Source organism: Plasmodium brasilianum, chromosome 7 (genome assembly GCF_023973825.1).
Source record: "Plasmodium brasilianum strain Bolivian I chromosome 7, whole genome shotgun sequence".
In the NCBI taxonomy this organism is placed as follows: Eukaryota; Apicomplexa; class Aconoidasida; order Haemosporida; family Plasmodiidae; genus Plasmodium; species Plasmodium brasilianum.
In genome coordinates, this window is record NC_090120.1 from 270 (window position 1) to 72,358 (window position 72,089).

Here is a 72,089-nt window from a genome sequence, read left to right on the forward strand (position 1 = left end):
TGAACCCTAAACCCTAAACCCTAAACCTGAAACCCTAAACCCTGAACCCTGAACCCTAAACCCTAAACCCTAAACCTAAACCCTAAACCCTAAACCCTAAACCCTAAACCCTGAACCCTGAACCCTAAACCCTGAACCCTAAACCCTAAACCCTGAACCCTAAACCCTAAACCCTGACACCCTGATAAAAATTCATAGTTGTATCATAAATAAAATGTGCCTTTTTTAATTATTAAACTGAGGAAAATATATTTAATATACTTTTATGTTATATAATTTATAGTATAATACAAATTTTTTATGATTATTTATCTTCTCATAAAACAATTGTTTTATTTCCTTATATCATTCATATTTGAATATTTCATTAGATTTTTCATATATGTCTCGTATGATATTTAAAAGTATTTATACATCCTATTAATTTCAACTTTATCTTTTTCCTTCTTTTATTTTTTACTTATAAAAAATTGTTACATATAGATTACAATTTATTATTTTTTAAATATTCTTATTCTAATTTACTTCGTTATATGGGTTACACTAACAAAAGAAAACTTAAGTACACGGACTAGTACAAATTGTTCAATATCTTTTAGGATTTCTACTGATACTAATTAAAATATAAGCTTGTTATGATTTCTCTATATTGTTATATAAAAAATCCTTCATTTATCTTTTTTTTGTCCCTTCATTTAGCCATGTTGAAAAGGTAGTAATCTAATAACAAAATATACAATATAAAAAAAATATAATATTTTTTTATATTAAAATTATAAAATTTTAAAGAAATTTAATTATATATATCAATATAAAAGATTTATATTTTAATATGAAATTTGTATGTACTTTGTAAAAAGGGAAAAAATAATAATTACGGCGAATATATTAGCAACTGATATACCTAGACAGATGGAAATAGATCCAGGCTTATTATACACACATACTGAAGTATTAGAATTATTATCAACAGTATGCAAAAATCATATAACTTTAGATATGTTTTCTCTCTAATTCAACTTTTATTTAGTAGATCCCGTTTCACTAGCATCTGCTTCTGTTAATCTTGGCCCTCGTACTGGAGATGGGGAATTCGGTAAATCTTCTTATAGAACATTTTCTGACAAATGGGAATAAGATTTCTATCCATTTTTTGATGAGGAACTCTTATATACTCACTTCCTTTCAGGTTTCTACATATTACGTTCTCTATCTGAGATATCACTTCCAATATTTACTTCTCCCTTTTCACCACTAAGCACTAACACTTTATGTGAAAATTCAGAAACATGTAATTTAAGCTATCTTTAAATATTTTCTCATCTACATATTTTTTTAGAAGCTTCTAATATTGTGGGAATGCTTTTATATAACTATACTGACTTACCATGAGGATTACTCACCTGATAACATCTAATTAATCTAAAAGTGATGGTTTTTTCTGCGTGAGAATACGCATTTTTTTTTTATCTACCATTTGATTTATATTTAACAGCATATTTAGGGAATATGAAATCTTCTTTTGCTCAGTTAAATTAAAACATATATAATAAATAATTGAAATTATAATCTTCTTTGCATGTAAAATAATCTTAACAATTATCCTTTCCAAATGCATTTTAACAATCCACTCTGTAAATTTTATATAGCGATTTAATTGAACTAAAGTATTTATCATATTAGATATATATAAAATCATCATAAATATTAACACAAGAATCAGCAGTGCTATAATTTTTAAAATAATTATACAAATACATTTTTTCTTTTCATTCTTTCAAAATGTCATTTGGATTGTACGGAATGTGAAAATAACTTTTAGATTCATAGTAATATTTATTTTTAACATAGTAAATTTTACTAAAATATGAATCATAAAACTTTTGGATATATTTATAAAACATTTTTCATATTTCATAATATTAAACCTAAGTGAATTATGAACAACGATTATTACTGTACTCTGAGTTCAGTATTGTAGATTAGTTCTTAAAATTTCTCTCAATTTTAATACAGAGTTCACTAATTCCTTGATATTTTCCCTTAAATTTTTGAAATTCTTTACAGTTTTCATCAAAGCCATAACAACTCTTTTCATTATTAAATATTTCTTACAATTTAAATTCCGGTAAATCTCTTTTAAGATCATTCTAAAAATAAAGGAAAAAATATGAGTTATATAAGTGCTAAAATATTTTCTATAAACAAAAATTCATTGTTCTTCTAAAGAAATGGATTATTAAAATAATAATATTTCAATATTTTCATTTAGTATAAACCGAGTATGTGTCATATGACCTCCATTATAGATTGCATTTTATTATAGCTTATCTGAACTTACTAAAATGACATTGTTAATTAATATAACTTTCTATATATAAAAAACAATAGCACATAATCTTTTATTATAATACGTATAACTTTATATTTATTTTAAAAAATGAAATTATATTTATTAGTAATAACTCCTTTTTGATATATATATGGATATTATATATAAAACCGTTATATATGTCATATAAATGCGACAATTTAAGTTTGAAAAAATAAAAAAATTCATAGGTGAATAATTATCGAGTAAATTATACTATAATATATTATTGTTTTGTACAATATTAATATTTATAAATGTTATATGATTATGTGTTAATGTATAATAAAGAAGTTAATATTACGATTGCATAAACATAAATACTTGTTTTTATAGCAATATATTCCTAGCAATTTTATATTACATATTAAAGAAATTATTATACATTGGTATTTTGTTTCTTTAAATAATAAATATTTTTTACACACATTGATTACATTTCAGGATGAAAATTAATATACTAACTAACGTATTTATCCAAATTAGTGGGTTATTCTAAAGCATATTCTCTTTATAATATTAAGCTAAATTTTTATACAAATATAAAAATTTTAATATATCGAGAAAAAATATTATTCTTTAATAAATGTATATTTAATAAATGATTTAACTTAAATATAAAGTGCTTAGGGAATAATTTTATTAATTATATCTAAAATACCTGAAAGGATTGTTATACACTATAATTATAAAATTACACACATCGTTTTACTTCTTTTAAATATTGGAAACTTAAAATATTACGTTGTTGTATATTTCAATTATATTTATATAATATTATTTATTTCCACAATTTATATCAATATATATACGATTGTAGAATGATATTATGAATTATTCTGAATAAAAAATTACATAAATAAAAGCTAAATAAGTTCATTTAAAAAACAAAATACAATGATTAATATATATTTTCAAAATAAAAAGATATAATTTCAGATGTAAATAAGTCCATAATCTTGATAATATATATTATATAATATAAATATATATGTAACAGTTATTTCAAAATTACCTAAATTCTTAATAATTATGAAAACATATATTAAATGACTTTTCAAATATATATAATTATATTCTTCATTTTCCTAAATTCATTATTATTTTTAAAGCAGAATAAGTATATTTACGATCTTTATTATTTGTATTATGTATTTTCTTAAAATTTTTGTAATCATTTTATATAGTTTATTAAAGTATCATTCATTCCAAAAACAACAATCTTAATAAGTTATTATAAAAATCGTTAACATTATTCTCTATATGGTATTCGCTATATGTTTATATGAATTCAAATAATTTAAAATACTTTTCTAAGAGTGATGACAATATAAATTGATATTTAATTTTTTATATTAAGTAATAATATAATACACCTTCATAAGAATAAAATTTTTATAAAGCTCTATAGATAACAATTATTATAATAAAATGATATATAAACATTCATATTTATATTATTTACTTATCCAGTTTTAATATATATTTATTAAATAAAATAAAAAAAAATTTGAATATAAATATATAAAAATTAAAAGTATATAGTAGCATATATTATATTTGTTTTGTAATCTCTGAAATAAATTTTTAAATTTACATAAATGTATATTAGTAATAGTTGTTCGTCTTTTAGCTTCTGAGCTTAGAATATATTAACGCTATTAATTGAGAACACAATGAACATTCATAATTATAAAAAAAACGAAATATATTTTTATATTATAATATTAAATAAAAATATAATATTATTGAGTGAAATGTTAAAAAAATATTCATTTGCATTTAAACCATATATGTATATTAAGTTTTTATTATTTTTTTTTTTTGTACAATAATATATATTTTTGCTTTCCAGAAATAAAAATTGTAAATACATTTCCCTGTGATTTTTAATTTTTTATTATATTTTTTATTTATTTCTTAAATTACCCTTTTATTTTTTAGATTTCCAAGTATAATTTTCTTTTAAAATATAGTATTATTCTAGGTTAAAAATAGCCTTAAATTAATACATAATTTTTGTGGATTATTTTTATGCATCATAGAAAATAAAAAATAAGTGCATTATGTATATTAATTATATTTACTGCTTTTTAATATAATAAATAAAAAGAATATTATATTCTATGACACTAAATAATAATATGTGCAAATAAAAATAATCATATAATATTATAAATAAATCTAGCCATGTTAAATATAAATTTAAGTTATATAAAGGTTTGTTAAAAGAAAATTTTAGAATATGAATAATATGCTATTTTTCCTATTGAAAAAATTATAAAAGAATTCATAATATACTATTCTGTTTAAATAAATACTATTGAAAACATATTCATAAGGAGAAACATAAACAATTAATATTTTTACATAACATAAAAATTTCTTATGACAAGAAAATTATTTTGTAACATGTTATTGTTACACTTTCTACATTTTTACACAATTAAAAATTAAAAATCCATTATATTCAAAAAATTATAATTACTTAAAAAAAAAAAACAAAAAGTAAATTATTACAATTAAAATGGTTTTTTTGAATTGCTAAATCAAGTTTCGTAAAATGAAATAAATATATTTTTATTCCACTAATGTATATGTTCATGTGTTTACATTCTTAATGACAACCTCTTGTATTCCTTACAAACATTTATCATTTCAACAACAAAAATGTTACCTAATTAAAAAGAATTTTTTACGTATAAATATGTTAAAGCATAAAAACTGATAAAGTAAACAGTAGAAAAATTGTACTATCAAATAAGTTATAATAAAATGTAAGTTCCATTTAATACAATTAAGAGAACACTTTAATTTTTTTTACATCCTCAAAAATTCATTGGAATATTTATTTATCATGATTTTTTTTATTTTTTCCGTTTACTTGTTTAACAATGATAAAAATAATGTGCAAATTTATTATATCAAAATATTTTATGTAATATATTTAAAACATAACTAAATCAACAATTACTTAATTGTAATAATTAAATAATAAATGCAGAAATACTCTGATTTCCTGGAACATTATAATTCGCATAAATCTAATAATCCCTTATGTGCGGATTCTACTAAAACTAAAATTCCACTAATAGACCTAGACTATTTTTTATATATAGCCTGAATTCCAAATCTATATTAATGAATTATATGAAAAAAAATATAATTCGATATTGTTACTCTTACCTTATTAAAAAAATAATAGTTATAAATATTAGTAAATTAGTTATAGTAAAAGTAAACTATACATATGCATAGAACCTTAAATAATATTAGTATTTACATAATTTATTTGTGTAATTCCATAAAAGATAGGACAAATATAAAAATAAATTCTTAAAGTTAATGAAATGGTTGTATAAAATACATATTTAATTTAATTAATGAAATGATAATTTATATCTTTGTAGACATATAAATCATTTATAGAATATTACATATATTTGGGGGAAAAATAAAAAGGATTTGTACATATTACCTATTATTATGTGATTATATTTAATTCGTTAATTAAATAATTGAATGATACAAAATATACGAATTATATATATTATATTTATCTATATATATTCAATGAAATTTACTGTTAGTTCATTTTTTCAAAATAGAAGTAATACTACAATTATGAAGAATAATAAAATTATAAATATTCATAACTTTTCATTATACTGTAAGGATTTGGAGTTCCTAAATTAGTTAACTCTTATAAATAATCCATGCATAAAATGAATCTCATTTTATTATATATTAATAATTCCCCTTTTATGTCTTTCAAAAAAATAAAATTAAACATGTTTTATTAAATTTTTAGGGAAAATAGGAATAGCATATATCTCAAAGACATATATTACAAAATAAATATTAAGTTTTTTTTTAGTAAATATATGTATACATATCAGTGCAACAATATATACTCACTTCATTTCTTTAAATACAAATAAAGACCTATTTATTATTAAATTAGAATTAATAGGTTATTTTTCTAATTACTTAAACAAATAGTAATTTTCTTGTAAAAAAAGAAAAAAAATAGTAATCATTGTTTATATTAGTTTAAATAAAAATAAACAAAAATACTCTATTAAAATTATGTTAATTCTACTGTTACGTATGCTTTTTAAAGCACAAATATATACTTTTCTTAGAATTCTATTTTAATACGCAAATATATGTATTATTCTGTAATATATAATTACACAATATAATAATTTAAAACACAAGTTATAAAAACTTAAAACATTCAAATCTATAAAAAAGCTAAGAACATATATTTTTATTCTTTGGAATTAGAAAATGCATTAATATGTAATTGCTTGCATAAATTTTCAGCAATTAACTATATGTTTATTGTACACATAACTAATGACATTGTAAATATTACATCATATTAAAATATATGTTACCTTAAAAAAATAAATTCCTTATTATTCATTTCACTTTTTACTGAACTTAATTTTTTCATATTTTTTAGCTTTTTTATGGTAATAAAAAACGTACGATATAAGTGTAACACCTAATATTAAAAAGGGTATAACATATAATACAATATTAAATAATGCTCCTAATACACTTTGAGATGTACCTCCAGCAGGCAATAACCAACTAAAATATTTCTTCAAAGTTGCCTCCCAGGAATTTAAACTCGATTTCAATCCTGATAATTCCAAAAATCCCTTTCCTCCAAATGAACGCAGAGATATATCTACTATAAGTAGAGTTGATAACAACAAAAACAATAATAAAGGTGATCCTAATCGTAATGAGAATTTTTTACGCATTATTTTTTTGTAAGTCTTATCACTAATATTCTTGTTCCTTTTAAGAAAATCTACAAAATCCAGCTCTTTGAATATTTTTTTTTCAAGATGACTGTATTTTTTTGTCATAAATTTAGAATATTTATTGTTCATATCTTGTTTGTGTCTATCATAATTATTTAATGAACCTCTATATAATTCTTTCTTTTTTTCTGTGCAGTCCTTTTCAGTATTAGATATATCCATTTTTTTGTTCATTCCATTATTTGATACATCATCTCTTAACATTACAACTTTTGAATCCTTATCCTTTTTATATTTTGCTAGTAATCGATATATTCTGTCGTCTAATTTTATAGCAAGCGTGTACTTTTTGCCTAGGTATTTGTTAGACGTAATCTAAAAATCCAAAATAAATAATAGTTATTTAATGAATAAATAATATAATGATGAAAACAGTATTCATAAAAATATAAAATGAAAAATATAAATAACAAAAATATTCTTAAATAATTTTATCATACCACATGATTACTTAGATGCGGTATCCACGTTAAGAAGATAAGTACAACAATTTTAATAAATGAGAAAATCATAATGCTTTTTTCCAAGTTCTGTTCTTTAAATAATTTAAAATATTTAGTAAAAAATACATAAAAAGTTATACTATAACCTCTTAAAGGCAAAGGATATTATATTAGTTATTTAATTCTAATTTTTTTTTTTTTTTGTATCTACTTAATAAAATTTATATAAATGTAGAGTATTTTATAACATCGATATACAAAAATAATATTAAAAAGGTATTATATAATTTTTAACTTTATAGTGTTTATTAAAAAAAAATAACTTTCATCTAAATAAAATAATATTAATTTATATAAAAATATTCAAAATATATATTTTAATGATTTAGCAGAGTAGTTTAACTAAATGATTTTTATTATTAATTTCATTCAGAATATATTATGAAAAAAATAATATTTCCATATTATAAGGAAATACGGAATTTATATACCATATAGATCGTATAGTATACATATAAAATACATTATTTCATACCCTAAAACCAATAAGTAATGTTATGAATATCTTGTCATTAAAAATTATAATTTTATTAACATGATGTTTTTAAAGAAATTATTTGTAAAAAAATATTAATTATAACAACACAAAAACAGTAATAATAAATAAGGATAACTATATTTTACATAATATTTTGTAAAATGTTAATATATCAGCATAATAAATTTATGCATAAAGGAAGTACGATCTTTTATATTATAGTCCTTGCTTATAGAATCGAGAATATATGGAAATACCTAATTTCTGAAAAAATATATAAAGTTAAATAAGTTCTAATTTTCCTGTTTTTTCGAAAAGTTTTGAAAGTTATAGATTTAATTAAAATAAATATAAATCATTATTTCTAAGTGAAAAGTATTTATATCTAACTACTTAATTATTTTTAATTAATTGTAAACATTTAGAAGGAATATTAATATAATCGAAAAAAAAAAAAAAAAAAAAAAAAGAAAGGAGATTAAAGATATAATAAGCATTGACATAGTACAAATAATTTGATTAATTTGGAAATATATATGAAATAAATTTACAAATAATATACAGAATAAAAATGATTTGTAACGAATCATTAAGTACAACAGTATAATTTACTAAAAAGTATGGTATAATAATTTTTCTATGTATGATTTTCAAATAAATTTATTATTTTGTTTTTATTCATTTAAAAATACTCAATGCTTGTAATGTATTTTAACGGTAAATCATAATAAATCTTTATAAATATATAAAAAATAACATTTTATTAAAAATACTTTTAACGGAAGAAACATATTTTTTCCAAATAATTTATTTTTTTAAAAGATAAAGTGAGGATTATATTTATAAAAATATCATAATCGTAAAAATTTATTGTAATAATCTTATATATAATTTTATATTGTTCTTATTAAAAAGTCTTAGCCTGCAAGTTAATAAGTTGAAAATTGAAATAGAAAAAAAATTTCCTAAATTTAAAACGCCATTTTTAAATTATAAAAATTAAATTTAATATATATTTATTCTTTTAATCTATATATTATTATCGTAACAACACTTATTAATTCTTTTATTTAGTCTCTTTTAGGTTTTTCTCAAATTTTATTGTCCCATTTTTTTAATTTCATTTAATGTTTCTTTATATAATATAATTTTACCGATTTTAAAAGTATATAATAATCCACGTATATATATTATAAAATAATTTTCTAAAAATAAGGATACTACATAATTATATTCTTCCAAGCAATTATTTAAAAATAGTATTTTTCTGTTCTAGAAATATTGGTTATTTTTAAACTTTTTTCTGGGTCTTCTTGGAAAATATATCTTTATTTTTCACAATTATTTATACCTCTCTTAAGTTAGAAAATAATGAACTAATTGTTTAATTTCCTTGTAAAATATTAATTTTTCTCCTTATTAAGTATATATATCATGGATAAATTGTTCTGTTATATATATATTACTCAATAAAGTTAACGTAATTTTCGTATTATGTATTTTTTACATTTAATAAATAATATAATTAATATTTAATGCATACAAATAAAATAAGTTAAATATATAATAATATAAAATTTAATTATATTATTTACATTCCTGTGCAAGATATATAATACAATATCTACAAAAAATATGATATCATTTAAATGTTCAATAATTATAGAATTTAATCCACGGTTTATAAGGTTTCATCATAATTCACATACAGTAGCTTAAGTTTTTTCTTTTATACAAAATAAAAATATTTGAAATGTTTACTATTTTATAATTTTACAGAATAATTATATGTTCTACTAGGTCTAATAAAATTTCATACTAAAAATAATAAATACACTCTTAACATACAACCTAAAAATATGAACGTTTATATATTAATTATATAAATGGATGTGTGATACAGAAAATATCTAATATGTTCATTTAAATGAAAAATTTTAAAAATTAATGAAGAATTGATAAAAATTATATTATTAAGTGCATAATTGTACCATTCTTAAAATTTCTGATTATATTAAGTGAATATATTCAATTATAATGAATCTCCATTATTATAAAATATTCACTAGAACAGTTATACACTCATGCACAATCTTCTTCTACTACTACTTTTTAAGAATTTATCTTATAATTTCCAATGGTTATATTAACATTTAATTCATTACTTTTCATATATTTTCTCTTTTATAGCACTATAAGTTATTCTAGCTAAAAGAGAGAATACCATTCCACCACCCCTGTAATCTATGAGGACAGGAAATTTTTGGAGTAATAGTGTTTTAATTATATATATATACATATAATTTATATTAATACTAGTTTATTTGGACTCCGTTAATGTCTTCAATAAGAAAAAATAAAAATATTTTGAAATTTCTAGGTGAACCACTGGATAATATAACGATAAATGATTCTTAAAATGCAAAGATATATTCATCCGATAGCATATATTACATGACATATTATAATGTAAAAAATAACATTTATATATTAAATAATATTAGTTTTTTTTTATATCAATTAATGTCCTAACAATTTTTTTTTGAAATTTATTTAAAATAAATACAAAAAAAGGTTTCAAGATAATTTTTTTAATGATATTATTACAAAATTATAGATATATAAATTATTTTAAGTCGAATAGAACTATAAAAGATACTTATATAAAAATGTATGTAAACTACTTTAACAAAATAAACAAAAAATATTAAATTATAGCATAAATATTTTATGTAAATTTACATATTATGTGGAAGAGACAGATATAATATATAAATTCTTTATTATTAATATTATTACCCAAATATTTATTTATAACATCGATTATTTATTATGAGAAATCAATTCCTATTATACGTATATAAGTGCAATTGAATAAATAATTTTGCATAACCTTATAATTATGTTTAATGGAAAGATAAAATTATCATTATCTTTTCTAAAAAGTGGTTATAATAAAGATGTTCCACACATTAATGTAATTTTATTACATCAATAATGATTTTTACTTTATTATAGATAATTTGTCCAAAATATGAAAAATTATGTAACTCGTTATTTCAAATATCAGTGCTAAAACCATAGAATATGATGTTAAATAAATTATATAAAGAAAGATAACAAATAATAAAAATATCTTTAAATGATATTAATATATATATAACAATAATATCACATATTATACATTAAAATAATATGGATAAGTAAAATTTATAACATTATACATGAAATTACTTAAAAAGTTATGTTTCTCCTATGAGACATTGTGCCTCTATATTCCTGTGTGCAAGTGAAAGGATTAAGTAAATTTGTAACATATTCAAAATAAAATAGATTTATTTATTTCTATTTTTTTCATATATAATATTCTTTAAGACTGATATTATAATTAGAATGTATTGATAACTATAAATTCTAGTATAAATGTTTGTGAACTATAAATTTATATATGTATGTGCCTAGATATAGCAATATATATAACAGTTACTGTATTGAAAATTTATATATAATAAATGACAAAAAATTATCATATATTGTTTAAAGAAACATAAAAAAAAAAAGTATTAATTTTATCTATTTACTTAGATGCATTTTGCGATGTTTTATACATATAGCAATAAAGTTGTTGAATTATATGATAAAAGTTTAAATGTTCAATAAAGCTATTTCATTGTTAAATATTATTTCTTAAATTAATAAATACTATATTCATAATAGTATCATGAAATATTCAATAATTAATTCTAATTGTTATTAATTTTGAATTTATTTAAATTAATTGTTTTATATAAAATACAGTATCATAAAATTATTCTGATCTTAAAAAAACATAAAATAAAATAATTATATCAAAAAAGAAAAACTTCTTTTTCACATATTTATAAAATATTAAAATAAAAAAAATAAATGAATATTTTTATATAGATGTTTCAAATAAAATTACACTCAATTTTATTCTTATTCTTACAAATATTTTAGAAAATAATATGGATTTTTTATTTTGTCACATATACATTCACGATAATAAGTTCACTATATAATATTTTAATAATACATGTAATTAATATACTCAAATGAAATTATAAATATATAAAATTTCCTAAAACATCAGAAACTATTTTTATATATATTTCCCAATATATTCATACTAAACAATACGATTTAAAATGGATTAGGACGCAATATAAAGGATTAAAATTAAAGCAAACAATAGAACGCACAAAAACAATGTAACAGATTAAATTAAGAATTAAAAATAAAAACAATAATTACTTATATATTAGATTAATTATTCATAAATATTATAACTTAATCGTTTATGTGAAATTATTATTTACAAATATATACTATCAATTAAAATTTTTTTTTTTTAATTTCCTCACCATTATCTCTTACTTATATACATGTTTCAAAGGAAAAAATCTAATTAGAAATAAATACTTACATTATAATATAATATCTTATATGGTTAGTAATACGGTTAGAAATTTCTGTAAATTCATTTACAAATTCATGTCTCAAATAATATTATAAAACTATATATAGGATTTTTTATTTTTCATGCTAAATACATATTTATTAATATTGTTAAAAAGTTATTATTTTTAGATAGTTATTAAATGTATAAAAAAGAAAACAAAAATATTTAACAACGTTTTGATCTATTTATCCTAATATATATACATATTATCAAAAAAAAAAATATAACTATGTGGCTTCAAAATAGTTTGTATTCTATAATGTAATACATTATTCTATTTACATGGAATTATAATATTATTAATTTTTATTTCAAACTTATAATATATTTTATTAATTTTTAACCATACATTATAATTAATTTTACCATACGTGTATCCTAATAATTTTTCATATTTTGTATAAAAAGCCAAATTTATTTTAATTAATTAATATACCTAAATGTACATTTAATTAATTAAAACTTAGTACATATAAAATCATTCTTATCTATAAGTAATAATAGGATTATAACGAAGAATATATGTATACAATAAATTATACTATTTAAAAATTATTCAATGGTAAAATATACACCATAAATATTTAATATTTAGGAAATTGATATATATATATATATATATATTTATAATATTAAGAGTTATAAGTACATTTTTATCGTATTTACCTTTTACAAAAAATATAACATATATTTATAATTTACATATTATTAATTCTAATCTCTATAATATAGTAGTAAATGTAAATAATAATTCTAAAACTATAAATGTTTCTATCAAAAGTGACAAACGTATAATAATATAAAGAAATAAATATTAGTACTTTTAATTATATGGTTTATAAATTATTTATTTTCAAAAAAAATGTGGATTAAAAAGATTTATTTGCAATAGTACTGATAATAATATTCATATTTATAAGTTTGTATTAAGAAAAAAAATAAATAATAAAAAAAGAAATATTACTTATAATAATGCAAACTTTATACAATAACTTTTATATTACTTCTTAATGTTACTCATATAACTTTATATTATTATTTATTTGTCTTCTTTATAGGACCAATAAGAATTATATATAAAAATATGAATATAACTATGATTTAAAATAATATTACTATGAATATATTACCTGTGATATATTTATTAAAGGTTAAACAATTTAATAAGCGTATAAAATAAATAATAATGTATTAAATTATTTTATAGATCTCATATATATTTTTACATATTTGAAATTTTATATTCTCTTTTAATTAATATATATTAATTAAAAATAAACACGTTGATAAATAAAAAGATATTGGTTTGTATTTTTACTACAGAATGTTGTATACAAAATCCTAGCGTAATAATAGAGTGTCACTATGGAAAAATGCTTTTCCTCGGTATTATTCGTTAATTTTTAATATGAATAAATTTGTACATATATTTTTATTAATGATAAAAAAAAAATGATAATACAATAAACGTAAGAATTAATTCTTATATAATTCTTAATAATTTTCATCAATTTAGCACTTAAATATTGGAGGAACAGGTTTTTTCAGATTTGTTCGCGATCAAGATTTTAAAAATATTACTAAAAATATAATTGAGAAAACCAGTTCATTAAATAAAGAGAATAATAAAGAAGAATTCAGGAAAAAATGCCTAGATTTGGCTAATTATGTAATTCATAATAAGATAGCACCCTCATATCATAATCAAGTAATTTGGGAAAGAGCAATAAAGGGTTGGACACAATCTCACTATGAAAAGCTAAATAAATATGGAGAATGCCCTTTGATTTTAGAGGAAAAAGATAAAAAAAATTTAGAATTAAAATATGAAGAAGTTGATTTTTGTGATAAAAGAAAGAAATATTTGGATGAAATACAACGATTGAAAGAGAAACTACCAAGTAATTCTGATAAGTATTCATGTAGATGTAATGAATATAATGAGTGGATTGAGCAAAAGAAAAACTATTTTGAGGAAAAGAAAAGCCTTTTTGGAACATTCTACCAAAAAACAGACCAAAAAAAAAAAAAAAAAAAAGACGTTCAGAATATATATGCGACTTAATGAATGATCAAACGTTCAAAAAACTTACTGACTTCCCCCCAGTAAATAAATTACAACGTCGTGAAGGTGAATCTGAAAAGGAAGAAATAGGTTCACAAACAAAAGATAAAGAAAAAAAGGGGGAATCACCTGTATCATATGATTAACCCGAACAAGCTGCACCTACAGAGGGAGCTGCCACTAATCAAATGAATCATGATACAAAGCATAATCAACATGAAGAAAAAAATAAAGAAGAACTGGAACCTCCATCTGCACCTGAAGTACAAACACTAGCTCATTTATCATCACTTGAATCTCCTTCTAATGAAGTTGAAGCTAATTCTGAAAATTCTTTACAGTCTCCGACACAAGCAGTTTTCTCAAATTCCCAACCATCCACAGAAGTATCAAGTGAATCTGTACCTCGTGCACCAGTTCTACTAGACATAAAACCAGAAAATGCTTCCGAAAGCACACTATCTTCTCCAATATCAAAATCCCTTCCAAGTTCTTTAACTTCAACTATACCCTCTGTAACTTCTGGTGACCGTAATGCATCTTATTTTTCTAATTATGAATTAGCAACAATATATGATATACATATTTAAAATGATATTACAGATCCCATAGGAAATTCATCTAATAAATACATATCATCTATTTTAATAACCTTTCTAATTATTATCGTATTTTCTCTTTTTATTAAAGTAAAATAAAACTTAAGTATTAAAAACACTATAATCATTAGTTTTCAGTAATAATATATTTCATGAATATGTATTTTTTATATGAAAGTACACATTAATGGGACAGTTAAAAAAAAAAAAAAAGATAAAAAGAAGACAAGAAAAATTTCTTAAAATACTAATACCTTCACATTCGAACAGAAAAAAAGAATTTTTAACTCATAATCATTTGGAACACCCGTGTTATGATGATGAAGAAATTACTAAAAAAATAAAAATACTTGAAGATAACATGATAAAAAATTTACATGAGTCTAAGCAAAAAAGGAAAAGGTCCAAAACTATTATAGAAGTACATATGGAAGTGCTTCAAGAATGGAAAAATGAAGAATGGAATTACAAAAAAGGAGAATTTTTAGAAATATGCTTAGAAGTGTTCACAAAAAAGTTATATGAGCTTTATCCTAATTTAACAAATGATGAACTAATAACGGAAAATATTAAAAGTAGCAGTGATATTGAAAAACAAAAAAATTTATGGAATAAATGGATAGAAAGACATAGAAATATTTTTGAAAAATTGAATAAAGTGGACTGATATAATAATTTAAAAAATGAATGGAAAAAGGAACTAGCTTCTATACATGAAATTAAAGATTTAAAAAAGAAATCTTCTTATGAAAATCGCAAAATTTTATTTTTAGAAATAGAAAAAGATCTATGGAAACAATATTTATCAGAAAACCGTAATATTATAGAACAATATATGGAACAAGAATGACTTAAGGTATTAACAGAGAAGTTGCCGAGTACATCAGAAGAATGTGTAAGTGAAGAAACCATAAATTATATATCATTAATAAATGTAGAAGAATTGCAGCAAAAAGAAAATTATAAAGAATTATATAAATATATAAAAAAAAAAAATTATTGACAAAGATGTGTATTCTTGTTCTTATGTCAATATTAGAAGAATATACAAAAGAGGTGAATTTTGATAATAGGGAAACATACTTGGATAGTTCAATAAATTAATAGAGGGCAGAAGTATATTCAGGTAACAAACAAGAAATTACAGAAAATACAATTGAATATATCAACAGTGATATAGAAAATAAAAGAAATAAGGAATTCCATACTCATATAGGAAGGACAGTTTCGAAAATGAGATAAAAGATTGGATAGTAGAAGATGACTTATATGCAAGTTCTATAGTTAATAATGGGACAGTCGAAAAATTTATTGATATAGCAGAAAAACACATTTCATAAATTGATAGTAATACAACCAAAATATAGTTTGATTATATTTAAGATGAGGTGCTGCTAAAAAAAAAGGTTATTTGAATTTTTTAATGCATGTAAGAAATAAAGAAGAGGAATGTAAAGTAACAAGTAATAAAAAAGAAAAAGACAAGAATGAATTATGAAGTTTGAAACTCCGATACTTAAAATATATTATTATTACATATGCAATTTTTTCTTTCTAAAAAAATATCCATTAGAATATTATATTAATACTCTATTCAATAAAATTCGTAAGATGATATTATATACATCAAAAAAAAAATATATATATTAATATTGACATTTTCCAAAATATTAAACATAGAAAAAATTAACATTTTTAATAATAAAAAAGAGCAAAATAAATAAATTTTAACACTATTTTTGAATTAATATAATATTATTACATAAATTTATATAATTATATTTTATTCCATTAAAAATAACTGTACAATATTTTTTACTTTTTAAAAGATAATTATTATGTAATCTACAAGTATTCGCATTATTTGGAAATTAATGCTTTAACTGATATAGTAAATTTGTTCATTAAAAAAAAAAAGATGTTAAAATATATGAAAAGGTAATTATATTCCACATATAATTTATCTTATACAAAAGTAAACTATATATTCTATAAAAAACTGTTAATCTCTATGCCCTAATAAATGTTCACATATAAATAGTTCTTATTTATTATAAATTTATAATACTTTAACTGTTATATATATAATAATTTTTTCTTAAGTTATTTATATATACGCAAAATGAAAAAATCATATATAAAAATTCATTCTCTTAATAAAGAATTTAATTTTTTTTCTCAACAATATTGTGACTTTAATAAAAAATGTTCATACATATTTATGTACCTTAATATTATTAAAGTATTTATTTTTTTGTTTATATAAGTGTTATTATAATAAATTTTAAATATCAATGAAATTGTTAAAATGACAAAAATGTGATAGTAATGAAATTATTCAGGATACATAATTTTTTATATTAACCTTATTATTCACTTTTAAAAAAAGATATAAACCAATAATTAAAAATGATTCTTATGGTTTTATTGTTCTTTTTTTTTACACATTATAATTTATAAACATTTTTATAATATCAAAGATATAAAATATAATTATATAAAAGTATATAATTTAAACAGTACTAAATTGATAAGTTTCAACACTTTTTTAAAATGAAGTACAAATGAAACAGAATAAAATTATTTCATAGGAATTTCAAAAAATATCATATATTTTTATTTTTTCCCTTTCAATTAGATATCTATTTTTATTATATTAATAAAAAAATTTAGACACTACCTTTTTGAGTTTTGAAGTGTGTTTATAAATTTTGACTTTCAATAATTCTTCTTTTTCTCTTTTTTGTAATTACAGAATAATACTTTTCTTTAATATATAGTTAATAATATTTTTTCTTCTTATATTTTTTATTATTATTGTATAAATTATATATATATTTATTTATTTATAACATAAACCAATAGTAGATCTATTTGTTAAAATATTTAATCCATTTTGATACATAATAATTTTTTATTTTTATCATATTCCATAAAAAATTAGTAAATTATAAATTTTTATTTACTAGTTTGTATTGAGTAAAAGCTATAATAACAGAATTCTGCTTATTTTTTAAACATTATAATTAATGCAGTAATAATATTAATATAAAAAATATAAAAAATATGTTTCTGAATGAATTATAAGCATGACGATCAAATAACACAATCCTAACTGAAATATAAATACTTATTTGTAATATAATATCCTCATATTACATAAAACATATATATTATAGTATATCAATAATATTTTGTTAAGAAAACAATTGTTTTTACTTATTAATAATATTAACTTTATCCATATTTCAAAAAATATTTAATAAATTTAAATGAACTTAAATATTCTTATTTTATATTACAAATAATGAATATATAGTTCTTTTAAAGTATATTATTTTAATATATATGTCTCCTTTCAAAAAATACTTTTATGTTTTATAATGTAATATTTATATCACTTATATATTTCATTAATATTGTGTATAAATTACAGAGATATTAATACGTATGTTTTCTTATATTTCTTATATTTGATATGTAAACTTAATAAATTATTTAATTTAACTATAATATAAACATATTGCAAGTACATTAAAAATATATTAAATATTTTAAAAAAATATTTACATACATGGACTTACGAACATAGTTATGATTTAATATTAAAGTCGAATTACAAAACCGTAATGTTTTGAAATATATAACGAGCCTTGATATATATTATACTTTATTAAGTTAAACGATGATGTAAAAATTAAAAAAGCAAATTTTAATATTATAAATAAAAAAATGATATAAGAGCAAAAGAATATCCACTACAAAATAACGTTAACTAATATTTATTTTAGCAATTATAAAGCTTATTGTACTATTTAAAATTCTACATAGCTTATGAAGAAAATGACAAATCATTACATATATGAAATAATAACAAAAACATATTTTCTTTTATTTCATTTTTTAGTTTTTTTTTAAATATATTTGATTATATGTTAAATATATTGATTCAATTAAGACATATCTTATAATTTATATATTATACTAAACGTATATAATCGTAAGATAATTTAGAACAATAAAATATATATAAAAAAAAAAAAAATAATAATAATTTAATATTATTTTCTAAATACATTGAATTAAATGTTATAATATGTTAGAACTCATATGAAATATAATATCATAAATAAAGTAGAAGTAACATATACATAATTGAAAAATATTATGATATTAACCTTCGCAACTGTTTTATTATATATTGAAATATAAACACATACCATAAACAACATTGCTAATAAGTTGTATGCTCTATAGATTATTACGATAAATATTGATTGACATATTAATCTATATTTTTGTTATGCTACATGTACAAATGATTTCAATAATAAATTTTACTACAGCAATTAAGATAAATATTATATTATTTTGCTTTTTATTTTTAATATATAATAATAATTATTCTATAATATAAACATATTTACTACTTCTGCATACATTTATATATCGAATATAAATATATATATTATCCCATTATGATGGTTCTAAAGAAGAAAGTAAAACTTTAACTTCTGTATATAATACAATGAAGAGAATTAGCAGATTATTTTAAAATTATACGATATATTACATTCATAGAATATTATATTTATAATTAAAATAAATTTTTTGAGGATGTATATTTTTCATTTAACAATTAAATGCCTATTTTCATATACTATACTTCTTTTTAGCTAAATATCTTTTTTTATTTAGTTAAAATTAAATTTTAGTAATATTCGTGAAGTTCAGTTTATTGACTAATATATATGTTATTGATACTTATAATAAATATTAAATTAAATAATATGAATGGTATTATTTTAATAATTAAAAAAGTCGTAATAAAATAAAAGAGAAAATTATATATCTTATAAATAGTTAATATTTAATTATTTATAATATTTTTAAAGACCCAAATAGATTCCTAAACATATATTACAGTATAATGAGAAATTCATATTAGTATGTACTAAAATTAATTTATTTTTTTGTATAAAATATCAGTAGAATTACATAAGCTTCATATTAATAAAAATATAGAAAAGAATATTTTTCTCTATAATTATTTTTTAGTTACAATAAAGTGATACTGTTTTTCAAATTATTATATTTTCAATTAAAGGATTTAATTTATAGTGTACTAAGCATATGAAGTTATTTTAATATTATCAAAATATAAGGAGAAACTTTTACTTAGTTATGTTTTAAAATTCTATGTATGAAAAAAAAAAATACGTCACATATAAACATATTATATATTTATTTTTACTTATACTAAAATTAACATGATACCAATTTAATTATTTCCAATTTTGACACATATACTTATATATAATGGCATCCGGAGATCCAGCAGAAAATGTAATAAGCATTTTTATGTTATAATAATTATATGTATTATTATATTAAGGAATCCTCCATTCTAGTAATGATATAGAAATATATTGCAACAAATTATGTTTTTGCACACTTACATATTAAAATCGTACTTTTTTTCTTTTCAGGAAAATTCCGTGACATTATTTCTTAAATATAAACAGGAATTTGAAGATGTTATCTTAGATATTTATAATAACAAGTCGGGGGTAAAAGGTGAAAATCCTGGAAAGAAATGTGCTGCACAGTTGAATCATTACCCTAATTTTACTAATCCATGCCAAGATGTTGGTAGATATTTAATTGAAATAAAGGAGCACTATAAAGATGATAGCCTCAAACGTTGTAAATACTTAAATTATAAGATAAATTCAGATAATAATTATAATGAGAAACCTGAATGGTTTCAGGGATATAATGAATTTTCATCCCTGTTAGGTAATATATGTGTCCAAAAATTCACAGTAATTCAACCTGATATTTTAAAAAAACTTAAAGATTTATACATTAATTATGATGACTTTGAAAAATTTAATGGTCAAGACAAGGATACTAGTGGCAATATTTGTAATAATATTAGAAATCTTTATAGCTTTTATATGAATAATTACGAAGAATGTCAAAGAAATAATGAAGGTCTATTTTGTGAGGAGCTAAACAATTTTAAGAAAGCATATGATTATAAAATGAATAATTTCACTCCATGCAATGGTTTACCACAAACGTTACCACAAATAGAAAAAACTTCAACACAAATATTATCACCTAAAGAAGAAGTAGATTACATATTTGTTCCCATTATAACAACAGCTATCGTATTACTAATGTCTTTCACTATATTATTTTTATATAAGGTTAATAAGAATTATACTTAAAATTAATAATAATTTATCACATATAGAATAATTTATTTTCACAAAAATTATAAACATATAAAAATTATATTTTTAAATAAATATATATATATTTTGATGTAGTTTACTCCACTGAAATTTTGGACATATAATCGTTTACGAAAAAAAAAAATTATTGAACTTAACAAATTTCAAGAAGAATCGAGTGAATCCTTACAAAACCTTCATGAAGAAGTGAATAGAAATTATGAAGGAAGTTCTCATAACATATCCTATCAACCTCAAGGACACACTTGATGTAATATTAATTGTTTATATTATTTTCAATAGAAAATAAAATACATAGTGATATATATGTTACACTTATGTACAAATTCATTAAAAAGCAATGTAAACGATAAATAAAGAAATGAATATATGACTATAAAAATTATTCAAAAAAAAATATAAAATAAATACGATGCTATTTTTAAAATTAGTAGTAGAAAATTCCCTTTAAACGAGATTCCCCTTAGAATGAAATATAAATAATTTTAAAACATAAGCATATAACACAAGATGATAAAGCAAAAGTGGATATCCTTATATAACAATATAAGGTAGCGTTTATTTTATTAGTATTACAGAAGAAAAAACGACATTAGAAACAACACCAATAATAATATTATATAAATAAAAAATGTAAAATCTTGGAACAAAAACATTAATCAAAAGATAAAGTATATATTTACTTTTTCTTTATAACTTTATTCAAAATTTTTATTATTTGTCCACATTCAATTTAATATTTCTAAAAATGTTACACATTATGTAACAGTTTTAACGTTTTTTTTCTTCTATTGATATATATTATATGTGATATTGTTGACAGGGTATTTATTATTGGCGCTAAGGTAGATTAATTCTAATTTTAATTGAATTGAAATGGGAAAAATCCTAACCATTATTTTATAATTCATAAATATGTTCTGCTCTAGCATTATTCTTATTGTTTTTTTACTGCATTAATACCTTATTTTATACATAAGATACATATGATTAAAAAAATTGATATATGATAAATAATAAAAATAGTGTAACCACATTATAAATTTTTTGATAAAGTAAATTTTAATAATAACAAATATTATTTAAATGTCTATGATTCGCTTTTATTTTCTCCATATAAAAAGAAAAATACAACAAATATTCCCATAAATATAATAGCAAGTAACATGTTTATGTTTATAGAATCTGAGAAATAGAAATGTAATACTTATTTTATTGAGTTTCCAGATAGAATCCATTTCCATATTTTCTACACAATTTATTATCTATACATTCAAATAAAAATAACAATTTATAAAAGGAGGATTTCATTTCTCATCATATGAAATTTTTAGGCACCATGGTAATTTGTTAATTGTAAACTTCATGTACGCACTCATTTTTTTTATTGTACATAGTTACATATGTCTTTAAATTTTACTGTAAATACGAATTTTATTTATTAAAAATATATAATATATTTTGCACTATACTTAATATTGCGTTCAAAATAATAAAAAAAAATACATGTAATATTGAAATTATAGAAAATTATTCAAACACTGAAATATTCATTTAAAAAGGATAAATGAAATAATTTTAATGATAATGAGGTTCCAAATTTTATTTTTAATTATCATTTCTTTACAGTAAGCATAGATTTAGTAAAAACAAAGTTCGGAGAACATGATGCACAAATATAATTAAAATAAAATCAAAATTTATTCTGTTATAATGGTTAATTATTGTTTTTATATAAACAGTAATTATTTATTAAAATATATATTTACATACATTGTCAACCACATACTGTGACACATAACAAAAATAAAATATAAAATTAATAAAGTAATATTATCTTACAACTTCATTTATTTACTATCGACTTAATATATTTTAACTAGAATTAATCTATAAAAATTATTTTCTTAGTTCTAAAAATTCGATATATACTTAATTTTTATAAAGAAATAATTTTAGTACTTCAAAGATCGCTTTCATTTATATATTAAAGATATAAGATTTAAACAAGAAAACATTAACAATTAGAAAAATATTTTTAAAATTCGAAATGTATTTCTTTTAACTTTTTTTTAAGTTTATATGTAAAAAAATATCTCATTTTCTTAATTCTGTGAAGGGCATTTTTTTGTTTTTAAAAAATAATTGATTGTATATTTCATAATAATTATAAAATAATAAAATAAATTAATAATAAGAGTAAAATTAAAATATTATCCATAAGTTCTAAACTATTAATCCTATTAAAATGGATATTAATTCGTTATATAACTTTCCTTTTATAAGATTGAAGCACAACTAAAATTCTATTAAAAATATTTTTACAATTCGTATATTTTAGAGTATACTTCACTTAAAATATATCACGTATAATAAATATTATGTTCTTTCCTATGTAAATATATGTATATATATATACATATTAGTATAACGCAATATATTAACCATCTTTTATTTAATACTACGAAAAAGATATTTATAGTTAATTTAATAATAATACATTTTCCTAATAACCTTAACCAATAATAATTTTAGATTACACCAAAATATAATATAGAAAGAAGAAGTGTTAATTAAATATATAAATTATCATAGCTCTCCATAATTGTGTGAATAGTACTATTATACAACAACTTTTCAGCAAAACTACATATTTTTTATACAAAAATATTTAAATATTCAAATAAATGCATTATCCCATAATAATTATTAAGATACAGTAATAATTTGCATACGAATTATAAAACACTAAAACATTCAAATTCCAAAAAAAGAAGAAAATACATTTCTAATGTTGTATATTAAAAAGACTAGTAATGTACATGTGCATCTATAATATTTTACAAATTATATATATTCTTATTAAGAACATTAAAAAAATTATTACACTTATTGCTATATGTTAAAAATTTCATTAAAGAAACATGCATATTCCTTATTATTAATTTTACTCTGTTATTAACTTAATTTTGTTATATTTTTCATTATTCCTTAACATCTTATAGATCTCTATTATAAGAATAATAGATAATATAACAAAAAGTGCAGTATATAATATTAAATAGAGATAGTTGTTTACATATTTTTGCGCAGTTTCTATAGCTTCTTTCAGAGCGTTTGGTAATAAATTATCCATTGATGTCCACACACTCTCCATAAAAGGTAATTTTGGTAATACTGCTAATCCTATTCCCAAAAATAAAAAAATAATAAATATAGCAACTCCAAATCTGTATTTTCTAAATTTTATTTTTTTCAAAGCTATATCACAAATTCTTCTATTTTTTTCGAGAAAATCATCATGATCTTTTTTTTTAATTCATTTTTTTTGAAAATGGAAATGTTTTCCATCAAACATCCCATTATTATAATCTATAACTTCAGTATAGTATTGTGCTTTATTTAATAAACATCTGTTTGATTGTTTGTTTTTTCCTTTTCTGCACTTTTCATTATTAGATATATCTCCTTCATTATTTCCCCCATTATTTACAAACATTTTTTTTAAAAATACATTATTTGAATTGTTATCTTTTTTATATTTTGTCAATATTCGAAAACTTCTTGTATCTAATTTTTTACTAAGTTTATAGTTTTTATTGATAGATTTGTTAAATGTACTCTAAAATAAAAAATATATAGATATTTATTGTTTAAAAGATAAATAATTCACTCTAAAAAAAATTATTAATAATAATAAAACACTAATAATGTAAATAAGGAAAACATATTCAAGTTATGTAATCGTACCAATTCACTGTTAAAATGGAATATCCAAGTTAAAAGTATAAATGTAGAAATTTTTATAAAAAAAAGCATCTTAATTTTTTGATCCATTATATAGGTATTGAATATCTTAAATTTTTCAAAAAGATAAAAATTAATAATAATATAATATATATCTAATGACAAAAGATGCTATATTTATTTAAAAAACTATATTTATTATTTCTTCATAAACTCCTAATATACTGTATATAGCTATAATAGATTTTATTACATATACAAAGTAAAATAATTTTTAAAACATAGCGCATAATTATTGTCATAATGCTATTTAAAAATAACAACTTTTATGAACATAAAGTAATTTGAATTGATTCATAAATATTTAAAATATATAATTTATTTAAAGTAGTACACTACTTAAATAATACTTTTGTTATTCATGTTAAGAATTAATTAATAAATAAATATATAATTTCTTATTATACGTAACATTTAAATATATCTACTATATGGAATGTAGAGAATATGTATATAATAGATCTCTCTATATATAAATATAATAATTACTTATTGTAAGAATGATATCCTATTAATGATTATAATATCATGAACATTGAATTTTGAAGAAACAATATTTTTTTATAAAATTTTTATTGTTGTAATAATTTTATAATAGTAATAATATATGAACGTAACATTATTCTGTGTTAAGTTAATTATGAAGCATGCATTAGTTCTACTTTAAGCACGATACATTAATGTGTATAATTTTTTACAGTGTCGAACTTATATGATACTAATCAAAAAATAACTAATCAAAAAGCAAATAAATGCAGATTTTTTATACATATACCATACTTTTTGAAAATAAGTATTTCTAATTGAGTTAAATCTATGCTATTTTTTCTAATTGAGATATATTTACCTTCATCTACTTAATTTCTTTTTAATTATATATATATTTAGAGGAACTAGTAATGCATAGAAATAAGAACAAAAATTTGTAAAAATATTACATGTAATTACATTAATTTAAGTATATCATAAATGAAACTAATTTATAAATAAAAATAATATAATTAGATATAATATGTACATAAAAAATAATACAGTATAATATAAATTACAAAAATGTATAATTTAATAACTTTTCTATTGCTAATTTTAGAAATATTATGGTATTTTATAATTTGTCCCTTAAAAATGCATCATACCAAAAATATACTTTAAAGATACACCATAATATATCGACAAGGACATATTAACAAATAGTATTTTATTAAAAATACATTTAAAAACTTATATATATTATACCCCACTATTTAGGTTCTTATGCTTATCAAATTATAAAAGATAATTATAAATATATTATACACGTAAGAAATTGTTATAATCATCTGAAATACAACATTGTATTATTATTTTTATTAAAAAAATAATATTCCTTCTAATAAATAATTAAAATATAAAAAAAAAGAGAATATTTTACAAAAACTAACATCATTATGTATTTATAGTTATGTACTGTTTAGGCTTTTATCGTGTCAATTATGAAGACTCCCTTGTAGCTACCATTTATTGTTACCGTGATTTTATGGACTATACTTTTTCTTCACAGCCAATATTACCATATAAAATATAAGCCAAACCATTTTTAAAAAGTATAATAACACAAATACATATTATAAAATTAAAAATTAAAAATAATCTTACTTTATATTTTAAAATTTCCAAACACTTACTTATAAATAGTCTTCTTCTATTTTAGCATCATTTATTGTATCTAAATATTTTATAGCACCTTTTATATTTTTAAAATAATATATATTTTTCTAGATTTTTTGTTTTTTCTAAATTAAGAGAAAATATACAAATAGATGAATTTCGCTGTAAAATATTTATTTCTCCTGTATATATTATGTAAACAATAAGTGAATTGTTCACTTATAAATATATTATTATTATTCCATTAATACGTAGTTAAAATACTATTATTGAATTCTTCAGTTCTAAATATATTTTCTAACTTATTGTACTTTTATTTAATAACGTTTTCAAACATTTAATCACTTACAGTAACACTTTTTTTTTATCCAGTTTTATTTTCTATAAGCTTATAAATTCAATTTTACATTTACTACGGAAATTTTAGTACTTTCTTTTTATCTTTTTAACAAATAAAAATTCTTCAATATACTTAATATTAAATTGATATGCTAATTTAATTAAAACTTCTACATAAGAAGACAAATATTTTTTTAACAGATCTAAATAAAACTAATATATTCAAAAGTAAGCTATATAATATACCTATAAATCTTTTATAAACAATTAATTCTTCTTTTTAAATACATTTTATTTAAAAAGTGAGTGCTGTTAACATAAATTAATTAGTAATTTTCATTATAAAATACATATATTTTTTCGAATCTTTAAAAATATATTAACGCTCTACATAATATATTAATAAGCGTAAAAAATCAGGAAATATATATAAAAAAATACCTATATAATATTATATTAATGAGGAAATATTATATATTCTTTCATTAGAACTAATGATAATGTATCTTTTTATTTTCATAAAAATGTACTAAAAATTTTACTATTATGAAACAAAAAAGGATTTATGCACGTTATTTATTAATATTTGATTACATTTCATTCATTAATCTAAACTTTTAATAATATATAGAATATAAAAATTATATAGTATATTCATTTATAAAATTGCAGAATAATATATATTAAATTATCTTTTTGTATATAGAATTAGCACAACAATTAGCTACAATAATAACATAATAAATCTTGGTAATTCTCCATTCAGTTGTGAATATTTAGAACTACTACGTTATTGAACTAATAAAAGTATCCTATATTTAATAAAGATATTATATTATATATTTATATATTATTTTTTATATCACAAAAAACAAAAATAAAAATTACTTGAAAAGGGCTTTACTATGATATCCTTCCATTATATGTTTCCCATAAAACTTATTTTATAAAATAAATATTAAGTTTGATTTTACGTAATATATATATATTCATCTATACAACAAATTATAATTACTCAGTGTCATTAAAAATAAAACTATAATTATTCTTTTTTAATTTAAATCTTATCACGCATTTTTCAAAAGGAGTCAACACATATTCATAATAAAATAAAATATAAATGTATACAAAGAGTATTATTTATAGTTAAACTAAAAATTAACACAAAAAATCAATAAAATTATATAGAGGACCCTACTATATATTTATTATAACGCGCAAGCGTATACGTCTAATAGTAATTTATAAAAATATACGTATTAAGCCAAAATATTAAATTAATCTGAAAATTTATTTTAAACTACTAATTGAAAAACATTAAAACATTCAAATTCACGATAAATATATAAACATCTATTTTTACTGATGTATATCAATGAAACAAGTAAAGTTTATGTACTTTTATAATATATAAGTAATTATGGGTATATATATTACGAGTACCATTCAACATATTACATATTTTAATTTATATTGAATATTTAATTAAAGATATAAATGTTATTTATTACACTTTTTATCTTTTCCGATGCCTAATTTTTTCATATTTTTTTACTTTTTTATGATAATATACAACTCCTGCTATAAGTATTACACTTAATAGGAAGATGGGCACAAAGTATATAAGAAAGCCCAAAAATCCTGCTGCACAGTAGTTTGCCATCTTACCATTTTGTAATTTTACAACAGAATTTGTGAACCAACTAAAACGAGATTTCGTTAACAAGTCATAAGAAGATTTTAAGGCAGGAGAAACTTTTTCTGAAACAGGTGAAATAAGAACAATTATTTTTTTCAAACCAAATGTAAGCCCACATCTACAAAAATTATCCAATATGAATGATATTGCAAAAACCAATAATATTAATAAAGGTAAAGCAAATCGTAATCCGCATTTCTTACGTATTATTTTTTTGTATATCCTATCACTAATTGTCCTATTTTTTTTAAGAAACTCTTCATAATCAAGTTCTTTGAATATTTTTTTTTCTAAATTGGAATATTTTTTTGTTTCAAATATATAGGTTTTATTTTTCACATCCTTTTTATGGCCTTTTTCATTACTTAATGAACATCTATATGATTGTTTCTTTTTTTCTGAGGTATATTTTTGATTAATATATATATCTTTTTTGTTGTGTATTCCATTTGGTATATCTTCCATTAAACATACACTACTGGGATACTTATCCTGATTATATTTTTCCAGTAATCGATAATTTCTTGTATATAATTTTTTACGATAATTGTAGCATTCACCCAAAGTTTTATTATAAGTATTCTGAAAAAGTGAAAAAAATATTTATTATATAATTTAATGAATACTTTTACACTATGATAAAGTATTTATAAAAATAAAACACAAAAAATATTAATAAAAAAAAATGATTAAATAATATTGTCGCACCATATAAATATAAATATGACATATCCAACTTAAAAGAATTAACGTAGTAATTTTAACAAATAACATTGTCTTAATTTTTCTTCTTTGATATATATCTTTAATATGGTAATATACTAAAAAAGGATATAATTAACAAAGATATAATATTTTTATAAAAATAAAGGACACTATTATTATTTATTTAATTCTATTATTATTTTTTTTTTCTTTTATAAAAATTTAGTAAACATTTTATAACTAAAAATATTTTTTACAATTGAAACGAAGAAATGTAGATAAATAAATTAACTATAAAATATTTATCATAATATTATCCATATGAAAATAATTTTAAAGAGATTAATATAAATAGAGTTCAAAAGTAAATGCTCAAAATATACAAATTATTTATTTAATATAATAAGGTAATTAAATATATTTTTTTTATTATTTCTTTTCAAAATAAAATAGAAATAGATGGATAATTAATATATACTTCCAGGTGTTGAGCATACATACAGTATAGATTGTAGAGAATATAGGTAATATATAGTTCTATATATTAAGAGAAGAATTACTTATTTCAATAATATATTTGCATTAATAAATTTAATTTTATAAAATTATTATATTTGAAAAAACATGGTATTATAGTTAAATAACATTATTATTTTTATTATATCATAATGGTAATAATTAATATTTATATATAGTATTGAATAATTGTTGTAAAAAACGTATTAACGTCAGCATAATCTTTGTACAAAAATTTTTTTGTTTAAATATATCAAGGGTATAAATAAATATAATGCTTCTTTATCTATATTTTATCATTTATGCTTAAATAATTTTTGTATTATACGGTTAATTCTAACAATTATTTATAATAAAAAGCAAAATGAGTATTATCCCTTAAATTTTCTATTTAACTATAAACCTAAATAAATTCAAAAATAGACAATATTCTATTAACAATTCATTTTTTAAAGGAATATTCTGTTATTATATATACTTTCATACATGAGCTATAAAAAAAAAACTTAAAATCCTATTAAAAATATTTTTACATCAGACAAGTTATTAAGTGAATAATGTTCATAATAATTTTTTTATAGAGATAATTTATTATATTTACTTTTAAATAAAAAATAAATATAAATGCAAAATAGACAAGCTATTTTATTTCCATTTAATGCAGAACAACTTATGTATTAAATGTAATATAAAATAAATTTAAAAAAAAAATTATTCAAGTGATTACTTACAGCCATTAAAAAGTAAATATAATTATTAAAAAAATAAATTACTTCATTAGATGATTAACGTTATATTAATTGTGATATTATATGTTAAATTAAACAATTACATATTTAATATAATATAAATTTATACAAAACATTTACACTTAGAATATTTAAGTATAAAGTATATATTTCTATAATGAATATATAGCAGTGTCAATATGACATTTATAAAAGAAAAAAAAAAAACATAATATATATATATGTTTTAACTTAAGATAATAAACTATAACAAAACAATAAATTATAATACTAAATTAAATATAGGAATATAAGAACTGTTAAATATTTTTTTTATAAATTTTTTTTACATTTCTGTATTAATGTATATGTGTATATTATCTGTTCCTATGAAAAAGTTTATAAGTATACATTAAACTTTTTTTAAGTAAATAATTTCATTAAGAATATATAAACATGTCATTAGATACACGAAAACATTCATTTCTGAATACAATATATTAATTATAAATAGGTTTCCATTTCATTTCCTTGTAGTTCAATGACTAATTTTAAAGAGTTTACCATTATATATACATTAAAATATACAATAACCTATATATAATACAATAGTAACACCATTCTTACAATAAAATAATCATCCTAGAACATCTGATTGTAATATATAAAACAAAATAATTAATGGAATTGGAAATAAAATAGTGATAAAAATACCATAGTATATTCTTTTACAGAAATTGCCAAACTTTTATTCATATATGCTTGATTTTTCAAACGTTTTTTCTTGGTATAATAGGTAAATTAATATATTTATTTATTAGATAAAACGCTATATTCAATGGTTTTTTAACAATAAATATATATGTCACGCAAATTAGCTTACATAAAACATAAGTACTTTTCTTGATCAATTTGCTTATTGCATCTTTTGAATTAATTCTAACCATACACTAAAACTTTCCATCATGTTCTGATTTAATATTATTATCTTAATTGTCTTATCCAACATATCCATTTTCAAACAACATATAATAAATACTATATTATATATTATTTTCTTATTTTCTTATAATAATATATTAGTTCTAGAGTCTAATATTCTATGTACCTAGATCTAACCAAATATTTATTAAAGATACAATACAACGAAAAATATATATTTCTATTATTCATAATATATTAAATATATTTACTCGAAGGAAATTTCCACATATTTACATATAACTTTTAATATAACATTAAGCATCAAAAATTTTAAATCAAGATTTCTACTATGTTATAATTGAGACCTGAAGAATTAAGAGAGCATCAAAATAAGAAGGATAAAAAAGAAAAAATAAATTTTAAAATAATTGTGTAAATATTTCTAATCAACTTCTTTATCAGATAAGCAACATAAAAATAATTTTTTGTAATACTGATTATTTTATTAAATCCTCAATACATATATATATTACAGTATAACAGAATAATTATAAATTTTAATTATCAAAGATTTTAAGAAAAATAATAAAATAGAAAAACTTTTTCTTTGAGTTAATAATTTTATCTGATAATTACAATAAAAAAATATAGATATGTTGTGATAACAGTTAAATAAGCATATATTGGGAAATAGTCATTATTTTTTTTTTTTTTTTGTCAGATTCCTAATAATAAGCTTAGTTATATGTGCATGTTACATCTTAAAATACTATTAATTTATAAATGATAAACATATAGTATAGAATATAATGCAGTACGTAATACATAAAACAAACAATAATAAAAGACAAATATTTTTTTATAGCATACATTTTAATATAGCATGTGCCATATACCTACGATATGTATAACGTTTATACTAGCTATACATTATTAAAGACAAAGAATATTAGTTTAAATATTAAATTTTTATTTAATCTAATAAATTTTATATTTTCAATATAATTCATATAGTGAAATGTAAGTTTTTTTCTTCTACAAAAAAACAAAAATTACTTAAAATGATTTCCTTTTTTATAATTTGTCATATATATTATATGTTTTAAAATTTCGTAAAAGCTACACTAATACAATATAAACAAGATATCTTCTCATGTATTATAAAACATGTTATTGTTTATAAAACAATCATATATATAAATGTACGGCACAAAATGGCAATAATTTTTTTATTCAAATTCAAAACATTAAAATTGAATATGTTACTTACAAAATACCTATAACTAAGTGCAGAAGTATACCATATTAACAATTTGTTAATAATGAACGTGAGACCCTTAAATCTAATAAAATCCAAGTTCCTGTAAGAACTTCATTAGGTTATCACGACCATGAGAAAAAAAACTACTCATGCTAAAAGACATGAAATTATTTATTAATTTCCTATAAGTACATTAACAACTATTACATCATTTTTCTTATTTTTTCTTTTGCTAACAATATAAATTATTCCAATTAAAATAATGAGTGAATTTCCATAAGCTCTCAAATCTGCTAGGACATAATATTACTATAGTAGGAGTTTTTATTTACGAATATGTAATTTTCTTTGTAAAACTATTCCATCCAATCCGGAAAATTACGTTTATTCATTAAGGAGAAAAGTAAATTCATGGAAATCTGTAGATAAGTACAATAAACATACATCAACAAGTAGTTCTGTAAAAAATTAGATGTGTTCTTGTGGTAGCGCGTATTATATAACATATCATACTCGGAGACTTATTTAAAGAAACCATTATTTTATAATATATTTATAATCTCTACTTATACTATGAAAAAAAAGTAAATTTGTTGAAATTATTTAAGTTATAAGTATATTTTATAATATATTTCTAATAAAAATTATTTATATAAAGTACATTATGTTTTTTTATTGAATAAAATATATGTATTCTAATACAATATATTAACTTCGTTTGATTAAATACAATAAACGACATTTTTATTTTTAACATAAACTAACAACGTACTTTTCTCATTACGTCTATCTATAGTCATTTTAGTATTGAAGAAGGTAATGAATAGAAAACAAATATTTTTCATCAAATATATATATACTAATATAAAATCAACAATTATATTGATTTTAATATTATATATTAATTTTTATTCAATTCATATATTTTCAATAGAAATAAAATTTAACGCACAAATATATATATTAAGCAATAATATTTAATTATATTGCAACAATAATTTATAATACAAAATAAAAATCATTAAAACATTCAAATCTACAAAAAAGCAAAAAACGTAATTTATTAATGTTCGTATAAAAATAAAACCTTATATACATGTAGATTTATAAAATTTTATCAATAATAGATATGACTATAAAGTATATAACAATAAACATATTACATATAATAATTCTTATTAAACATTAATTTATATGAAAATACATATTCCCTATTATTCATTTTACTCTCTCATCAACTTAATTTTCTTGTATTTTTCATTATTTCTTAAGATCTTAGGAAGAACTATTATAATTATGACAGATAATATAAAGATAATTAGTGAGAACATTATTAGATAAGAATATTTTTCTGGACAAAGAGTGTCTACAATAGATTTCACAATATCAAGCAAATTTTACGAACTAAAAGCAATTTCTATTTTTTTTCCATATACCCTAATCCACATAATATTGGCAATTCTATTCCGATCAACATAAAAAGAAAAAATATAAAAGCTGCCAATCCATAACTCCTAAATTTTATTTTTTTTAATAATTTATCTCAAATTCTCCTCTTCTTATCAAGAAAATCATCATAATTTCTTTTTTTAATCCATTTTTTTTCAAAATGGAAGTGTTTTCCATCAAAAGTACCATTATTATTATCTATATTTTCTGTATAATACTGCGACTTATTTAATAAACTTTTATATGTTTATTTTTTCTTTTCGTTACTTTTTCATTATGAGATATGTCTTTCTACTTGTCAATTTCAATATTTTGGAATCTTTCTTTTAAACACACATTATTTGAATCTTTGTCATGTTTATATATTTCTAATAACCTATAACATTTTATATCTATTTTTCTATCATACTTACAGTTTCCGTCCAAATATTTGCCAGATATACACTAAAAATTCAAAGTAAATAATTAGATTTAATAAGAATAAATAAACTAATAGTAAAATATTGTAATGATTAATATAAAACAAAAAAATTATAAATAATAAATATTATACTTATATTATATTGTTTTACCTAATAATTACTAAAATTGCTTATCCATGTTAGAATGATAAACTCAGCAATTTTAATAAATATTATTATATTAATTTTGTGTCTTATTATATATATCTAAATACTATATTATATTAAGGAAAATATTAACAAAAATATAATGTACTTCCAATAACAAACAGTTCTATATATATGAAATTTTTTTTTTTTTTATAATTCTCTCATAAAAACATGATAAAATATATATAATTATAATTAATTATACTACATATAAATAGTAACATAACTTTAGAAATATATCGTATAACTTATAATGTTATATTAAAATAAAAATAAGCTTCATAAAAATATATTAACTATAATTTGTTCGTATATAATTAAATATATATTTAATTTAATGTAGTGTATTAATTAGGTAATGCTTTTATTAATTATTTTCGGAATAAAATAAGAAATAAGTGTTTTTATATTGTATTTAAATATTGAGTTTATCTACTACATAAAATGTGCAGTACATATATAATATATCCTTCAATATATTAACGTAATAATTAATAATATTAAGGTTATTATCATAATAATAATTCTAAATTTGTAAATATTGTATTTAGGAAAATCTAGATATGTTTTATAGAACATTAATTATTATAACACTATAAAAATAATAATAACAAAATAAAACAAAAACTTTGTGTATTATTACAATTATAGTAGGGGAATTAGTTTCTCCTTAATGACAATATTTTATGGTGTATAATTCTTTTATATGATGAATTTAATCTATACTACCTAATCTATAAAGATATAGACACTATAAAGCAAACAATAATTCATTCTTTATATGTGTGCTATTATTTTTAAAAATTACAATTTATAATTTTGATTTATTCTATCATTTCTCAATGAAAAATCTCTATATTCGAGGACATTATACTTTAATTTTTTATTTATTATATATATATTTAGAGGAAAGACTAGTATGGTAGAAAAAGGATAAAGAACAAATGCTGTTAAAGATAAAATTTTTATAGAAATATTGCATGCAATTGCATTAATAAATATTCCAAATGCAATGAATTTACAATTAAGTATAATATGTATAGTGCATAATATGCATACAAAAAATACGATAAAACAAAATAATTTACTAAAATATATATTTTAGTAATTTTTCTATTAATTTCAGAAGGTATATATTATTTTTTATATATTCCTTTAAAAATATGTTATGTCAGGAGCAAATATTAAAGGTGTACTAAAATAATTAAACATAAACATAAAAACAAATAATCATTTATTAAAAAAATTGTAAACAAAAAATATATTATACCCAAATATTTGCGTTCTATATGTGTAACCCAAACAGCGATAATTATGAAAAAGTTATACGCACAAAATATTATTGTAATAATCTGAAATATATCGTCATATTGTAGTTAACCTTAAAATAAATTATTTATACAAGGTAATAATAAACAACATTAGAAAATGTTAAAATATTACAAAAATTAATATCATTATATGTTTATATTTTTACATTATTTATACTTTTACCTTAATATATATTCAACCTCATCTACCTTTTTATGTTACAATGATTTGAGTATTTAACGTTTTATATCACATAAAATATTGCCATATAAAGTATATGCCATTGCATTTTTAAAATGTTTAAAAACAAATATATATGTATTATGAGATTATTTATGAAAAATAAATTCTCTATCTCACATAGTCCTCTTAAACTTTTAAATATAAATACAAGTTTTTTGTTTTTTTCTATATTTATGATTTCTAAACAATATTTTAGTCTTTTCTTTTAAAAATAAATCATATTTTTTTAAATTATCTATGATTTTACTCAATTAAGGAGTAATATATAAATATTTTAAGTTCTTTATAAAAAATATATTTTTGGCCTTAATATATATTTACACCATATATGAATTATGCTACTATATATATGTAGTAGAATAAATATCTTATTATATCATCATTCACCTCTAGATCCAATATTCTTTCTTATATTTCTGTCTTATAAATTTATTTTGTATACTAATATATTTTATTTTTAGATGGTAATGTGTTCAACACTGTATGCAATTAGACTAATTCATTTTTTTCCTTCAGTATTATTGTATAAAATGTAATAAAAATATTTTTACTTTTACAAAGGAAATTTTAATAGATTTTTTCCTTTCTTTTTTAAAGAGTAAGTAATTTATTAATATTTCTAATATAAAATTATTGTACTTATTTAATAAAAACTTTTACAATCAAATATTGAAAATTTTTTAATAAAGCTAAAATAAAACTTATCTAATTAAAAAAAAAAAAACAATATAATATGCATATGAATTATCAATAAAAAAATAATGCTTCTTTTAATATCATTTTATCTAAAAATTTACATTATAAATATAAATGTATTAGTATTTGTTAATATAATTTAAATATATTTTTTTTATACACCTTTAAAAAAATAATAACTCTTCAATTGATATATTTTTAGACATAAAAAAAGAGGACATAAATATAAAATATTACTTGCAAATTATTAGATGAATGCAGAACAAATATATATTTATCCATGACACCTATTTATAATTCACTTTTTTAGTGATGTATTGATATATTTAAAATTTTACTATTATGAAAGGCAAAAAAAAAAAAATAATTCATATTATCTATTAATATATAAGTACATTTAATTCATTAATATAATCATTTTATATTTTAAAAAATAAAAAATAATAACTTGAACTATTTATAAATATTCAGTATAATATATATTTAAGTAATTTTTTAAAATTAAGCTCAATTATAAAAAATGAAAAGTGTTTAGCCATACATTAACTGATCATATGTAGAAATCCTAAGTTAATCGATTATAAACAAAAAAATATTTAATAAAAATAATAATTTTATATATATATATGTTTTCTCTTTAAACCATTAAAAAAAAAAAAATGTTTGTTAGAAGGACGTTTAAATAAATAAGTTCTATAACACATTATTAATAAACGTATTTATATAATAATTATTAAATATTTCCTTATATAATATATATGTATCAATACAACAATATGCATTCGCATTTAATTGTTATATGAAAAATGTAATACATCTTTATTTAATATAAACCTAATTAAACATTTATTTAAATGTATCAACAAATAACCATTTTAGATTAGAAAGGGATCAAATAAAAAAACATCTTATTATAGTTAAAATATAAATCACCACAAAATGGTGATAAAATTGTAAAAATTATCTTTTTATATAGTAATAATAACGTACAAAAACATATACTTATACGAATTTACTGTAATACATTAATTTACCCGAAGCCATTATTTACATTAAAGCTCAAACTATAATTTAAACTACAAATAGAAATATGTTAAAACATTCTAATTCACAAAAAAACTAAGATAGAATTTTTTTAACTTGTTCATAAAAAATTCCCTTATCTGTATGTTTATATATAAGAATTAAGCAATTATTGATATGCTTATTATATATATTTATATATATTGTAATTATTAGTTAACATTGATTATTTTATTACAAAAAAAAGTATGTAACTCATTATTAATTTTATCTTTGTCTGAACTTTATTCTTTCATATTTTTTAACTTTTTTATGATAATAAACAACCCTTGATATAAGTGTTATACCTAATATTAAAAACGGTAAGCCATATATTAGGATTCTAAATAATTTTAATAATACATGCAATTCACTGATACTATTAGACGTTTCTCCAATGCCTATCCAAAACCCTTTTACATCTTTCAGAGACGTATATAATGCATTTAACCAACAACCACTTTTTCCCCAATTTTCTAAAATGCTTGAAAATCCTATTGTACTCCACAACCCTTTATTTCCATCTGCAAAACTCCATGATAAATCTACTATGAGCAGTACTGATAAAAAAAAGAATATTAATAAAGGTAAAACAAATAGTTGTACGCATTTTTTACGTATTATTTTTCTGTAAGACTTATTACTAATTGTCTTGTTGTTTTTAAGAAAATCCATAAAATCCATTTCTTTGAATATTTGGTTTTCAAAGTGGGAATATTTTTTTGTTTCAAACATACACTTGTTTTTTTTCATATATGATTTACAGTTTCCTCTAAATTCTAATGGAGTTCCATTTGAATGTTTTCTTTTTCCAGTGTACCCTTCCATATTATTAGATATATCTTTTTTTTTCTTCACTCCATTATTTGTCATTTCCTCTTTTAAACTTACGCTACTTGAATATTTATCCTGCTTATATTTTGACAGTATACGATATGTTGTTCCATAAATTTTTCTACTATATATGTAATTTTCATCCAAATATTTATTAAATGTACTCTAAAAAATCCCGAAAAAAAAATGAATATCGAACAAATAAATAATCGCACACTAAAATAAGTACTAACAAAAATAAAACACAAAAAATAAGAATAACACAAATATATTTAAATAATAATATCATACTATATAAATGTTAATATAACATATCCAACTTAAAAGAGTAAGCTTAGGAGTTTTAATAAAGAACAGTGACTTTATTTTTTTTTCCATTATATAGAACTTTAATATAGAAATACAAGAAGTAAGAATATAATTAACAAAATATGGTACTCTTTTAAAAATGAAATATACAATTACTTTATATTTAATCTGTTTTTTATATTTTTTCGTAAAAACATAATGAAAACTATGTAACTATAATTTTTTTTACAATTGAGTTAATCAAATATCAATTTAAAAGTATATCATAAATTTTTTATCTTAACTATATATATATAAAAATAAAATTTATTAAAATGATCTTATTTAGATTTATAAATATTCAATATCTAAAATTTATTTATTTAAAATAGTAAATTATTTAAATTATGTTTTTATTAAATCTTTTCAAAATAAAATAAAAGAATATATGTTATTACTTAATATATGGAAATATTCAATATATAGAGAACGTAGAGAATATATATAATGCTTTGCTCTATATTTTAAGATAAATATTACTTCTTTTCATTGATACTTTTCTATTAATATTTTTAACATAAGAATTATATTTTTGGAAAACTTGTTATGACTATTAAATTATTAATTATTATAACAATATAATAATAGTAGTAACAAATGAAGAAAACTATAATCTGTACGACCTTTTCTATCATATTTTTAATATCTGATAGATTAGTTAATACGTAAATTTATGCATTTCTTTTATGGAAAATAATATATTTTAAAAATAAAATATACAACGTAGGAACTAACCCACAAAAAATACTTACTTTAAACGCAAATAAGAATTTATATTTTATCGCTACTATATAATTTTTAAATGGAATAATTTTTAATTATATATTATTAATATTAACATTTATAAATGCAAATTTTGTAAATTTAAGGATATTATTCAATTTTTTATTTTTTAATATATATATATATTTTAGCAGTAATATAAAAAAAAAAAAAAAAAAAAAACTATGAAGTAATTCCTATATAAAATATACTAAATCCTAATATCTTTGGTTCATTAATATATTTGCATAATAATATTTGGAATAAAAAGAAATTTTTATTTTTGTTATTAATTTATTTTGTAATAAATATTAAATTAATTCGTATATCATATTATTAAATACACTGTTATGCAAGTGTAATCAAAATATAATAAATGTATTTTTTCTTTGATTGGTAAAACTTCATAATAAGCAAATTAATTGTCTACCATGTATGTAACCATTATAAATTAAAATTGAATTATCAATTTTTGAATATATACTACTAATAACATAAACCTGAACCAACAAGGGTTAAATACAAATTTATGTTATATAAAGAAAAGAATGTGACATTATAAAATGTCATAACTTTTAATATTTATTAAGATAAAAATATATAATTAAAAAACATTAAAAGTTGTATTAACAAGGTTGTTAATTTTTCTATGTATATATATTAATAATATTGATATTAAGGTATCAAGGTCCAATTATATTTTTTTTAAAATGATGATATACTTAAGGTGTTTCATGTTCTAATTTATATATATTCAAAAATACTTAGCATATGATTAATAAATCTAATAATTATCTAAATGGGACTTTCAATATGAATTTATAGTAGTGCAATTTCAACAAAATTAGAGATTAATAATGTTAAAATTCCATAAATAAATTTCTTACAAAACAGTATAATATATCTTTATTTATAATATAGAGATTTATATTTAAATTATAATATATTAAAGGTTATAGTATTGTTAAACCTCTATAACAATTTTATGATGTACTTATATATGTAATGTTCATACTATTAAAAACTTATATTATTTAAAAGTTAATTAAATTTTTTAAAAAATTCCTAGACATTAATATAATATATTTATATATTTGACATAACTATATTTCTATTACTGTTGACATAAGCACAAAAATAAAAAAATTGTCATAATAAAAATATTGAATAAATAGTTATTTATATAAAATAATATTATGGAAGAAAATGTATGTATTCATAAAATTCACTTAATTATAATTTAGTAATTAATTAATTTCCATTATAAACATATTATTAATTTTTAATAAGATATATGTTATATTAGACACAATACAATTAGTAACGGTTGTATGATATGCTTTAATGTCAAGTTAATATTATTTCAAAAAAATTATTCTACAAGTACAGTCAAAAAAAAAAAGTGTATTATATAAATATTATTATTTCTTCTTTTTTTTTTAAATGTAGATATCTATGTAACGTTTATAAAACATATTTATATACGATAAATATGGGCGTTAAAGAATAAAATTATATATGAGAATTATTTCATTTATTCAGTTATAAAACTTTATGAATTCTAAAATGGATAATATTTTATTAATAATTCATTCATAACAGTAAAATTTATTTTTATATTTGGATAATCTTCTACTTAAAATATAAAAACAAAATATAAAAAACTAATAAATATATTCACATATTAAATAAGTTATAAAATATATATTTCTGAAATAATACATTTTCATCTATTATTTTTTAAGTATACGTTTAAAAAATAAATACATATGAACAAAAAAAAAGCACAAGTATTTAATTTTATTAAGAGATGATCAGAATAATATTCTAAAACTGAAAATAAAAAGTAATAAGCTCCTTTAAAAGCTTCTTCATTTATACATTAACAACCTTATAAACATAGAAAATTCAAAATAGTTTTATCATTGTTACAAATTCAAATTGTCTAATTACAGGACTGAAGCTTTAGTTAATCTAAATTTTTTATATGTTAAATTAAATAACCACATATATATTACAATAAACATATACAAAAAAATTTTATTCATATATTTTTTTCATAATAAATCATATATTTTATTATGAAGTTTGAGTAATATTTATATCACATTTTTATAAAGTAAAAAATATATATAAATATCCTAAAATGTTGTATTAAATTACTGTAAATAAATACATTTTTATATGAAAATATATAAAGAAGAAAAATGTTATATATATCTATATATTTTCTTATATAATTTTTTAGATCAATATATATTAACATTTTTCCTGGTTTGTGCAATGTATTTATATACATGCAACAGAGAACATTCTTTAGAACATAATTTCTTAAAGCAAATAGCACATATTCACTGGTTACATAGAAAGAAAAATTTCTGAAAACTATATATTCATTATTAATAGGATGTAAATTTTTTTTCTGCTATATTATTTGTATATTTTATGAATTTTATCATTATATATGTAACCTCTGGAATACTTAAAATAAATATTAACAATTCAGTTATCTTTATATCTGAAGATATATACAAAATATAATCATACACATTATCAGGTAACGATCACTAAGACAACCAGAAATATAATTTTCTAAAATAAACAAAGCAAAGATGAATAAAAAAAGTATTACATGTAGAACAAATATCAAAAGTATACTCATACATCCTAAAAGTGTTAAACTTTTTTTCTTTGTAGTATCTTTACATTTTCTGTATTAATATATAGAACTAAATCTCATATATAATAAATTTCTTAATAAATTATATTTCGTTCCAAATGGATTATACATAATTATGTGGATTTCTTGACTAATTTTTTAGATATAGCTCTTGAATTGTCTTTATACTTAGGTTCATATTCCGATGTACAAATGTCTTTACTTTCTGAATCATCACACACATTTGTTGGTAACTTATCTTTAAATACTATATTTTTATTTTCGTTTCATATTCTGAAAATATCCAATCAAACATATAATACAATCTGTTAATTGTGTTGTTCTTATTTTATAAACAATTATGGAAAATACCTAGAAAGGAAAAAACATGTTTTAATTATTTATAATAAAATAAATTTATAAGCACATAAAAAAATTATTATATAAATATATACATTATAATAAACAACAAAGCTTATAAAAAAAAATTTCTGAGAGGTAACAATTTTACTACTGTATTGGTATAAGCACATGTTAAATAAAAAGAGCAAATGAGATAGATTTAATTAAAATAAAATATTTTTTATATTCATTCATGATACAAATATTTCAGGTTATAATACTTTTGAATAGATACAAAGATAATACGCAATACGTTCTAATTAAGGTCTAGTATTACATATATTAATATTTTATCATTTTTTCCTTTTAATAAAGAATTAAATTCCTTATATAAAATACATATATAAAGAATACTATATAATATATAATTTTAAAAAGTTTTTCGTACATATAACCAATAATATATTATTTATAAGAAAATTAGCATTAATTAAAATAAATTTTACTGGAACTTTTATTGTTAAAAAAATTCTCAGGCTATATATATATATATTAATTTTATATTGAAATAATTTAAAATATTTACTATTAATAATTTTGAGGAAGAGAATAACATCATATTACTTCTTTTCATTTTAAACTTTTATAATTCATATATAAAAAATAAAATATATATCCTGTATAGGAATATTATCATATTTTAGGAATATAGCTACGGTGTTTCCTCTGTGCTTCCTATAAATAAATGTAATTTGGTGTACTTATTGTACTTTTTAAATTTTAATTGATAATTAAAAACACAAAATCTTGTATTAAATATAATATTATGAAAAGATTAAAAAAAAAAAACAAAAAATAAAAATTTTTATCGAATAAAATATAGGCTAACACAAGGAATATATTTAAGATATGTCGAAATTTATATGAACCTTTTTTTGAAAAAGTTCATTCTTGGATTAAATACTCTTAAAATATTTCTTTTAATTCAAAAAGCAAAATTAAAATTAACAGCCCTATAACATAGTAACAAATAATAATAAAAATAACATTAGAATTATTATATAATTTAAATATATATATTTTATTTTTAACTAATAGTATAATATTTTAATTCAAGAATTCACTTATTTTCCTTTATTATTATTTTTTTTTAAATATAATAAGTTTATGGGTTTCTTAAAAAAGTAAATAATAATAAATAAAAAAGATAGTAAAAGTAAATTTAATAAAAGAAAGTGTTTCGTAATTTTGATCAATCAAAAAATATTTAGATGAATTTATATTTTAAAATACTGTGGAATGATAATATGTAATAAAATTATGGAAAAAATGTTATATTAAATATTCACCTTAAAATATTATAAATGAGAGAAGGTTATATTAATTTTTTATTCATATATATGCAAATTCTACCGATATTCATATAATAAATAAAAAATTCTATTAAGTGAATGAAAAAGAAATAATTTAGGTGTTTTATAAAATAATATTTATAAAAGAAGAAATATTCATATACTAGTATGTTTATTTGTTCTTATTTATTTCAACTAAATACTGGAAATTATTATGAATAGATTATATAATAAATATATTACTTTGAAAAAATAAATAATAAGTACTTATTCATTTAACTAAACTTTTTGCACTTTTAAGAATAAGTTAATTAAAAGAAAAAAAAAGTAACTTTGTGAAATATGTAAATACCACAATAACCATCATTATAAAGTATATCTTCTAAAAACTGTCTAAAATTATAATATGTATATATATAATTATTACAAATATATTTTAACATAGACATTTAAGAAATTTTTATGAAAAGTTATTAAATCAACAATTAAAAAACTATAATAAAAAATTACCTATTCATTCATATATTGGTAATTAATAGATGTATTGAAAATTAGGAATATCTTTAATATTTACATAATAGTACTTTAAATAATTCCAGTACATATAATATATTTCTGATAAATGAAATGAACCCTAATTCTAAATATTAAATATTCACTTATAAATTATATACAAAAAAAGAGTAATTTATGTTTACTCTATTTAAAAAATAAGTGTTATGAATATGAATATATCAATAATTGTCAATTACAACTATATATATTTATTCATTTTTAGAATAGTATTAATATTTTAATTTATAAATTTATAGGAAAAAATAGAAAATAACACAAATATATAATTATTTATTTACACATAATATCATGACAGTAGAATTGTATCCATTCATTTTTATTATTCGCGTTGAAAACTTTTTTTTTCATATATATAAAGAACATTTCTTAATTTACTAATAATAAATATAATAATTAAACATATTACATAATAATAACTAATTAAAATTAACCCATTATTATAATCCTTTATTATCTTAATTTATAAAAATAATTTATGGTATATTTATTTATAAATATTTGATATAATACATATTTAAGTAATTTTGCAAGTACAAAGTACGCACACACATAGAAACAATAATAGTATGGCAACTTTTTTTTATTCATAATTTAATTTCAAAGAATTACAAACCAAAAATTATTAAAAAAATATATATAACCAATATCTAATAAAGATATTATTTTATAATATATTTATATTTTACCTTTTAAAACATGAAATAGTTCTAAACATTTATTAAAGAGCTACGTACTATAAATATACTTATTTCATGTTATAAAAAATCTTTAAAAGAATATGTTTTATGCTTATATATAAGTAATAAGTAAATACATATATATATATATATTAATGCAACCAAATGTTTTCCCTTTGTTCTGTTAAAAAAAATGGAGACATTATCATCCTTATTTCAAAACTAATAATAGTCTTATTAGAATTATACGAAATAACTAATCATTCTGTATTATAGAAACGTAAAAAATTCAAACAAACACGTTTTCTTTTCTAATACAGATTATATCACATCTATAAAATCACATAAAATAAGCTATTATATATTAATTTGAACCTAAAAATATGCACTGTTCATAATAATCTATCTAAATATACAGTTATACACACCCTCGGAATGATATTTAATTAAAATGAAGCAATACTATAAAATATATATTCAAAGGCACTAAAACATTCAAATCCTTAAAAATACTAATAGAACATTTATTTTCTCTTGTTTATCAAAAATTATAGATATGTATAAGTACATTTATGTAATTTAATGAATTATACATATGTTTATTATGTAAATAAATATATAGCATTTATTTATTCATATTAGTCCGTACTCTATAAATAAAAATATATCTTTTATCCATTCAAACCTTTCTTCTTTAAAATTCTTTTATGTTTAATAAGTTTTATATAAATAAAAGATAACCATATTATCAATATGACAATTTATATATCATATAATACAAGAAATAAAGTAAAATCATAATATTGATCTTGTCCAGCAGTCATTTTTTTAAATGTACCATATATTGCAGTTCCTAATGATACTAATAACACTCACAAAAATACTACAGTAAGTATAAACATATTATGTCTTAATATTTTAAGTACTAATTTTTGGTAAACCTTATTTCTAATTGATGCATTCTTTTTTCTAATAAAATCTACGTAATCAAGATGCTTGAAAAAGTTTTTTTCAATATGAGATAATTTTTCTTTTTTCCATATATTACTTTTTTTTTACCTTATATTGTTTTTTGAATTCTTCATATAATGAACTTCATCTTGATTGTGCGTTTGTTTGTTTGTTCCCATTTCTGTTGTTGGATATAACTTTTGCGTAATACTAATCACAGTTAGGTATATGTTGTTGTGTTTCTATAAAATTTTAAAACAGCTTTTTCTTCACATTCTTCGATTAATCGATAATTTCTTAAATGTAATTTTTTATTATACCTATGCTCTCTCACCCGTATATTAAAAGTATTTTAATAAAAAAAATTAAATATTTATTATTGAAAAGATTGTATAATTTCCTTCTAGACAATGATATTAATAAGACAATGCTTTGCAAATATAAAAAATATAACTTTCCTTTAAAAACAATTTTTTACCTCTTCAATGTAAAATTGACTTATCGAAGTTAAAAGGATAAACTTAGCAATTTTAATAAAAAGGTATGATGTAATTTTGTGTTCTATGATATGTAATTTTAAAATTGTATTATATTCAGCAAGAAAACAACAATACTATAATATATTCTAAATTATATTGTATACCATATTTATTTATAAAAACATAATATAATATAAATAAATGAATTGATTTTTACGACAGAAACAAAAAATACAAACTTTAAAAATATATTATATTATTTTTATTTTAACGTTATGTATAAAAAGTTAATTTTAATAAATATAATATAATTTGTATTCATTCATAAATATTTAAAATGTACAATTATATTATTTAATATTGCACAGATATTATATAATTTTATTTTTATTTCATTTCAAAGTACAAAAGATAAATGTGATTACTTAATATTTATAAATATTCTAATGATACAAAATATAGAATATATAGGATGTATATTAAGTATACTTCTATAAAAAAAGATGTGATATAGAATATTAATGGAGTTTTGCTATTAATAATTCTAGTTTTATAAATATTATATATTCAAAAATCTTATTCTTAGTAAAATACTATTAGAACAATACAATAATAGTCATAACTTATAAAAATAATACTATTTTGTAGAATTATTAGTGCTTTAATGTTTACAGTGCGCCATTAGTTTCCACGTATATAATATGCATTTTTTTACGGTCTATAATTTATTTAAATAATCTAATATATAAAATTCTACATAACGTAAAAAATAATATGTATTTCAATGGTAAGTAAAGACTAATTCAATATTTTTGTAAAATAAATTTTGAAAGTTATAATTGTAATTATCCTAATCTATACAACATTTTCTAAATGAAACATTTTATACAAATTTTTTTTAATTAAATACATATATTTAGAAGAAATATAAATATAATAAAAAGAAAAAAAAATCAGTAATGTATTATTAATCTATTAGTTTAATATTTTCTATTCATATAAAATTAAAATAATAATTCCAGTTTTCGATCTTTAATAAGGTAGTATACATTACTATGTACGACATTATTTTAATCGTTATTATGTGAAAAATAAATAAAGTATTTTTGTTTTAACTTATCATTTTAATAACTTTTTGCTAATAAATACCTATAATTATTCAGATTTAAATAATTTATTAAATTTTTTTTTTTTTTAACTTATAAAATATATTACAAAGTTGATTTCTTTATATGGAAAAATCTTCCAAGACATTTATTTATAAATAAAATTTTTTAATTTTAACAATTTTCATTAATAATAAATTGTTTAAATCTTTTTTAAAAGATAAACATGTGTTTGTATAAATTATTTATATCTTTCCCAATTTCAGAAGTCCTATCCAAAACATTTAATTTTCTAGTAAACTATTATATTTTTTCATTATTATGTATATATATCATAAGGTTATTTTTTCTCTATATATATATCACAACATCATTTACTCACTTTTATTTCATATCGTTTTTATATTTAAAAAATTATATTATTAATATATAATAATAAAGAAAGAATAAAAGAAAAAGATATTAAATTTAAATTTACACAATATAATTTTCATATTTATACTAGCTATAATACTGCATCTACAAAAAATAATCTATTCATTAAAATATTTAATTTCTATCAAAAATAATATATTCTTTATATGATTTCATATATAATTTAGAAAGGAAACCTATGTTCTGATTTTATACAAAGAAAAAATGTTTTGTTTTTCACTTTTTCGTATAATTTAAAAAATAAATTATATGTTTTATTATTTCAAAACAGTTTCCGTATTTCAGTTAATACATAAATATTTTTCATCTATGTTAAAACATGTGATTAAATATATAATACTAATATAAATAGAAATGTTGCATAAAATACAATCATATGTGTATACATTCGAAAACGTTAAAAATATATGTGTTATTTCTAAATATCTTAATCGCCGAAGTGTACGTTACGTAAAATAAGATAATGAAGTACATAAAAGTAATGAATCTAAAAATTATACAACACCCGAAAAATACTTATTTTCAGGTTTAATACTACCAAAGAAAACAACTTCTGAAGTTACGGTGTATGAATTTATCTATTTATTTCCCTTAATTATATTAACATTTGTAGCACCATTTTACATGTTTCGTTTTGTCTAGTACTATAAATTATTTTACTCAAAATTCTAAACGACCTCATAACCAAAATAGTATGTTACTAAAAGTTATTACTTTTTCAGTAGTACTGTACATATAAATCTGCAAATCATTTAATAATAGTTTGCATCATCTGAACTTTGCTTTGACTTCATTAAGAAAAATTTAAAATATGTATATTAACAAAATTACACAATATATACATATATATGGTTTTGTTAAAGATCAAACATATTCGGCTTATAGAAAGTATTGTATAAAGTATAATGTACAAAAATATAATTTATAAATGTGAAATACTTTATGTGTTTATACATATAGATTAGAATCCTGAACAATTATAATCAAATGTATATCAAATAAAAAAAAGGAAAAGGAAATGATGGAATAATTTTTTTAAATAATATAACTATAAATGTAGTAATATATGCGTAAGATTATTATAAAACGCTAAAAATAATATATATAAAGATACATGTAAAAATTGTAAAAAGGTAAAAAAATAATATATATATAATAGAAAGACAAATATTCTAGGAAAAATTATAAATAATAGAAAAACAAAATTATAAAAAAGAATTAATTTCAATTGAATAACTAATATCCATAATATTGTTCAACATGAATGCAGTGTAAATAATATTTATCAAATGGAACTAATACAAATAATACATAAAAATTTATATGCTACAAAAGGACAAATTAAAAACTTAATAATCGTAATGATAGTTGTATCCGTACAGGATAAACAAAATAATATTTAAAAAAATTATAAATTCATAATAATAAGGATATTTCATATATTAAATTAGGATTTATACATAAATAATAATTTTTAAACTAAGATAATTAAATTAGTAGATATGTGGTATATTATGAACCCCAGTTATTGAATCATTCATACCAGAACAATAGGATTTTATAAATAATAAATTATACAAAAGGTGATCTTAATTAATCCAACGAGATGAAATGATACTTATCAAAATATAAAAATAAGATCATATTTTCTACATTATAATAATATGCATAAATATAATTTATTAATTTATTTTCGAAAATACTATTTAAATTACGTTCCTTTTATAATTTGATATGACTATATATTTTTCTGTATAAATAAAATTAAATTAGTTATCTTAATACATATTTATCATCAAAATAAATCATTTTATTTTATTTTTAAGGTATACTATTATTTAAGACTGTTTATGTTGTAATATTATGTTAATAATAATGAACTCTAGTTTGAATAACATGAACTATAAATTTTAATACTTAAGTGCCTTTTTATAATAATATATACCACAGAATTTACATTGTGTTTCTGTGAACATTCAATATGAAAAAATTGTAGTTTGTTATTTAAACAACTAAATCATCTTAAATTCATTCAATTTTACCTATTTTTTCGGCTTTGTGTTGTAATACGTTTTAATTATAGAGCATTTCCATTAGTATATATTATGTTAATATTTAACATAAAAATATATTTATTTTCATATTAAATATTTTCTTTTAAATAAAAAAGAAAATAATATATTTATAATATTTCGAAGAAAACTTAAATATTTCATATGAACTGTAATTAATTTTGCATTATTTTTAAATAAAAAAAAAATATATATATATAAATTTCAGTATTATAGAAAAATTCTGATTATATATTAAAAAGCATAATTAGAAATACATTAACAACAACAAAAAAATATATTTTTTATTATATTTTTAAAATAATACAAAAAAAAAAAAAAAAGAAGGTTTTTTTATAAACATTTTATAACTATTCCTACGCAGTTTTTATTGAAATGTTTTCAAATATTTAAGAAAATCATATTTTATTTTTTGTTGCCAGATATGAATCCACAATTATATGTTCATTACATAAATTATGTTTACATATATTTATGTAATATGTTCATATATCGAAATATAAATAATATATTTTATAAAACATCATAAATTATTTTTATGTATTATCCACAGTAAATTGATATTAAGTAACATATCTAACCAAAAAAAAATGGGATAATTTATAAGAAATTAAAATACAAAGGACAAAACATTAAAAAAATAAATTTTATATAAATAATTCAAAGCATAAAAATTAATTAAAATATAACTCCTTATTATGAATGATTCACTAAATATAACCATAATAATGTAATTTTATATATTAAGTGATTAGTTACAAAAATTTATAATTAGTATATATTTTCTTAATTTTATTGCCATTCTCTATTATCACATATACTTGTTACAAATGAAAATTTAAAATAAGGAATAATATATGTACACTATAATATAATAACTAGGGTTATTTGTAATACGTTTAAATATTTTTGCAATTTTATTTAAGTAATCGTGTCTTAAAAAATATTATAAATATTGCATGAGCTTTTTTATCTATTATACCAAATAAATATATTAAATATTTTTAATGAACCTATTAGAATATATGTATAAAAAATTACAGAAAAATAATAACAAACTGTCTATATTTTAATCTTTTATCTAATTTAATATATTATTCCTTTTGTCTTCAATTATTATGTTATTATTCTTTATTTGACTGTTATAATTTATTTTATAGTGTTTTCAAAAATTTTGTATAATTAATTTTGTTAAAATTATTCCATAATATTTTTGCATATTTTGAATAAATGTTCATACATATTTTCGTTAATTATTACAACTAAATATACTTTTAATTAAATGAATATTTTTTCAAATGAAACAATTCTTATATAAAAGTGTTAATAGGCACATACAAAATAAAATATATGTTTAATAAAATATACTTTATTAAGATTATTCAATGGAATAACATTTATCACAAATAACGAATTTATAGGTAATAGATAAAAATAAAATATTAAGTATCACAAGTGCATTTTAATAATAACTTTTATTTAAAATATAGATAAAATTTAATATAATTTATATATTATTAATTCTCATACACATTCACAATACAATAAATAAATAAAATCATTAACAAAATAATTATAAGTATATAATGGCCTATGACAATAATAAATAAATAAATAAAATAAAACAAAAAACATAAAAAAAATAAATTATTAATACAGATATTAATTTGGTTTATATATTATTTATTCTAGTAGAAACGTATAGATTAAAGAAATTATTTATATTAATATAGGTAATAATATTTATATATATGTTTTTGTCTTAAATAAAAAAGGGAAAAAACTGCAATATATAGATTAATGATGTTTTTTCAGAGCTTAAATAATATATGTTACATAAATTATATGCAATGTTTTCTTGTTAATATTTTGTATTTTTCTTTATAAATATACACTATATTTACATAAAATATATGTGACTTAATATAAAACTATGGTTAGGTTCCATCTCCAGTTTTGATGTATTTAAGTTAAAAAAAGTTATGTATCACATGAAATAAATAGAAATGTATTCATTTACGTTATAAAACATACATAATTTCTGATGTATATAATATTTGTATAATTTCTTTTTATATAGAAATATTAATATAAAATTATCCTATATATAAAAAAAAGACATAACTTTGTATTATTTTTTCAGATTTTTGTTTCCAAATAACTGCAATATTAACGTAGAACCGTTATGAATAATTGTTTTCCCACTGTAATATTGAATGTTTTATAATATTGTTTATATTATTCATATATAATTTATAATAAAATAAGTAATGATATGATTAATTTAAAAATTAGGGCTTATATAATTTTTAATAATATTTTTTTTATAGAATACTAGCATTTATGGCACTGAGGCATGGTTGTTCCGTACCGATATAAAATTTAAAAATATTCAAAATCATATAATAGAAAAAACGACTTTCCTCAAAAATGAGAACAATAAATTAAATTTCAGAAAAACTTGCAGAGATCTGGCTGATTATTTAATTAATAAAAAGAAAGATCCACCACCTTATAAAACACAGAGTAAATGGGAATTTTCACTAAAGTACTGGTTACAACAATACTACAAAGGACTGAACAAATATGGAGGATGTTTTATGATTTTAAATGAAGAAGATAAAAAAGTTTTAGATTTAATATATGAAGCAGAAGATTTCTGTTCTGAAAAAAAGAGAAAAAAACCAAATTGCATTAATACTGATGAACGTAGTAACAAGAAATGTGATATTAGTTGTTTCAATAAAATTCGTGATTACAATGCATGGATTAAAAATAGGAAGGATCATTTTATGAACAATAAAGAATTCATTTATAAAAAATGCAAAAACAACAATCCATTATTACTATTCCCAAAAAAATCTTGCGACGTTCTTAATTATAATACATTCGAAGAAATTCCTCAGTGCGAAGCCTCGGATCCATCTGTACTTAAGCACACTGTAAAAAGAAAAGAAGAAGAATCTCCAACTGAACAAGATTTAACTAAATCTAAAGAGGAATCTTCTCAAAGATTTTCAATTAATAACGAACAAAATAATGAAAGCCAGCGTCCGCCTGCATCAGAACATGAAGAACAAGTTCATAAATCATTTTCAAGTTCTCCAAACATGAAAAATAAAGATGATGTTTCAGAACCTGCACAAACTGAAACATCAAGTGTTCTAACAGAACTCACAATTTTACCCCCAGAAATACCTGCAGAAGCTTTATCAACTACTTCAGGTACTGAAATAGCGAAGCCACCCCATTTTCAAGGGACTATTCCATCGTCTCCTGAAGATTCAGAACCTGTCTCAACTACTTTTGAACTCCATTCACTCTATAAACCTCCAGGTATTACTAATTCTTCCTATTATACTATATTTAAAACAATCAAACTAAAAAATACATATATTTAAAAAGATATTATAGGTTCAGAAGAAAATGCTCATAGCCCAAGCATATCATCTATTCTAATAAGCTTTATGATTATTATTGTATTTTCCTTTTTTATTAAAGTTAGATAAAACATAAGTATTAAAAATGTTTAAACCATTGAATTATGGCCGTAAGTTATTTTAAATATATGCATTTTTTTTCTTTTTCGTAGTACGCTTTAATAGGATTATTAAAAAAAAAAAAAGTATAAAAAGAAGACAAGTAAAATTACTTCGAATACTAAAACCTTCACATTCTAACAGAAAAAAAAAAATTTTAACGCATGATCATCCAGAAAATACAATATATGATGAAGAAGAAATCATAAAAAAATTAAAAATACATGAACATGATATGATAAAAAATATAAAGTCGTCAAAGCAAAAAAAGGATAGAATTAAAACCATTATAGAAGTACATATGGAAGTACTCGAAGAATTCAGAAATGAAGAATGGGAACACAAAAAAGGAGAATTTTTAGAGTTATGCCTAGAAATGTTCTCAGAAGAGGAATATAGAACATATCCTAATTTGAGTAATGGACAACTGATAATGCAAAATAGTAAAAGTATTAATGACATTGAAAAACAAAAAATTTTATGCAATAAATGGATAAAGGAACATAGAAATATTTCTGAAAAATTAAAAAAAACTGTATGGTTTAATTATTTGAAAAATGAATGGAAAAAAGAAAAGGATTTCATAAAAAGTAGCGAAAAATTAAAAGTGAATTTTTCAAATAAAATTCAAAAAGATTCATTTTCAGAAGGAGAAAAGGATTTATGGAGAGAATGGATATCAAAAAAGCACATGATTATAGAACAATACATGGAACAGGAATGGGATGAAGAATTGACACAAGAATTGATCAATATGATAGATGAGTGTGTAAATGAAGAATTTAAAAATAATATTTCACTGCTAAATACACAAAAGTTACAGCAGAAGATATGTTATGAAGAATTATATAAATATATAAAAAAAAAATTACTAGCAAAATTGTGTATACTAGTATTCATGATAGTATTGGAAGAATGCAAAAAAGAAGATTTTATAGAAAATGAGGGATTACATTTGGATAGTTACATAAATGACTTGACAACAGAAGTAAACTTAGGGAGAAAATCAGAAGTTACAAAAGAAATAATTGAATTTAATGGCAATGTTTTAGAAAATACAGAAAATACAAAAATTCCTGCTTTTACAGGGGAGGAAGGTCTTAGCCAGGAAATAGAAAAATGGGTAAGAGTAGAAGATACACCGGAAAATTCCATATATAACCAGAACATAGTAGAATAATCCTATTAAATTTAGAAAAATACATTCTATAAATTCATAATTCACATCCAAAAAATAATAGAACGATATTTATATATAATCGGATGATGCTTATAAAACATATTTCATACACATTGCGAAATCTAAAGGGATCATTAATAAAAGTTTATTAATTAATGTGTATCATAGAAGGGAAAACTAGATGTGAAATGTAAAAATTTTAATGTAATTATTTTAAAAATATTCATATTATATATACTTATTTTAATTTATGTAATAATAACTATTATAAAGTTATATTAATACCTAACACAATATATGTATTAAAATGCTAATAAAGATATCTCTATATAAATTAATATTAATATTTTCCAAACATGTTAAAGGAAAAATTAATATTTTGAAAAATAAAAAAAAGCAAAAATAATAATTTTGAAATATATTTATGAAATCAAAAAAATAAAAGTTAAATATGAATATGTATGTAAATTAAAAAGTACTAAATACATAAGCTTCAACTTTTTTTTAAAACAGAAAGGAAATGAAAGAAAATATAATTATTTTGTAGAAATTTTAAAAAATATTGTATATCTTTTATATTTTCCCTTTTAGTTAAACCTAAAATTTCATTAATATTATGTTATGTTAATAAAAAATATTGACTTATTTTTCATTTACACTTTAATGATAATTTATATATTTTGACTTTCAACTTTTTTTTTTTTTTGGTTTTTGTAATTACAGAATAATTCTTTTAATTTTTCATTTTAGTTTATAAGATTATTAAATATTTTTCTTTTTCATATTATTTTCCTATTAAAACTGTATATAAATATATATATATATATATATATATATATATGTATTTAAATTTATAATATAAATCAATATTAGTCTCATAGTGCGGAAGTATAAGATACATTTTGATATGTAAAAATTTTTGATTGTTACCATATACCATAAAAATACGTATATTATAAAATACTATTTAATTCTTTCTATTAAGCAAATAATATTACAACCCCATTTTGTTTATTGTTTCTATAAACTAATTAGTTCAGGAGTAATTTTAATAAATAAAATAAAAAAAAATATATTCTTCTTATTTATTATAACTTTCACTAGAGGGTAATAAAATCATAGTTAAAATACATATATTCATTCTTCTTAATATTATATCCTTATAATATATAAAAAAAATATATTATTATATATTAATAATATTTTATTTAGCAAATAATTTTCTTTAATTAATAATATACGCATAATCCAAGTTTCACAGATCGTTAATAGAATCATTTGAATTTAGATATTATCACATTATATTACCATTAAAAAAACGAAAGTTCTTTTATATTATAGTATTATAACATACATAATTATCTTTTCAATAAATACTCTTATGCTCTACCACATAAGATAAAGAGTATATACATATTTAATTAATATAAAGCGTACATTACAAACACAACATATATTGACGTTCTCTTTTATATTATTTAAATGGAATTCCAATACATTTTTTAGTTTACGTATAATCTCTTAAAACTATTGCGAGTATATTAAATATATATTAAAAATTAATCATTCTAAAACAATATTATCATACATAAACCTATAAAAACAATTATAAATTGATGTAAATGTCATTATATTAATGCTTAAATATATTCCAAAATATATTTTGTATCTTTTCAAAATGCCTATTTTATTTAAAGAAACATATTTTAAAATTAAAGAAAGACACAATAATATTATAAATAAAAAAATTTGATAAAATGCGAAAATATTTATATTATTTATATTAATAATAGTACTATAATAAAAGAAGAAGCATCGAATATCCGTAGCAGAATAATTTTTCAAAAGTACTTATTTTAATAATTATATTATCTTCTGAATTATTCGTGAAAAAAAGACAATTCATTGAATAAAAATACTAATAAAAAAAATAACATTTCTTTTTTTTTTTTTATAATTTCAAATAAGACAATTTTTATTAAATTACACGGAATATGGAAAGGATACATTTATTTATAATATGAAATAGTAATTTCATTCTTTTTGTTCTCTTTTACTACTATATTTTTCTGTTCTTAAAAATTATCATTGTGTTGATAAACAAAAAAGAATTATAAATGAATACATATTCTAAGAATTGATTCGTGGGTAATGATAATTTTTAATGTTTATTTGTTTTATTATTAACCCGAATTTTATTTCATTTTAATCAAAATAATATAACTGTTACACTTTATTTGTCAAGTATGATAAAACATAACTATATTACCTTAAGATTTTTTTGGTATTTATAAATTGTATTTATAAGAATAATTTTGTGAGCTATTTTATATTAAATATAAGAACATGCATTAACAATTATAATTAATTCTTAATAAATCTTTGCCAACAATTATCATATCGCTTCCAATATAATATAATGCTGCATATATAATAATATTTTAATTATATGGCATAGAAAAAGAAAAAAAAGAATTAATTTCAACATATTATATATTGGTATCTATTTAAATTTAATTTATTAATATATTCTTTAAATATTTAAAAAATAATAGAAATATATAGTACAATTATGAATATTTGTATATTTCTATATAAAATATATTTAAGTAAATTTGTCAAAAGTCTATCATTGTTACAAGTAGCCCCAATAATAAAATAATAACTGTAACTTTTCATTTAATATTAATTGCTTAGAATATATAAATTAGTAAACAACTATAAGTAATCCATTCTAAAAAATCATATTATTTCATTATATATAATTCCCCACTTCTACCAATAAAAAAAAAAAGAAGTTTGTTAAAAAGTCTTAAGTAATAAATATATTATATAATATATTTATAATAAAACTTATTTTATATAATAAAAGTTATGACTTTTTTTTTTAGTAAAATATACGTAATGTAGCATAATACATTCACTTCTTTTGATTATATACAAAGATAAACATTTTTATTTTCAACATAATGTCAACGAAGTAACTTACTCATCAAGTCTACCTTTAATTATTTTAGAATTGAACAAGGTAAAAAATAGAACATATGTATTTTTCATTTAGAATATCAATTGTAATATAGAATAATTTAAATTACATTAATTTTTATATTATATATTTATTTTGATACAATTCATACACAGTTAATACCAATCTGCTTTTAATACACAAATATATATATTAAGCAATGATATTTATCTATTCTTAAACAATAATTTATAGTACAAAATGAAAATCATTAAAATATTTAAATCTACAAAAAAGATAAAAACTTAATTAATCTTCGTACAAAAATGATACCTTATACACATTTGTATTTATAAAATTATATATATTATAAATAATACTACAAAGTATATAACATTATAGATATTACATAGAATACATTCTATTAATAATTAATTTATGTGAAAATTCAAATTACTTTTTGTTTATTTTACTCCATCATCAACTTAATTTTTTGATATTTTTCATTATTTCTTAAGATCTTATAAGTAGCTATTATAATCAAGACTGCCAACATAATGAACGTTACTGCAAATAATAATATATAAGCATTTCCTTTATTACCTAAACCTAGATTACTTTCAAGAAAAGATAAAATATTATTTTCTGTGCCATTACCATCGGAAGGCCAAAATGCACTGGATACCGGTAATCCTATTCCCAATAGAAAAAAAACAAGAAATATGAAAATTCCAAATTTATAACTTCTAAATTTTATTTTTTTTAAAGATATATCACCAATTCTCTTCTTCTTTGCAAGAAAAGTATCAAAGTCCCTTTTTTTTACCCATTTCTTTTGAAAATGAAAATGTTTTCCATCAAACATTCCATTATTATAATCTATAACTTCTGTGTAATATTGTGCTTTATTCAATAAACATTTATGTGATTGATTATTTTTTCTATTAGTTCCTACTTTATTATTAGATAAATCTCTTTGTTTATTTGCTTCATTATCCTCAAATTTTTGTTTTAAACCCACATTATTTGAATGATTATTCAGTTTATATTTTGCCAGTAATCGATAATTTCTTGTATCTAATTTTTTACTAAGGTTATAGTTTTTATCGATAAATTTGTTAAACGTAATCTAAAATAAAAAATTACACATATTTGTTGTTTAAACGATACATAGTTCGCTCTAGAAATAATTATTAATAAAAATAAAACATTAAAAATATAAATAATGCAAATATCTTTAAATTATATTATCATACCAGCTCACTGTAAAAATCGTATATCCATGTTAAAAGTATAAATGTAGAAATCTTTATAAAAAGAAACAACATAATTTTTTGATTCATTATATAGATATTTAATATTTAAATGTATTCTAAAAGAAGCAAATTGATAATAATGGAACATGCATCTAATACCAAAAGATTCTATATTTATATAAAAATTTATATTTGTTATTCTTTCATAAATACATTACAAACTATATATAGTTATAATTGATTTTATCACATATACAATGCAAAATGACTTTAAAAACAAATTATATTATTTTTATCTTAATATTATTTAAATAAAAAATAAATTTCATTAAAACTAAATGATATAAATTTATTCACAAATGTTTAAAATATATAATTTACTTATTGTAGAGTACTAACTAAATAATAATTTTATTAATAAATTCAAGAATAAACTAAGAAATAAATATGTTATGCCTTCTTTATTCAAATATCGAGTTTATCCACTATCCACAATGTAGAGAATATATATATAATATATCCCTCTGTATACTAAAATAATTATTGCAAATTTTAAGGATGTAATCCTATGTATTATTCTAATTTTGTAAACATTAATTTTTAGAAAAAAATGTTTTTTTAAATCAAATATTATAATATAATAATAATAATAATAACATTAAATGAAAGAAACCATATATCGTATTACCTTGATTATAACATATGTATTAGTTCCATTTTAAGTTTAATATTCTACTGGATATAAGGTTTTTAAAATAAAGAACAATTTATACACTGCCTAATATTTTAAAAAATACGTACTCTAAAAGCAAATACGAACTAATTTTTTATTTTTGTACAATAACTTTATAAAATTACTATATTTAATTAAGATTAATATGTATAATTATTTCTAAATTAAAAATATTTATGTTAATCTATTTAATTTTATAATTTTGTTTTAATTACACATATAATTAGAGGAAATAGTAATACAGTAAGAAAAAAAAAAAAAATTCTTAAATATAAAATTGTTACAACAATGTTATTTGCGTAAACATTAGTTTAATGATACTTATATTGATATAAATTTATAAATATATGTAATTTATATAATGTATAATATTGACACTACAAATAAGAATGAATAACATTGTATATTACTTAAATGTATGAATTAGTAGTTTTTATATTATTATTTTTTTAAGGATAGTGCTATTTTTTTTTTTTATTACATTGGAAATACATAAAGTCAAGAACATATCTTAAATGTTTAGTATAATAAATTGACATATGTGTATGAACAATAAATACTGCACGAAAAATATAATTAGAACTAAAATTATATTATAACTGAATATTTATATTCTTTTTGAATTGTAAACTGAACAATGAGAATTATGAAAACCTGGCAAACGCGGAGAATTATTTTAATCACCTGAAATATAACATTTTGTTATTGTTCTCTTCAATAAATATTATTTATCCAAGTAAATAATTAAATAATAAAAAAAACTTAAAACAATACAAATTATATTAGTATGGTATTTTTATAGTTTTTCATTATTTATACACTTGTCACGACATTTATTAAAACTCCTGTTTATGTACCAACATCTACTACGACGATTCCTCGTTTAACGTTTATTCTTATAGCTAATACTTTTATATTAAATATAAGGCACCAAAATTTTAAAATGTAAAATAATACATATATATAATATAAAATTAATTAGTAAAAACTAGAAAGCTTCAACATATACACTCTCATAACAATTAATTATAAATAGCTATTCTTTGTTTTAATTAAATTTGTAATTTAAAAATATTTTTTTAACCTTTTTTTTTAAATATTCCAGTTTTTTCTAAATTAAGAAATATTAAAGAAATATATAAATTTTCTTAAAAAATATTTATTTTTCTACTTCTTTAATATGTATAACATAGGTGAATTGTTATCTTATATATATATTCTTATTAACGTCGTAACATTATTACATTTATCTATAGATACAGAATTATTTTGTGCAAGCCTAAATTATAAATATGTTATTTATATTAATATATTGTATTTTTACTTGATAATGTTTTCTATTATATAGGAATTTAGAATAATTCAATTTTTTTCCTTCATTATTATAGTATAAAATTAATTAGCATACTTTTACATTTATAACGGAAATTTTTCTGTATTTTTTTATTTTTTAACACTTAAAAATTCCTCCTTATACCTAATATAAAATTATTACACAAAAAATTTATACAAAAAAATGCAGAAATATTTTTAATAGATATAATTAAAACCCAAGTCATCAAAAAGAACAAAGTAATATATTTATGAATTGTTTATAGATAAATAATTTTTTTTTAATTTCATTTCATTTAAAAAAGAAATATTATTGATATAAATTAATTAGCAATTTTCAATATAAACTACATACATTTTTATATATCTTCAAAATAATATTAACTATTTACATAACATATTAATATACATATAAAATTAGGAAGTATACAAAATAAAAATAATTTCACGTTACTATACGAATGTAGAAAAATTATATATTTTTTTATTACCTTTAAAGATAATTTATAATTTTACTTATATAAAAATATACTTAATATTTTACCATTATGAAAGAAATTGTATTTATGCATATTATACATTAAGAATTCATTACGTTTAACTCATTAATTTAATCTTTTAATAACATAAAAGATTAAAAAAATATATAGTATATTTGCTTATATGTATTCTATATAGTGTATATACAATTAATTTTTCCTATACTGAATTAACACCACAGTTCAAAAAAATACAAAAATTATAAAACAGAGTAACTATCCACTTAATTGTAAATATTTAAAATTGCTAAAATATTGAACTATTATAAGTACCCTAAAATTAATAAAGATATTTTATTATATATTTTTATTTTATTTTTTATATCATGCAAAAAAAAATTATAAATACTTTGAAAAGCGCTTTACAATAAAATTGCTTTATAATATATATCACAAAAAACGTATTTTATATAATAAATTTTATGTTCGCTTTTATGTAATATATATATTTATTAGTTCCATGTCACTTAAAATAAAACAAGATACATATATTTTTAATTTAATTCTTATCAAACGTTTTCCAAAATAAGTAAACAAATATTCATTTTAGACTAGTAAAAGATAGAATAATATGAAGAATTATTATTTATAGTTAAAATATAAATTTACACAAGACATATAACATAATAAATAAATTGTCCTAATATTAATTAATTACATCAAAGAAGCACATATCTTTCATAGGACTATATGGAAATACACAAGCGTATACCTTAAGTCAAAAATAATCATTTAAGATTAAGCAATAAATACAAATTGAAAAACATTAAGACATTAAAATTAACAAAAAAATAAGAGAAATTCTTTTTACTAATGTGTATTAATGAGACCATTTACATGTACAACCTTTTATAAGATATATGCAATTGTGAACATACATATCACATGTGCCATTCAAGATAATGCACATATTAGCTCATATTGAAGTTTTCATTGCAGAAAGAAAAATATTTTTTATAATTCATTTTATCTTTTCGCAAACTTAATTTTTTCATATTTTTTAACCTTCTTATGGTAATAAACAACCCTTAAAATAAGTATGATACCTAATATAATAAAAGGCACAAAATATATAAAAAATCCACAAAAACTACTTGCAACCATATCTTTATATATAGTGATCCCATTACCTGTTTTCTTAAACGCATTTTGACCTACAAATAACCATCTAAAAGGGGAATTCCACAACTTTAAAGTTAATTCTTTCATCCATCCGCCTCCTGAGTACGTTCTTATTAATCTAAACAAACGCACAAACATCCCATATCCCCAAAAAAAATCTAACACAAATGATATTGATAAGACCAAAAATAGTAATATAGGTAAAGCAAATCGCAATCCGAATTTTTTATATATTATTTTTTTATAAGTATTATCACTTATTGTTCTGTTGTTTTTAAGAAAATCTACATAATCTAGTTCTTTGAATATTTTTTTTTCCATATGAGAATATTGTTTAGTTTCAAATATCCAAGATTTATTTTTCATATATTTTTTATGGCCTTTTACATTTATTGGGAAACTTCGATTTGACTGTTTCTTTTCTCCTGAGACCAATTTTTCACTATTAGATATATTTTTTTTATCGTTTAATCTATTTGGTATTTCTTCCTCTAAACATACAATAAATGAATCATTATCCTGCTTATATTTCGCCAGTAAACGATAGTTTCTTGCATATATTTTTCTATGATGATTGTAGCACTCAACCAAATATTTGTTTTGCTTACTCTGAAAAAGCAAAAAAAAATTTATTATTTAATCAAAAGAATAAATTCACACTAAGATAAAATCTTGAAAAAAATAAAACTCCAAAATATAAATAATATATACATATTTAAATAAAACTATCATAACCATATAAGTGTAAAAATGACATATCCAACTTATAAACACAAAAGCATAAATTTTAATAAATAACAGTGTCTTAATTTTTCGTTCCATAATGTAAATCGTTAATGCGGTAATATACAGATCAAGGATATAATTAAAAATAATATAATATTCCTTTAATTAAAAAAACGCTATTATCATTTATTTAATTAGTTTTTCATTATTTCTTCTTAAAATTATATTAAAAATATGTAACTACAATTTCTTTTTCTACAGAGATAGAAAAAATAATTTCAAATATAAACTCTAAAGATTATATCATAATAATATTTATAAAAAAATAGATTTAATTAAAAAATATAAACTGAGTTCATTAATAAATATTCAACATACAAAATTTATTTAATATAGTAAATAATTATTGTATTAATTCTTTTCAAAATAAAATAAAAAAGCAAATATATGATTTCATAATATTTTGAATATGGTGTATATATAGAATATAGATAGTAGAGAATATAGATAATACATTGTACTTACTCCTAGTAGAAGTATTACCGATTTCAGTGATGTTTTCTTATTAATAATTCTAAATTTTTTAAAATTATATTCTAGAAAATATAATTATTTGTAAAAAAATTTTAATTATTATAACAATAAAATAAAAATAATTATAAAGAAAACTACAATTTTATAACTTTCCATTTTATTTGTAAATTTTAAACTGGTAACTAGATAAACATATAAGTAATATTTTTGTCTTTAATACAAGTAAGAAATCAAATTTACAACGAATCCACTAATATGCCGTAAAAGTATAAATTTCGAGGATATATAAAGACTGATTTTTCATAGAGTCCAAATTATTTTTGGTGGATATGGCTCTTAATTGGATAAAAATTAAATTATTATTTGTTAAATGAAACGTTCCTACTTTTATGTACGTATTTGTTCTTTTTAAGTTAATATGTTTATTTAGAAAAATTATAATAAAAATATAATAAACCTATAATGTATAAATATATCATCTGCATGAACACATAAATAATCGTATTAGAAGAAAGTAGTTTTTTAATTATTCGAATTGTAAAAATGAATATAATTTTTTGTTATCATTATATTTATAGTATATATTTAAGCAATTTTTATAAAAAAGAATTAATTCTAACAATTACATAAGATAAAATATAAATTTCGAAATGTTATTTAAGCTACTAATATAATTGTAAAGATTTAAGAATTCTAATATTGCTAATACTCTATTAATAATTCAATTTTTAAAGGAGAATATCATTATATTTTACTTATAATTTCATATTTGTACTATAAAAAAAAAATCTAAAAATCTATCAAAGTATTCTTCAAATAATCTATTAAAAACTCATGTTTCATAATAATTTTTTTAAAAACTAAAATTGTTATGATTACTTTTAATTAAAAAATATAAGTAACAGTAAAAAAACAAACGATTTTGTTTTTATTAAATGAAAAACAACGTAAATATTAGAAGTAATATATAATTAGCTTTTAAAAGAAATCATTTATATGATCACATGTAGTCATTAAAAAAAATAATAATTGTTAAAAATATAAATTATCTCATTAGATTAGTAAAGTTACATTAATTGTGATTTTATATATTAAATTAAACAATCATTTTTTATAGTAAATATCTATGAGAAACATTTTCGAGTATAATATATAAGTAGAAAACACATATTTTTTAGTGAATATATAGCAATGCTAATATCACATTTATTTGAATCATGAAGAATATATTATATATATATGTAATATCAAAAAACTAAATTATTTTAAAATAAATTACAATACTAAATCAAATATAGAACATAGTAACTGTTAAAAATATTTAGTACATGATGTTTCCTTTAAAATATCAACATATCTTTGTATAATACATATTCTGTATAAGGAAAAATTTTTAATAGAGAACAATATTTTTTAAGCATAGCTTCATTAAGTATATTGCAAATGTTTCTTAAATAAATGAAAAAATTGTATATGATTACAAAATATTAATTATAACTGGATTTTGATATAATTTTCTTCTATTTCTTTGGCTTATTTTGAGATTTTTATAACTATATAAATAAAAAATAAAATACATAATTAAATAACTTACCATAATGAAGTTGCATCTCCCACTTCAGAATTTAATAACAGTCTTAGTATTCATTACATATATTATAGTAAATTTCCTAATGTAATAAGAAGTAAAAAAAGTAACGTAAATATTCTTAAAGGAAGTGCTCCTAAGGACTAATTGCTGAAGTAGCACTCGTAAATATGTAATACGTTAGAATTTTTTTTAGAAAGTATCAGTACATTAATTTTACGCATCCATATAATTGAGATTCATATAGAACAGTTTTTTTAAAAAAAACAAAATATATTTATCACATAAAATGTTTTATATATCACATATATCAATTTCCTAATCAATTTTTTGATTACAGTTTTTGAATTATATTTATCTTTAGGCTTAAAATTTTCATCGCATATTCAATATTGTAATCCTCACTGTCTTAAGTATCATGTCCATTTTCAAATAATATATCATTAATCCTATATTATATGTTTCCTTATTTTTTATGACAACAGTATAACGAATATTGCGTCTAATATCCCATGCGCACTATGTTAACTAACTATAGATTCATTAAAGGTCCATTACAATGAAAAAAAAATGTTTTTATTATTTAAATATATATTAAGTATACTTACTCATTAGAAATTTCCATATAAGTATATTCATATATTTATATGGCATGAAGTAGCAAGAAATATAAGGAAAATTTTCTACTATTTTATTTCAACGTATCAGTGAATTATGTGCATATCTATATAAAAGAACAAATATAAATACTTTAACTAAAATAAAAGAATTAATTTTTTCATTTGTACTAGAATTAATGAATTTTATAATTTATATAAATGTAACTAAAAAAGTTATTGTTTATACACAAGGTAGTAACATAAGTGTATTATATTTTGCAGTGCTATTTTATTCTTCAAAAAAGTATTAATTAGTATAAATAAAATAAAAATATAAATTATAAAAAATAAAAGATACTTTTAATAGTAATTTTGTAAATAATTTTAATAAAGTTATTTATCAAAAACGCAAAATCGAATTTATTTTAATACAAATTATTTTAATAAACCCTCAATATATACATATATATAGTAGTATATAACAGAACAACTCTAAATTTTAGATATTAATGCTTTTAAGAAAAATAATAAAACAAAATACATTTTTCTTTTTTATAAAAATTTTATTTGATAATCAGAATAAAAACAATATATATGTGATGAGAACAGGTACATAAACATATATTACTAATATAGTTATTGATTTTTTTGTCAGTTTCCTAATAATAAGCTTAGTTATTTGTACATGCTAAACTTTTAAATACTATTTTATAATAGAAAAACTTAAATAATTGTATAGCATATTATATTGTTCACATGAAAATAAAAAAAAAACTTAAAAATTCAATTTTTTTTATAACACAAAACATAATGTTACATATGCCGCATACGTACGACATGCATAACTTCTATTTAAGAATAATTTGAAAATTATATTCAAGGAATTATTTTATGTACAAAATATATATATTTTAAAATGTACTATCGAATTTAACTCACTTATATATTTCCATTACATTTTTAAGTATGCAATACTTCATATAAGTTAATAGAATTCATTATGTGTAATATGAATAAAAAAAAAAATTTTAATTTAATAATTGAGTAATTTATATCTTATATTTTTTTTTCATTTTTTCGTTTAAAATAAAAATTTGTAAATTTTATAGGAATAATAACATTAAAAAAAGAAAAAAAATCTAAAAGTAAATATAGTAGAAAATACATTTTTAGTAATTATGCAATTAAAAAAAAAATTACAACAGAAAAAAAAATGATATCGCTAAGAAATACGAAAAGATTATATATAATGTAATATCGAATAAAATTTAGAAACAAATTTAATATATTATTTTTCTTTTCAATATATTTATGGATAAGATAACTATGTATATATTTTTTTTTCCATTTATAAATAAATAATACCAAAATCATCTAACAAATTACAATATTTACGTAACTAAAATAAAATAAGTATTTTATGAATATACGAATAAAGGAAGAAATATGTATATTACATATTTTCATATAAATATAGTGAATATAGTTAATTATAAAAATATAATATATTAAATATATTAAGTTAACTGTATAACAGTAAAATGATACTAATCCAGGTAAGAAAATTACTTATGTAAAAAATAATTAAATAAAAAAAATATAAAATAATTAAATTTTTAATATTCTACATAATTCATATTACTCTACAGAATGTCGCAAATATAAGATAATTATTTTTTTTATATCATTTTTTCATGTATATATATACTTATATAGACGTATATATATAATCATATTTAAATATATTCTAGGTTTGGGATCTTTTGAAGGATTCTTTCATTTGGATGTTCTTAATTCTGCCAAAAATTATAAATTCTTTCTTATAATAAAAAACAAAAGAGTTCAACTTAATTAATAATACTATCTATTATCAAAAATATATAATGAAAAAAATTACATAAACTTATAAAATTCATTTTTATAATTATTTTCTAAATGTTAATGTAACTAATACAGTTTGTAATTTTTAGAGAATTCAATTTTTCTTATATTATTTTATGTATGTCGTATTTATTAAATACATTAACACAAATCTAAATTAATTAATAATGCATATTAAGCAAAATTAAAAAGCATTCTATAGGTAATTTTCATTTTTTTTGAAACATTTTAGTTCTTAATAAATTCATATGACATCCAAGATAAGAATTATTAAATATTTATATACTAATGCATATATATTCACATTAAACCCCTAATATTTTTTAAATTATTTTAGATATAATGTCATTTTCAATAATCATTTCACATAAATATAACTTTTTCTATAATTGATTAGGTTCCTTTTAATTTAACATATCCTTAATGTTATAATAATAAGATCCATGACGTTTTTTATTTTAATATATTTTTTAAAAATTAATTAGTGCACGCTACGCATATGTTCAGTGAAATTATTATTTTCATAGTGTTTCATTAAGTAAAATTTTTATGGTCATCCTTATTAAACAACTACTAAATCCTTTTACAATACTATTACTACAATTATATCTATTGAAGTATATCCACACAAACGTATTAATGTTAAATTTATAGCAAAATTTTGTATCATTATGAAATTTAATTTCATGTCTTTCATTTTACTCTACAGTCTTGCTGGTATTTGTTTTTTCTTAACATTTTTAACACTTTATATTGCATATAAGTTTACATAGTTATATCTAATCTAATTATTTAAAAAAAAAAAAAAAAAAATTGAAGCATAATGTTTTTCTTTTTTTATGTTTTAAATGAATTAATTTATCACAAGAAAACTTGCAAATGTAACTTACTTGTGCATATTATTTATTGTTACATGTGTATATTTACTTAGATACTATCTTAACTATCGTGGAAATTATGAACATATGCATCAGCATATAAGAACAGTTCATGTGTTTGTACGCTCATTTACTTATATAAAATATTTTCTTTTATTCTGTCACGAATTAATAACTTTTTTTTTTTCGCTTATATTTTTACTCCTTATGTTTTTGTATTTTTTATATCCTTTTGTTTTTCTTTCTGCATATACATGATGAATGTATTAGTTAAACTCCAAATAATGATCATTAATAGAGGTAATCATAAGTACATTATCAATTTTTACGTAATATAAAATGGACTTCTGTTAAACAAATTTCTTATCTAACTAATTTATTTGAACAGCTCACTATTCAGATTACTTATATATTTATTTTTATCCCATATCTTTATTAACATCCATAAAAGTAGTAACTGTTTCAACGAACTTCATGCATTATTGTTATTCTCCTTTGTCATTTTTCTGAATTTTATTATACGTTCCATTCTTTTTTGTGCACATGAACTTATTCTAAATTGTTCATATCTATAGCGGATGAACATAAGTTTGTAATGCCAGTAATATCATGTAAATAAATTTTCAATACGCAAAAATTTGTATACATATATATATATTCACATGTTTCCTCCTTTGCGACTTTCCAATATAAATGATCTAACGAATATAAAGAAATATGTTATAGAAAAACATATATATATGCGTGTGTGTAGTATGCATAGATAAGTATCTAAACATTAATAATGCTATCCTATTAACATCAATAGGTATGAACTCAACTTTACCCTCAAATTTTTTCATTTATTGACATAAAATTTTGCTCCTATGATAAATTTCTTATTCTATTTATTTTGATTTAAATGGATTAGATGAGCATTAGTGTCTTTATAAAAGTATTCTTCATATGCGTTTCTTCATTCGCGTCACATATAATGGGTACAATAACATAAAAAAAATTTACATATATTGAACCTCAGTCATAATATGAAATTTCTGTAATGGTTTCATAAGGTGAAATAGATAAATCAAGCTGTAAAAAATGTATCTTATTTGTTTCATTAATTATTATTATTTTTATGTATCCCGTGTTTATGCAGGAAAACATGCTTGCACAAATTCTGTTAAAAATATATGTAAATAGCTGAATGTAATTTTTCAAGTTAAAAAATAAATATTAGTTTTTTGGAATATATGAAGGTATATGTACTGAAATATGTAAATGGATACATTACATTATGTAAGTATACACATGTACCCATACACACGAGCCTATACGCATTTTCATACATACATTTCATATGAACATGTACACATACACATATGTATGCACATATAAATGCACACGTATAGCAGCATGATTGACACATACAAATATGTTGATAAAAGTTGTTTTTAACTCTTATATCTCTAATTTCCAAGAAATTATATAATTAGAGGCTTATTCTTTCGATTTTTCATACATGCAGAAAAAAGAAAAAATAAATTAAAAAAATGCTGTAAACAGATACATAACCATATATTTCAATAACTTTTCATTAAAACATTTATATGAATATTCATCTTCCTTTATAGAAAAACATCTTTGTAATTGCAATCTGAATATAAAAAAAGGTGAAAAAAAAATTTATGTTAAAATTTCTAATTGTACATAAGCATTTGCATCAATATTAATCACATATTATGTTAATTTACGTTTTTTTATTTTCCTGGAATCACATTTTCATAGCCTTATAAGATAATGTTTATCTTCTCCATTCTCTCCTTTTTCAGCATATCATTCTTTCTACAAGAATAGGTCGTCTTCAAAAAGATACAAGTAACCTAACAAAAGGAATAGCATTGTTTGTGAACATAATACTGAGAATTTTTATATATACTTAATCTTAATTCACGCAGTTCTCTTATTTCATATTTATTAAAGTTTCTGCATATATACTACTTTAAAACTCATGTACACAATGAAGATTGATAATCTAAGTAAAGAA

The 72,089-nt window shown here is 19.0% G+C and overlaps 10 protein-coding genes across 10 annotated transcripts; 4 read left to right on the top strand and 6 right to left on the bottom strand.

Annotated features, from left to right (window-relative positions):
• Positions 1–6,804: 6,804 nt before the first annotated feature.
• MKS88_001755 (uncharacterized protein) lies at positions 6,805–7,724 on the bottom strand (the record flags this gene model as incomplete). The annotated part of the gene is made up of 2 exons (XM_067214711.1): positions 6,805–7,527; positions 7,653–7,724. The coding sequence occupies 2 exons, from the start codon at positions 7,722–7,724 to the stop codon at positions 6,805–6,807; spliced, it is 795 nt and encodes a 264-aa protein (XP_067074062.1).
• Positions 7,725–14,038: 6,314 nt separating this feature from the next.
• MKS88_001756 (uncharacterized protein) lies at positions 14,039–14,884 on the top strand (the record flags this gene model as incomplete). The annotated part of the gene is made up of 3 exons (XM_067214712.1): positions 14,039–14,059; positions 14,190–14,601; positions 14,805–14,884. 3 exons carry the CDS (start codon positions 14,039–14,041, stop codon positions 14,882–14,884), a joined length of 513 nt encoding a protein of 170 aa, XP_067074063.1.
• Positions 14,885–14,926: 42 nt separating this feature from the next.
• Positions 14,927–16,004, top strand: MKS88_001757 (uncharacterized protein; the record flags this gene model as incomplete). Its single annotated transcript, XM_067214714.1, has 2 exons — positions 14,927–15,253; positions 15,516–16,004. 2 exons carry the CDS (start codon positions 14,927–14,929, stop codon positions 16,002–16,004), a joined length of 816 nt encoding a protein of 271 aa, XP_067074064.1.
• Positions 16,005–20,656: 4,652 nt separating this feature from the next.
• On the top strand, positions 20,657–21,849 carry MKS88_001758 (uncharacterized protein; the record flags this gene model as incomplete). The annotated part of the gene is made up of 3 exons (XM_067214715.1): positions 20,657–20,683; positions 20,827–21,552; positions 21,676–21,849. 3 exons carry the CDS (start codon positions 20,657–20,659, stop codon positions 21,847–21,849), a joined length of 927 nt encoding a protein of 308 aa, XP_067074065.1.
• A 3,070-nt stretch (positions 21,850–24,919) lies between these two features.
• MKS88_001759 (uncharacterized protein) lies at positions 24,920–25,437 on the bottom strand (the record flags this gene model as incomplete). The annotated part of the gene is made up of 2 exons (XM_067214716.1): positions 24,920–25,222; positions 25,351–25,437. 2 exons carry the CDS (start codon positions 25,435–25,437, stop codon positions 24,920–24,922), a joined length of 390 nt encoding a protein of 129 aa, XP_067074066.1.
• Positions 25,438–28,909: 3,472 nt separating this feature from the next.
• Positions 28,910–29,866, bottom strand: MKS88_001760 (uncharacterized protein; the record flags this gene model as incomplete). Its single annotated transcript, XM_067214717.1, has 2 exons — positions 28,910–29,674; positions 29,801–29,866. 2 exons carry the CDS (start codon positions 29,864–29,866, stop codon positions 28,910–28,912), a joined length of 831 nt encoding a protein of 276 aa, XP_067074067.1.
• An 8,960-nt stretch (positions 29,867–38,826) lies between these two features.
• MKS88_001761 (uncharacterized protein) lies at positions 38,827–39,810 on the bottom strand (the record flags this gene model as incomplete). Its single annotated transcript, XM_067214718.1, has 2 exons — positions 38,827–39,597; positions 39,724–39,810. The coding sequence occupies 2 exons, from the start codon at positions 39,808–39,810 to the stop codon at positions 38,827–38,829; spliced, it is 858 nt and encodes a 285-aa protein (XP_067074068.1).
• A 13,566-nt stretch (positions 39,811–53,376) lies between these two features.
• On the top strand, positions 53,377–55,910 carry MKS88_001762 (STP1 protein; the record flags this gene model as incomplete). The annotated part of the gene is made up of 3 exons (XM_067214719.1): positions 53,377–53,397; positions 53,522–54,527; positions 54,784–55,910. 3 exons carry the CDS (start codon positions 53,377–53,379, stop codon positions 55,908–55,910), a joined length of 2,154 nt encoding a protein of 717 aa, XP_067074069.1.
• A 3,434-nt stretch (positions 55,911–59,344) lies between these two features.
• MKS88_001763 (uncharacterized protein) lies at positions 59,345–60,218 on the bottom strand (the record flags this gene model as incomplete). The annotated part of the gene is made up of 2 exons (XM_067214720.1): positions 59,345–60,004; positions 60,132–60,218. The coding sequence occupies 2 exons, from the start codon at positions 60,216–60,218 to the stop codon at positions 59,345–59,347; spliced, it is 747 nt and encodes a 248-aa protein (XP_067074070.1).
• A 3,483-nt stretch (positions 60,219–63,701) lies between these two features.
• Positions 63,702–64,679, bottom strand: MKS88_001764 (uncharacterized protein; the record flags this gene model as incomplete). Its single annotated transcript, XM_067214721.1, has 2 exons — positions 63,702–64,466; positions 64,593–64,679. The coding sequence occupies 2 exons, from the start codon at positions 64,677–64,679 to the stop codon at positions 63,702–63,704; spliced, it is 852 nt and encodes a 283-aa protein (XP_067074071.1).
• Positions 64,680–72,089: the final 7,410 nt, after the last annotated feature.